Here is a 72,089-nt window from a genome sequence, read left to right on the forward strand (position 1 = left end):
AATAAAATTTTTTAAAGAGCTTTATGAAAATAAATTTTAAAAATGTAAAAAAAAGAGTCAGTGGGGTGGAATTCTCTGACCATCCAGTGGTTAGGACTCAGCATTTTCACCACTGTGGGCCCAATGCCTGGTCTGGAAATTAGGACCCTGAAAGTTACGTGGTGGGACAAAGGAGAAATAAAGCTTGATGCTTGACAGTAAAATGACATCATTCAACCCTGACAATGCTGCAGGATGGAAAGGCAAAGGGGTATGAAGAGACCATCCAAGTTTAGGTGCAATGTCATAATTTCCCGTTGCCCCAGCTCAGCGCTTGGCTGTGGTAGACACTCTCTCACACCCTCTGTGTACTTGTGCTGTCTCTGCCAAATTAAAGTACTTTTGAAAATAAAACAGAGTAAACATGAAAATAGAATTTTCATCTGATTTCAGTGCAAATTAAATGCTACCCAAAAAAATGTAAAAAAGAAAAATGAAATGAGAACACAAAATACACATGTAGGAGTAAGCAAAAATGTGACCTCTGCTTTTTACACACAAGAAACAGAAGTTGTAAAATGTGGGAGGAAACCCTTTCTTATTTGGGGTCACGACATAAATTGTATAAACTGAGTGGGCTTTGGGAAATGCCACCCTCTGGCAACAGAGTCCAGACACAGACCCAGAGAGCTTTTCCAGAACTTAAGGGCTCAGTTCAATGTCTGAGAGCAGGGGCCCCCTGGGGTTCTCTGGGTCAGGGTGCCCAAGCTCTAGGTTTCTTCATCTTACTTATTTTTGCAAAATGCATTGACGTAGGTGAGCAAGACTTGTGTGAGACCTGACACGTTCTCACATGCCAAAGTCTAGTGATTACATGCACTATCAAGTAAGCCAGGAGAAAGGCGGCACCGTCCACAGCCACAGCTGGGCCCCAGGAGGAGGAGCCAAATGCCGTGTGTGCTTTGTTGGCTCTGGGTGCATGTTCCTCACAGTTAAGGTCTGTGAAATGGGCTCACACATCAGGATTGCATGCTGGTCCCTGCTGGCCGGACTCTGACATTGCCGCCCTTGCAACGAAGCCCAGGTTGGAGGCAGGAGGGACACCCTGGGCGCAAGACAGGGTGTGCTTTTTGGAGCTGCATCATCCTCACTTGGTGAGCTCAGAAGATGTTCTGCTGGATCTAACTTTGTGAAGCTTTATAAACATCTGAACCAATTTTATTCTATGTATAGTTTTTATTTTTTGAAAGAAGGTTATGTGGCTTTTAAATTTTAAAATATGTTTAAAAGAAAATTTCTGACAATTATGAAATTAAATTGTAAGGTGTAATTGTAAGAAAGCATTGAATCTTTGTCTGGTGGTGTTTGTCCTTAGTGGTGCTAAAGATTATGTTGTCAGCTTACAGTCCAGACGTCTGTGATTTGACGGAATATGGTAAGTTGCATAGATGAGCATGACGGTAGGATCTTTCCAACTGAATAACGCTATAGAAATTGTCTGCTTTTATATCTGGAGAAAACCACGGTTTAAAAGGATATATGTACCCCAATGTTCGTTGTAATGCTGTTGGCAATAGCCAAGACATGGACACCACCTAAATGTCCATCAACAGAGGGGTAAATAAAGAAGATGCATATATTATATATACAACAGAATATTACTCAGTTATAAAAGGAATAAAGTAACGCCATTTTAAGCAATATGAAAGAGATTATCATAATAAGTGAAGTAAGTCAGGTAGAGAAAAACAAATTTCGTATGATAATGCTTATATGCAGAATCTAAAAAATATTATATAAATGAACTTATTTACAAAACAGAAACAGACTCACAGATTTAGAAAACAAATTTATGGTTACCAAAGGGGAAAGGCTGGGGGAAGGGATAAATTGGGAGTTTGGAATTGACATGTACACACTGCTATATTTAAAAGCAGATAACTAACAAGGACCTACTACATAGCACAGGGAACTCTGCTCAATATTCTGTAATACCTAAATGGAAAAAAGAATTTGGAAAAGAATATTCATATATGTGTATGTATAACTGAATCACTATGCTGTACCCCTGAAACTAACACAACATTGTAAATCAACTGTACTCCAAATGTAAAATAAAAATTAAAAAAAGAGAAACTGTCACCTTTACTAAGAACTATTTGTAATGGTATGTAAGAACTTGCTTTTCCATAATTAAGTTTCAGATCTGTCTCTAGAGAAGATCTAATTCTGGTAGGAATATTTAAATGAGACACAAAATTACTGTATGTTATATATGTGTGTGTGCGTGTGTGTGTATGTGTACAACTGACCCTTGAACTGCACAGGTTTTAACTACACTGGTCCACCTTACCTTTTTTTTCAGTGGTAAGTTCTATAACACAAAACAATCCACAGTTAGTTGAATACACACATGGAACCATGGATGCTGCGGGCTGACTGTAAGTTATACAGAGATTTTCAAATGTCTGGAGGGTAGGGACCCCAAACCTTGCATTGTTCAAGGGTCAACTATATAAATAATACATATTTTTTCACTGATGTAGAAACTCTACCCAGCTAAACACTGCCAGATACAACATGGTTGATCCCATGTTCTGCTGATACTCTTAATGAACAGAACAGATTTGATTTGGGTTGTGAGGGTTACAACATTATGATGATTACAACTGTAGTAGAATTGTTGACAATGAAAAAAAGAAAAGTTTGAACCCAACCTGCAAAATTAAATAAAGTTAACTGATTTAAAACTTTGTTTCACTATCTTGCAGAGATGGGCATTGAAATATCTAAGATTTTGTTTTTTAAATGACATTGATGTCAAAATGTTTCAAAGATATATTATGACAATATTTTTGTAAGAAATGAAAAAACATTCATTTCCTTTAGCTTGTATATTTACTAGTTAATGAAACAGTCATGTAGAGGTTTTTTTTGGTTAGTGGTTCAAACTTGGAATGAAAATATTCTCCTATTACTCTTGAGCATCTTTATCAACGGTTAGCAAACTGCACGCCAGATGCAATTCACTACCTGGTTTTGTATGGCCTGTTAGCTACGAGTGATTTCCCATTTTTAAATGATTAAAAAAAAATAAAAGGAAGAATATTTTGTGCCATGTGAAAATTATCTGAAACAAATTTTTCTGTGTCCGTAAATTAAGCTGTATTGGAACACACTCTGACTGAATTGTTTACTATGACCTGTGGCTTCTTTGGGGAGATGGGGAAGATACCACAACATCCACAAAGCCAAAAATATTTACTGCTTGACCCTTTACAGGAAACAGCTTACTTACCCCTGATCTGAATGACTTTGATGAAAGCCTCCTGAGGTTGCAATGTGAATTATATCAAAATCATTCCGTGAGCCAGACCTTTCTCAACCGTTATGCAAAGAAAAACAGCTGTGGACAGGAAGCCGTCACAGGCTGTCTCAGGGCAGGAGCAAGGGTTCCTGGCCTCCCCCAGGCCTTCCTAGTCTCCTGCCTCAGTGAGAACTGTGAGGATGCTGATGATCTCAGGGCTGCCAACTCACTAATCCCTTAAAGCAACCCTTGGGTCCAAAACTTTGAAAGAAAAAGCTATATGTGACTAGCACAGCCACGGCTTTCCCGGTCTGCCTCCGTGATACTGTTTTAGGGCATGTGAAACCCTGACGAGGGAAATCATCCTTGTGCTCATGACTGAGGGTCACTACAATCCTTGGCTATGGTCCCTGCAGCAGGCGTTCCCAGGCTATTGTCAAGCGCCTGGAGCGCGGGTGGGTCTATCTCATGGAATATCTGCTGACACGTGGGCCGGGAGGACTGGTACTGGAGGAGGGAAGCGTGTCCATCGACTGACAAGCCAGCTCATTCTCTGCATCGCTGTGGCAAAGCAGGCTCCATGACAAACTCTAGACAGATGGCAAAATGACCCACAAGTCATGGCTCCTGCCTGAGACAGCAGAGGCCTGAGGAAGGCCCACGTCTGCTGTGGGGTTGCCGTGGAGCCCACGCTGGAGGTGAGAAGACCCCTCCAGGGCCCCCCACCTGGGTGTTTGTCCTGATTAACAATGGTGCAGCCAGAGTGTCTCCTCCAGCGTGTGACCCGGGCCCGGGGCCACAGGAGGTTTGTGCATCCTGGCTGGCTGACAGCCTCCTCCCCTGACTCAGTGATCACAGAAATTAGGGAGGCCCTGCCATGCCCCAGGGGACAATAAGCCGAGACGGATGGTCTGGCCAGGGAGTGACACTGTCTCCGCTGGGCCATCCCTCCCCAGCTGTGCAGTCATTGAAGCTTCGGCACGGAGCGAGTGGCCTCCCGCAGGCAGCCGGGCACCAGGGACTCAGACTCTCCTCCTCCTCCCCTGCACCCGAGGCAGGAGAGACAAAGGGAGACACCCCGTGGGGTGGGATTATTGGCATCCCATTTCACACCGGCCCAGTGGGGGCCTGTGCTAAAGTTTCAGAGTCAACAGATGTACTTCTAATTATTTATTACAACTTCTCTTCATGAGAATCGGTTCTTGATGTGAGAATCCAGACTTCCACAGGCAAATCAGACCCACGGTAGGAGGGGAGGCAGGCAGGCAAGCCAGGCACACCTGTCTCCATTGTAACCCAGGCCTGGCCTGGATGCAGGTGTGTTTTCAGGTGTAATTCGTAGAAAGTCACAGATGTCAGCGTAGAGCCGGGAGAAGGGCACCAGCTGCTGAAATGGCCTATATGGTGACTTGTGGGGTGGGTTGTATTCCCCCATATTCACATGTTGAAACTCTGACCCCTAGCTCCTCAGAACCTGACAGTGTTTGGAGACAGAGCTTTTAAAGAGGTGATTGGGGCTAATGAGGCCATTAGGGTAAGTTCTGGTCTGATACGACTGGGGTTCAAGTAAGAAAAAAAAGTTAAGACAGAGACACACAGGACGGCTGTGTGATAAGATGGCTCAGGGGTGAGATGGCCTCTGACAAGCCAACACGAGAGGCGTCAGGAGAATCTAACCTGACGACAGACGCCTCCATCTCAGACTTCTGGCCTCCAGACCGTGAGATGATAAAAATGCTGCTGTTTGAGCCTCCTCGCCTGTGGCCCTTTGTCATGGCGGCCTCGGGGGATTAATACGGTCACCACAGGGGGCCTGGGAAAGGCTACCCTCTGCACAGGGGATAGACACATCGTGGTCACCATGGTCACCCTCGCGGCTGGTGGCCCAGACCACAGACCCAAAGGGCAGGTTGAGAAGTGTCCCCAGCAGAGCCATTGTACCCACACCCCTGGGGTCAGACGTGTCTGGACTTCGAATTCCTCCAATTTTAGCAGTGTCACCGAACACACCTAGTGGGTCTGAGATGGCAGCTTAATCAAACACATTCACATTTCTGAAGTTAAACAGATAATGTGTCCATGGATTGATATCTTAATACAGGTACAAATTTGAACTAAAGAGATAAATAAAGAATATGTATAACCTCGTGTTTCTTTTGCCACCATGTTTGTTCAGGTCAGATTTTGCCAACAGATGAATCTGTGCCGAATTGATAAATACATCCTTGATTTGTGGGGATTTCAGAAAATGTGCACAGTGTTACAGACTAGTGCGGGAGCCCCCCACACCCCCTGACTTTAACTTTTATGGAGGAAGAAATCAAGACTTGTGGCTCCCCTGGGCTTCCATCTTCTCGTCTGGGTGTGTGTCTGTCCACACGAGCCGTGGGGCACTCTGTCTGTCTGCGCACAGTTCCCTGTAGGATGATGCATGCTCACTTGCACATCCCCCCACCCTTCATCCACCCATGCTCCCTTCCCCTCTTCACAGTGGTCAGCAGACATCATCTCCTAGGCTCACTTCTCTGACCCTCTTCACTCTCTTAACTTTAGAATTGGAAATGATCTGAAACATTCAAGTCAAGCTGTTTCAGGTGACACTGCCTCACATTTTTCCCAAACCAACCAGAGGGAACTGAGAGGCCAGCCCAGGGCAGTCTGACAGCTTCCAGTGTAGTAATTCCCACTCCAAACTATGAAGGAGAAAACCTAGCTCTGTCCGGTCCTAAGAGCAGCTGATGCTTATGAGGGGCCAACTAGTTATTTCTCACCTCATTGCAGTGTCAGAAACCGGGGCCCAGAGGACAAGGCAGAAAACTCAAGTGAAGTGATGGCTGTTTTCACACCAGCAACAGGACTGTACTGGGCTTGTCATGCAGATATATGTTCCTGGCATTTTGTGTTACTCGCCCATGTTTGAAATGAAAGAGCAAGATGTTCTGTTTGAAAGGCTGCCCAGAAACATCTTAGGATGATGAGGGTTATGTTCAGAAACTCCTAGTAGTAATGGTTTGCATACAAAGGACCACAGATTCTCATGCCCATTTTATGCCCCCAACATTCATAACAGCACATTGACTCCTGAGTTAACCAAACTTTAAGAAATCTCAAAATATGTGATGTAAGAGAGATTTTTATTTCTCTGCTCTAGAAACTTCCAGATGGAGATTGTTCAAACTTTCCATCTTTAAAAAAATTGCCTCTGGACTAAACTCCAAAACACAAGAGTTCAATCCAAAAAGGATAAAATTTTAAAAGATTTTGATCTGTGAATATGCTGGATTATAGCAAGAAATGAAATTTTCATGCTAGGAAAAATATATCTAAGAACAGTATGTAATTTTGAGAAATTTCACCAGAAAAAAACCTTGATCATCTCCAGTTTTCTAAAAGCCACCCTTCTTTACCTCTACTTTCTTAAGTCCTATGGAAGCCTCCTCTGTACGTGTGAGCATGTGCAGGAACCTCAGACTCTGGGGTTGCCAAACTGGCCAGCTCCTGCCTGGGTGCATGACGGGAACTGTAAACTGTCCTTCCCTAATCACTGCCTCTTCTCTTCAGCCTGAGCAGGGCTCACTGCTGCCCGCATAAGTGACCACATGTCACAGCCTCCCTTGTGCCTAAGTATGGACCACTGGATGGAATTTGGGCAAAAAGGACGTGAGCAGAGGTGAATGCAGTTTATCTCTAACAGAACATGCTGGTACCCTCCCCTCCACCCTTTGTGGATTGAGGACAATCCTGCAGGGTCTCCAAAAAGGGCACGGGGTCCTTGGATGAACTTGAAGAAGCATTTCGCATGATCTGGGCCACGTGCTTTGGAGCACTTTTGTTACCTTTAGATGCTCATGTGAGAAGTTACTTGTGGGTGTGAGTACTTGGGACACAGCCCTCTTCCAGGGCCTTCATGGATAAGCTCTGCTTCCATTTTCTACTTGTCCTGACTAGGTCCTGTCTAAGGAGAAGGGCCTCATCCACATTGTGAAAAATGTCATGGGAAAATCTTGGGAGAAAAGACCCTGGAACTGACTGTGCTAGAACAAGAAGTCCTGCTCTTGAGCAGAAGCCAGAACTTGAAGTCAGCTCCTGTCCCCTCACAGGTTCTCATGAATTTAGACATTGCCACTAAGGACCCAAACAACTCCTGTGCTGCTGAAGCTTGTGCTTGATGCTGTCCTCACTGATAAGGGTAATTGCAGCCGACAAGAGTGGTCCTGCCACAAAGTTCAGGAATGAGCTCTCAGGCCATCCCTAGGCTTAATCCTCACCCTGTGGTTGTTCAGTCGCTCAGTGGTGTCTGACTCTGTGACCCATGGACTGCAGCACGCCAGGCTTCCCTGTCTTTCACCATCTCCCAGAGTTTGCTCAAACTCATGTCCATGGAGTTGGTATTGTCATCCCACATCTCACCCTCTGTCATCCCCTTCTCTTCCTGCCTTCAACCTTTCCCAGCATCAGGGTCTTTTCTGACCCTGACCCTAACCCCACGTCTAGTTCATATGTAGGCATCCCGTGCATCATTCCCATCACTCCTTCCTTTCCTGGAGGCTTTCCTCTGCAGTGTTGACCAGAAGTAAACTTTCTATTCCACGGTGGGGCAGGTGGAGTGCACTCTGAAATGTTCAACTGTTTACTTGTTCCCTCATCAATAGTGCTTTATCAAGGGCCTACTGTGTGCCAGACACTATGCCTGACTAAGCAGTCCCAGCCCTACTCTCATGACACTCACATTTTAGGGGTGGAAGAAAGCAACCAAAGAAACTTTAAACAATGACATTTCAGATAGTGATTAGTGCTCTGAACACATCAAAACAGGGTAATGTGAGTAAGAAAGAAGTGAGGGCTACTTTTGGAGGAATGGTCAGGGAAAGCCTCTTCTAAGGGCTGGGACCAGACCATGAGCCATGTAAGAGGGGAGCATGTACAAATGTCCTGGGACTTTGAGGGTGCTGGGGAGCTTCAGAAGCCCAGAGAAGAGCACGGGAGTTTCAGAGCAGAGGGCAAGCCACCAGGTCAGAGCAGTGGGGGTGGGGGGGGACCAGATGGTGCAGGGCCTTGTAGACTCTGATGTGGGATTTATATTTGATTTTAAGTACAATATGAAGCCGCTGTGCAATATGAAAAGCTTCCGTGGTGGATCAGATGATAAAGAATCTGCCTGCAATGCAGGAGACCCGAGTTTGATCCCTGAGTCAGAAAGATATCCTGGAGAAGGGAATGGCAACCCACTCCAGTATTCTTGCCTGGAGAATTTCATAGACAGAGGAGCCTGGTGGCTAGAGTCCATGGGGTCACAAAGAGTCAGGCACAACTAAGGGACTAACCCTTCCATGAAGCCACTGGAGGATTTTAAACAGAAGAAGCACATGGTCTAATTTGCATATTAAAAAAATGGCCCAGCTGCTTATGAAGAACAGCTTTTAAGAGCCCAAAAATAGATATAGGAAGACCAGTTAGGAGGGTATGGCAGTAATCCTGGCAAGAGGTAATAACTATCATTAACCCCATTTCATGGAAGCCTAGAGAAGAATGTAATTTATGCAAATGCATACAGCAGATAATAATAATTCTCTACTTTTATTTGCAAAATGATTTCAATTTGAAAAGCCTTCTTACCTCTATCAATTCATTTGAACTGCAGAACAACCCAGGAATGAATTATTATTCCCATTTCTTGGAGACTCCCAGAAGCTGGTACTTGACAAGAGATCCCAGAAGCATCAAGCGCTGGAAGCCTCAGTGAAGCCTAGGCCTCCTGCTTACCAGCCTGTGCAGCCTCTCCTCCCCTTTTCTTATACCAGCCCATCCCCCTAGTTATAAACAGCAGGCGCAGAAACCCAACCAACCATCCAAAGCCCCAGGGCCAGTCACCCTCAGGCAATCCAAAAGTCATTCAGATTGCACTTGCTGAGCCCTCATGGGATGCTTCATTTACTGAAAGATTAGGGAACAAAGGAGACAGGCATTTAAAATGTAGTTGGAAAAAATTGGACAGACGTTCCTAAATTATTAAAAATGCTTAGCAAATTGTAAGTGATATCCAATTACAAAACACTTCAGGAGGAACCCCGATTCTTTTCTTGTGGCAAATGGACCCAAATTCAAACAAAGGCAGTTTCTTGAAATGGGTCTTTTTTTTTTTTTTGGTTGCACCAAATGTGCACCAAATCTTAGTTCTCCTGATCAGGGATGGAAACTGTGCCCCCTGCAGTGAAAGCACAGAGTCCTAACCAGGACCACCAGGGAAGTCCCTAAACAGGTCTTGAGGGTACTAGGGGAGAATCACTAACCCACTAACTTCCGCAGCACCGTCTGAGGAATGTTCAACAGGAGAGGTCCCTTCCAAGGACCCTCAGCTGTCTTTCGCTGCAAAGAACAAAACACCCTGAAACTTAGTGGTCTGAAGGACTGCAACATTTTTATTCTCATCAAGAGTTTTGTGGTCCAGGAATTTGGACAGGCCAGGGCGGAGCTGGTTTGTCTCTGATTCATCTTGTCTGGGCCTCAGCTGAGAGGGGCTGGAATCCTCCAACAACTCACAAGGCAGGTGCTTGGCCTGGGGTGAACCATAGGCTGAGCTGGACTGGGCTTGTTGGTCAGAGCATATCCACGTGGTCCCTCTGTGAAGCGTGGGATCTTCACAGTGCCCAGAGCACCAAGAGCGAGGGTCCCAGAGGACAAATTATGGAAAGCACCAGGCCTTTTAAGACTGGCCTTGGAAATGCCACAGCATCACTTCCATCACAGCCAACTAAGCAAAGCATCACAAGCCCACTTACACTCAGAAGGTCATGGAACTCCTATCTTTCAGTAGAAAGAGCACAGTGCCCTTTTGTGCTTCAAGCAGTAGATTATCACATATAAAGAATGAATGAGATTGAGAAATTAGATTTATGTCAATGTATTGGAATTTTTTTTATAATTAATAAATATGGGAAACAAAGCAATCTTATTATGTTGAAAGATTTGGAGCACAAAGTTTTGCTGCATTAAAACCAAAAAAATTATAGTCCATTGGGTAGGACACTGTAACAATTTGTTATCACTGATTTGTGTGTGTGTGTGTGTGTGTGTGTGTAGGATTTGAACCCTGTCAGTAAATATGAATTAATAGTGAGTATGGTATGCATATGAACATCAATGGTATGAGGAATAAAGAAATGACTACAATTAAGATTGCCTGCTCAGGAAGGTTTTAATATAGATCTTTTTTTCTGGAAGGCTCGTTTCAGTCAGGTTTTAAAGGATGCAGGAAAAATACTTACTTCAAATGAGTGCTGCTAATTATAAATGAATCAGCTCTTTTCACTAAAGCAAGCCCAGCAGGACTTACACTTGGAAATACTTAATGAGAATTAATAGAGTTATTATGTGTTTGAAATAAGAGAGATACTCCTTGGAAGGAAAGCTATGACAAACCTAGACAGTGTATTAAAAAGCAGAGACATGGAGAAGGAAATGGCAACCCACTCCAGTATTCTTGCCTGGGAAATTCCATGGACTGAGGAGCCTGGTGGGCTACAGTCCATGGGGTCGTGAAAGAAAAAAAAAAGCAGAGACATGACTTTGCTGACAAATGTCCATATAGTCAAAGCTATGGTTTTTCCAGCAGTCACGTACAGATGGGACAGCTGGACCATAGAGAAGGCCGAGCACTGAAGAACTGATGCTCTCCAATTGTGCTGGAGAACATTCTTGAGTCCCTTGGACTTCAAGAGTGAACTCATTGGAAAAGACCCTGATGCTAGGAGGAGAAGGGGTAAACAGAGGGTGAGGTATTTGGATGGCATCACTGACTCAACGGGCATGAGTTTGAGCAAGCTCTGGGAGATAAACAAGGACAGGGAAGCCTGGTGTGCTGCAAATCATGGAGTCAAAAAGAGTCAGACCCGACTTAGTGACTGAACAACAACAACAATAGAGAGGAAAAAAAGAAGTGCTAGTGTAAGAACCACCAGGAAAAAGGTAAGATTTTGTCTACTGGTCCTCATAGTGGGCCCTAGAACCACTGTCCGCTCAATTCTCCAGTAGCAAGTACAGTATTGAGTTTTAAGCCAACTTTTTCACTCTCCTCTTTCACTTTCATCAAGAGGCTTTTTAGTTCTTCACTTTCTGCTGTAAGTGTGGTGTCATCTGCGTATCTGAGGTTACTGATATTTCTCCCAGCAATCTTTGTTCCAGCTTGTGCTTCATCCAGTCCAGCATTTCTCATGATGTACTCTGCATATAAATTAATAAGCAGGGTGACAATATACAGCCTTGACGTACTCCTTTCTGTACAGAATCACTGCAGATTATGAGTGCAGTCATGAAATTAAAAGACACTTACTCCTTGGAAGAAAAGTTATGACCAACCTAGACAGCATTTTAAACAGAAGAGACATTACTTTGCCAACAAAGGTCCATCTCATCAAAGCTATGGTTTCTCCAGTAGTCATGTATGGATGTGAGAGTTGGACTATAAAGAAAGTTGAATGCCAAAAAATTGATGCTTTTGAACTATGGTGTTGGAGAAGACTCTTTAGAGTTCCTTGGATTGCTAGGAGATCAAACCAGTCAATCCTAAAGGAAGTCAGTCCTGAATATTCATTGGAGGGACTGATATTGAAGCTCCAATACTTTGGCCACATGATGCATAGAACTGACTCATTGGAAAAGACCTTGATGCTGGGAAAGATTGAAGGCAGGAGGAGAAGGGGATGACAGAGGATGAGATGGTTGAATGGCACCACTGTCTCAATGGGCATGAGTTTGAGCAATCTCTGGGAGTTGGTGATGGACAGGGAGGCCTGGTGTGCTGCAATCTATAGGGTCACAAAGAGTCGGACATGACTGAGCAACTGAAATGAACTGAACTGAACTGAAGTACAGTGTGGTTTCAAAGTGTGTGCCAAAGGATGAATAGGTTTTCTTCTCCCACAAGAGGATACAATGCACATGGAAGAAGAAAAATCTGGATTAGTCTGAATTCCAATTAGTTTTAAAAATAGCCTTTTTGAGATTAATTCATGTACCATAAAATCTAACCATTCGAAAATGTACAATTCAAGGTTGTTGTTATATTCAACAACATATAGAAATTGTGCAACCATCAGCATAATCTAATTTTAGAATGTTTTCATTATCTCAAAAGAAATCCTGTACCCATTAGCAGTCACCCCCCCAGTCCCCAATCTCAGTCCAAGGTAAGTATTCTACTTCTGTGTCTAGATTTGCCTCTCCTGGGCTTGTCTTATAAATGGACATAAAGCAATTCTTTGTGTCTGGTTTCTTTCACTTAGCATAATGTTTTCGAGATACATCCATATATCAGTTCTTTATTCATTTTACTGAGAAACAATATATTCCATTATATGGATATACTGCCTTTTGTTTATCCATTTATCAACTGACAGATGTATGGGCTGTTTCCACTTTTCGGCTATGATAAATAATATTGCTATGAATGTTCATGTACACGTGCCATGTGGACTTCATTTCTCTTGCATGTATACCTAAGAGTAGAAGGCTGGATCATGTGATTTAACATTTTGAGGATCTGCCAAAGTGTTTTCCAAAATGGCTGCTTGACTTTACACTCCCATTAAGCTCTGTATGAGGGTTTCAGTTTCTCCAATTGCCAATACTTGTTAGTGTTTGTTTTTTGACTGTAGTCATCCTAGTGAGTGTAAGGTGGTATCTCACGGGGATTTTTATTTGCATTTCCCTGATGATCAATGATGGTGAACATGTCTTCATGTGACCTTTGGCTATTTGTATATCTTCTTTGGAGAAATGTATATTCAAATCCTTTGCCTAATTGTAATTGGGCTATTTGTCATTATTATATGCTTGAGTTGTAAGAGTTCTTCATAAATTTTGGATACAATTCCCTTATCAGATTAATTTGCTAATATTTCTCCCATTGTGTGGGTTGATTTTTTTTCCCTCTCTTGATAGTATCATTTGCAGCACAAAAGATCTTAATTTTGGTGAAGTCCAGTTTTTCTAATTCCTTTGTTGCTTGTCGGAGAAGACAATGCCACCCAACCCCAGTGTTCTTGCCTGGAGAATCCCAGGGACAGGGGAGCCTGGTGGGCTGCATCTATGGGGTCGCACAGAGTCCAATGCGACTGAAGCGACTTAGCAGCAACAGTTGTTGCTTGTGCTTTTGGTGTCGTATCTAAGAAGCCGTTGCTTAACCATAGGTTGCAAAAATTCATTATAGTTTCTTTCCAGAGTTTTGTGATTTTAGCTCTTACATTTATGTCCATGATCATTTTGAGTTAATTTTGGGGTATGGTGTGTGGTGGGAGTCCAACTTTATTATTTTATTTGTGGATACCCAGTTGTCCAACATTGTTTGTTGAGAAGTCTATTCTTTCCCTCAATTATCTTGGTACCCTTGCAGAAATTCAACTGATTATAAATGTAAGGGTTTATTTCTGGGCACACTATTCTTTTTGTATTGATATATATATATTTTCCTTATGCTATTACCATGCTGTCTTGATTACTAAAGCTCTACAGTAAATTTTGGAATCAGGAAATGTGAGGTCTCCAACTTTGGTTTTCTTTTTTTCCCCAAGATTATTTTGGCTCTTCTGGGTCCCTAGCATTTCTATATAAACTTTTGGATCAACTTGTCAATTTTCACAAAAAGCTGGTGTAATTTTGATAAGGATTACATTGAATCTGTGGATCAATTAGGACAATTGTGACCTGCACAATGTTAAATCCTGTTATCCACGAACCTAGGGAATCTTTCAATGTATTTTGTATTTCAATGTATTTCAATGTATTCAATGTATTTCAATGTATTTCTTTAATTTATTTCAATGTTTTTATAGTTTTCAGTACACAAGTCTTATATTTTTATTCCTAAGAATTTTATTTTTTTAATTCTACTGTACATGAAATTATTTTCTAAATTTTATTTTTGGATTATTCATTGCAAGTGTATAGAAATACAATTGATATTTATTTTTCTATCTTGCAATGTTGCAGATATACAGCTTTAATCATTTATTCACTCTGACAGTTTTCTTATGGATTCCCTAAGACCTTCTCCATAAGAGGTGGTGTCAACTGCAAATATAGTTTTACTTTGTATCTGATCTGGATGTGCTTTATTTCTTTTTTCTTGCCTTACTGTCTTGGTTGAAACCTCCTGTCTAGTGTTGAATAGATGTGCAAGAGTGAACACCCTAGTTTGTTCCTAATGCTAGGGGGAAAGCATTCAGTCTTTAAACATAATACTGCTGTTGTTCAGTCTCTACATTGAGTATGACTCTCTGCAACCCCATGAACTGTAGCACACCAATTTCCTCTGTCTTCCAGTATCTCCCAGAGCTTGATCAAATTCATGTCCATTGACTCAATTATGCTATTTAACCATCTCATTCTCTGCCACCCTCCTTTTGCCTTCAGTCTTTCCCAGCATCAGGTTCTTTTCCAATGAGTCCCCTCTTCGCATCAGGGTGTCCAAAGTATTGGAGATTCGGCATCAATCCTTCCAATAAATATTCAGGGTTGACTTCCTTTAGGATTGACTGGTTTGATCTCCTTGCAGTCCAAGGGACTCTCAAGAGTCTTCTCCAACACAACTGTTCAAAAGCATCAATTCTCAGTACTCAGCCTTCTTTATGGTCCAACTCTCACATCCATACATGACTACTGGAAAAATTATAGCTTTGACTATATGGACTTTTGTTGGCAAAATGATGTCTCTGCTTTTTAAAATGCTGTCTAAGTTGGTCATAACTTTTCTGCCAAGGAGCAAGCATCTTTTAATTTCATGGCTGCAGTGACCATCCACAGTAATTTTGGAGCCCAAGAAAATAAAATCTGTCACCATTTCCACTTTTTTCCCTTCCATTTGCCATGAAGTGATGGGACTGAATGCCATGATCTTTGCTTTTGAATGTGAATTTCAAGCCAGCTTTTTCACTCTCTTCTTTCACTCTCATTGAGAGGCTCTTTTATTCCTCTTCACTTTCTGTCATTAGAGTGGTATCATCTGCATAGCTGAGGTTGTTGATATTTCTCCCAGAAATCTTGATTCCATCTTGTGACTCATCTAGCCTGGCATTTCACATGATGTACTCTGCAAATAAGTTAAATAAATGGTGACAATATACAGCCTTGATGTACTCCTTTCCCAATTTTGAACTAGTCTGTGGTTCTATGTCCAGTTCTAACTGTTTCTTCTTGACTCACATATAGTTTTCTCATAAGACAGATAAGGTGGTCTGGTACTCCCATCTCTCTAAGAATTTTCCACAGTTAATTATGATCCACACAGTCAAAGGCTTTAGAATAGTCAATGAAGAAGAAGTAGATGTTTTTCTAGAAATCCCTTGCTTTCTCCATGATCCAACAAATGTTGGCAATTTGATCTTTGGTTCCACTGCCTTTTCTAAACCCAGCTTGTCCATCTGGAAGTTCTCAATTCATTTACTGCTGAAGCCTGGCTTGGAGGACTTTTTGAGCATTACCTTGCTAGCATGTGAAATGAGCACAACTGTACAGTAGTTTGAGCATTCTTTGGGATTGCCCTTCTTTGGGATTGGAATGAAAACTGACCTTTTCCAGTCCTGTGGCCACTGCTGAATTTTCCAAATTTGCTGACATATTGAGTGCAAGCACTTTAACAGCATCATCTTTTAGAATTTTAAACAGCTCAACTGGAATTCTGTCATCCCCACTAGCTTTGTTCATAGTAATGCTTCCTAAGGCCCACTTGAGGTCACACATCAGGATGTCCCTGTCTAGGTGAGTGATCACACCATTGTGGCTATCTGGGTCATTAAGACCTTTTTTGTTTTGTGTTCTTGCTGCCTATTCTTAATCTCTTCTGCTTCTATTAGGATCTTTACCATTTCTGATCGTCATCGTGCCTATCCTTGCATGAAATGTTCCCTTGATAAATCCACTTTTCTTGATGAGATCTCCAGTCTTTCACATTCCATTGTTTTCCTCTATTTCTTTGCATTGTTCATTTAAGAAGGCCTTCTTATCTCTCCTTATTCTTTGAAACTCTGCATTCAGTTGGATATATCTTTCCCTTTCTCCCTTGTCTTTTGCTTCTCTTCTTTCCTCAGCTATTTGTAAAACCTCCTCAGACACCCAATTTGCCTTATTGCATTTCTTTTGGATGGCTCTGGTCACTGCCTCCTGTACAATGTCACATACTTCCATCCATAGTCTTTCAGGCACTTTGTCTACCAGATCTAATCCCTTGAATCTATTCATCACCTCCACTGTATAATCATAAGAAATTTTATTTAGGTAATAGCTGAATGGTCTAGTGGTTTTCCCTACTTTCTTCAATTTAAGCCTGAATTTTGCAATAACGAGCTGATGATCTGAGCCACAGTCAGCTCCTGGTCTTGTTTTTGCTGACTGTATAGAGTCTTCTCCATCTTTGGCTGCAAAGAACATAATCAATCTAATTTCAGTATTGACCATCTGGTGACGTCCACATGTGGAGTCTTCTTTTGGGTTGTTGGAAAATGATGTTTGCTATGACCAGTGCTTTCTCTTGACAAAACTCTGTTGGCCTTTGCTTTGCTTCATTTTGTACTCCAAAGTCAAACTTTTCTGTTACTACAGGTATCTCCTGACTTCCTACTTTTGCATTCCAATTCCCTATGATGAAAAGGATATCTTTTTTGGTGTTAGTTGTAGAAGCTGTTGTAGAATTGGTCAGCTTCAGCTTCTTTGGGATCAGTGGTTGGAGCATAGACTTGGATTGCTGTGATGTTGAATGGTTTGCTTTGGAAAGTAACCAAGATCTTTCTGTCGTTTTTGAGGTTGCACACAAGTACTACATTTTGGATTCTTTTGTTGACTATGAGGGCTACTCCATTTCTTCTAAGGGATATTTATTAAATTCTCCCATCCCCATCTATTTTAGTTCACTGGTTCCTAAGATGTTGATGTTTAATCTTTCCATCTCCTGCTTGACTATGTCCAATTTACCTTGATTCAATGAACTAACTAGCCCCAATACTTTGGCCACCTGAAGCAAAGAACTGACTCATTGGAAAAGACCCTGATGCTGGGAAAGATTGAAGGCAGGAAGAAAAGGGGGCAACAAAGGATGAAATGGTTGGATAGCATCACCGACTCTATGGTCATCAGTTTGAGCAAGCTCTGGGAGTTGATGATAGACAGGGAGGCCTGGCATTCTGCAGTCCATGGGGTCACAAAGAGTCAGACACGACTGAGTGACTGAACAGAACTGATGGAACTAACATTGCAGGTTCCTATGCAATATACTTCTTTACAGCATTGGACTTTGCTTGCACCACCAGATACATCCATGGCTGAATGTTGTTCCTGTTTTAGCCCAGCCACTTCATTGTTGTTGGAGGTTTTGGTAATGTCCTCTGCCCTTCCCCAGTAGCAACTGGACACCCCCAGACCTGGGAGGCTCACCTTCCAGCGTCACATCTTTTTGTCTTTTCATAATGTCCATGTGGTTCTCCAGACAAGAATATTGAAGTGGGTTGCCATTTCCTTCTCCAAAATATATTAGCTGTGGAATTTTCAGCGATGTTCTTTCATATGTTAAAGAGGTTCCCTTCTTTTCTTAGTATGTGGAGTGTCATTATCATAAGAAGATATTGGATTGTGTCAAGTATTTTCTACATCTATTGAAGTAATCATAGGTCAAAGTCTTGTCATTTATTTTATTAATAAGGTGTATTATATTGATTGGTTTTTAGATATTACACTAAATTTGCATTTTTAAAACAAATCCCCCTTGTTCTTGATGCATAATCCTATGTATATATGCTGGATTCAGTTTGTTAGTGTTTTGTTAAGGATTTTCATGTCTATATTCATGAAGAATGTAATTGTGTTGTTTTCTTGTAATGCATCTGTGTGGCTCTGACATCAAGGTAATACTAGTTTTATAAAACAAGTTGGAATGTATTCTCTCCTCTTATTTTGGGGGGAAGTTTATGAAGAATTGGTATTAATTGTTCTTTACATATTTGATAGAGTTCACCAGTTGAAGCTATCTGGCCATGGGCTTTTCTCTGTGGAAAGTTTAAAACTTACTAATTCAGTTTGTCTTCTTGTTTTTTGAGTCTATTCATATTTACCATTTCTTTTTGAGTCAGTATATTTTCTGTCAACCATTTATCTTATCTGTTATTAAATATATTAGCATATAGTAGTACATTGTTGGAGAGGGAAATGGCAACCCACTCAGTACTCTTGCCTGGAAAATTCCATGGACAGAGGAGTCTGGTAGGCTACAGTCCATAGGGTTGCAAAGATTCAGACACGACTGAGCAACTTCACTTTCTTTTCTTTGTACATTGTATTTCTTGTACTTATGTTTTACTTCTATAAAGTCAGTAGTAACATTCCCTCATTCATTCTTGATTTTAATAATTTGATACTTTTTGCTACTTTTCTTGGTTAGTTGAAATAAGTTTTATTAATTTTGTTCTTCTTTTCCAATTTTTGGTTTGAAAAAGTTTGATATCAATATTAAAATACTGATATTATCTTGGTTTTCTATTGTCTATTTCATTTATTTCCACTCTAACCTTTATTATTTACTTCTTTCTCTTGTTGTTTGAGTTTGCTCTCCATTTACTAGTTTCTTAAGTTATAAGGTTAAGCTAGTTATTTGAAATCCTTTTTTACTATAGATGTTTAAAGCTGTAAACTTCATTCTAAATACTGCTTTAGCTATATTTCATTAGTGTTGGTATATTGTGGTTTTATTTTCAGTAATCTCAAAATATTTTTAATTGATCTTGTGTATTCTACTTTGATCCATTGGCTATTTAGGGATGTGTTGTTTATTGCACATATTTGTGAATTTCTTAAATGTTCTTCTGTTATTGAGGAACTGCGTGCATGCACCCTAAGTCACCTCAGTTGTGTCCAACTCTTTGTGACCCTAGGGACTGTGGCCTGCCAGGCTCCTCTGTGCGTGGGATTCTCCAAACAAGAATACCAGAGTGGGTTGCCATGCCCTCCTCCGTGGGATCTTCCCAACCCAGGGAGTGAACCCACATTTCTTACGTCTCTTGCATTTGCAGACGTGTCCTTTACCACTAGTTCTTTACCACTGGTTCTTCCCAGGGCCACCTGGGAAGCCCTATTGAAGAACTACTTTAGTTCTATGTGGTTGGAGATAATACTTTGTAAAACTTCAATCCCTTTAAATTTATTTAGGCTTGTTTTATGGCCTAGCATATGGTCTATTCTGGAGAATCTTCCACATGTAACTGAGAATTTGCATCCTGCTGTTATATGGAGTGTACAATAGATGTCTGTTAGGTCTAGTTAGTTTATACTGTTGTTCAAATCTTCTATTTTCTTGTGGACCTTCTGTTTAGTTATTCTATTCACATTGGAAGTGGAGTATTGATGTCTCCAGTTATTATTTTTCAATTGTTTATGTCTCCCTTTTGGGCTCCCTAGGTGGCTCAGTGGTAAAGAATCTTCCTGCCAATGCAAGAGACACTGGAGATGTGGACTCAGTCCCTGGGTTAGGAAGATCCCCTTGAGAAGGAAATGGCAACCCACTCCAATATTCTTGCCAGAAAAACCCCATAGACAGAGGATCCATGTCCCTCAGACATGACTGAGGGACACACACACACACACACACACACACACACACAACCTGTGTGTTATTATCTAGTTAGCTATGCCTCCCTTTTATTTTCAGTTTTTGCTTCATGTATTTGGGGGGATTTTGTTACTAGGTACATTTATGTATATAATCATATATCTTTCTGATAAGTGGACACTTTTATCATTATAAGATATCTTCCCTTGTCACTAGCAATAATTTTTAATCTAAAGTGTATTTTGCCTGGTACTAGTATAACCACTTCAGTTCCCTTTTAATTACTGTTTGCATGTTGTGTACATTTCCACCATTTTACTCTTAAGCTATCTGTGGGTTTAGATATAAAAGTGCCTCTTATAGAGAACATAGAGTTTAATAATTTTTTATTCCATTCTGTTAATTTCAGCTTTTGATTTAAATGTTTATTCCATTTATATTATTGTCATTGCTAATGTCAGGATTTGCACCTTCCATTTTGCCATTTGTCTTCTATATATTTTCTGCCTTTGTTTCTCTATTCCATCATTAACTTCCTTTATGTTATTTTCTAGATATCATTTTAATTCTGTCATACATTCCTTCACTATATGGTTTTTAGTTAATTCTCAGTGGTTGTCATTGGGACTACAATTACAAGTCAATTTGGACTGACACTAGCTTACTTGCATTAGTAGACTTTGCTCCAATATGGCTCCAACCCTTCTCTCTCCTTTATTGTTTATTATCATAGGAGTTATATCTTTATGTATTATAAATCCCTCAATATAGTTATGACTATTGATTTAGAAATTGTTTTAAAAATCAAGGGGAAGAAAAAAAGCATCTTGAGGGCAGCAAGAAAAAAAGGAGAAGGAGAAGAAACGAGGTATAAAATGCATTTATTCTGTCTTTTATAAGTATATAGGTACCTTTTCCAGTGCAATTATTTCTCCATATGGATTCAAGCATAGGGCCTTTTCATTTTAGCCTGCAGGACTTCTTTTAGTACTTCTCATAGGGCTATTCTGAGTGAAGAGTGTTCTTAGTTTTGGTTATTTGGGAATATTTTCATTTTTTCTTTACTTTTGAAAGATAGGTTTATTGGATATAGAGTTCTTGGTTGACTACATTTTTCTTTTAACATTTTCAATATGCTGTCCCACTGTTTTCTGGCCTCAGTGATGTTCAGTGGGGAATCAGCTGCTGATCTTATTGCAGTGACCTTTTTGTATGTGATGATACATTTTTTCTTGCTGCCCTCCAGATGCTGTTTGTGGTTGGCTTTCTACAGTTTGACTATGATGTATCTAGGTATAAATCTCCTTGAGTTTATCCCACTTGAAATTTCCTGAGTTTCTTGGATATGTATATTAATGTTTGTCATAAAATTGGGGTCATTTTAAGTCATTATTGGTCTTCCCTGAGAGCTCAATTGGTAAAGAATCTGTCTGCAATGCAGGAGACCCTGCTTTGATTCCTGGGTCGGGAAGATCGATTCCTGTGTCAGAAAGATTTGTTGGAGAAGGGATAGGCTACCCACTCCAGTGTTCTCGGGCTTCCCTTGTGGCTCAGCTGGTAAAGAATCTGCCTGCAATGTGGGAGACCTGGGTTCGATCCTTGCATTGGGAAGATCCCCTGGAGAAGGGAAAGGCTACCCACTCTAGTATTGTGGCCTGAAGAATTCCGTGGACTGTGTAGTCCATGGGGTCGCAAAGAGTCAGACGTGACTGACTGACTTTCACTTTCACTTTTTATTTCTTCAGATATTCTTTCTGCCCTTTTCCCTTTCTCTTCTTCTTTTGTGACTCCCTCTAGGTATATATCAGCATGATTGATAATGTTCCACAGGTCTGTGAGGTTCTGTTTCTTTTTCTGCATCCTTTTTTCTTTCTATTCCTTAAACTGGGTTGTCTCTATTGATTTATCTTCAATTCATTGATTCTTTCTTCTAATAGCTCAAATTTCCAATTTTAATAAAGTTTTCATTTTACTTATTATACTTTTAAACTTCAGTATTTTATTTGGTTCTTTCTTAGTAATTTGTATATTTTTATTGATATTTTCTATTTGTTGAGACATCATTTTCATAAATTCCTTGAGTTCTTTGAACGTATTTATAGTAGATAAATTAAAGTGTTTGCCTAGTAAGTGCCATATCTGGGCCTCTTCAAGGCCTATTTTCCAGTGTATGAGCCAGAAATTTCTGTTTCTTTTCCTGTATCACAGAGTTTTTGTTGAAAATGGAATATTTTTGATACTAAAACATGGGACTTTCAAAATGAGACACACATACCACCACTGCTGCCCTGCCCCCAGGATTTGTTGTTGCTGGTTTGTTGTTTGTATTTGTTAATTTGATGGTTTAGTTTGTTTAATGGCTTTCCTGGACTAATTCTGTAAAGTACGTTTTCCCTGTTGTGCAGTCACTGAAGTTTCTGCTCAGTTAGCTTGGTAGTCACCTAGTGATTGCCCAGAGTTTTCCTTAAATGCCTTGAACTAATAAGTCTTCTCCCCTTTTCAGGGGGCTCTCTGTGTGTGGTTTACAGCTCTGCTTTAGTATTTACTTCCTGCTTGTGCTAAACCTCAGGGTCAACCTGACTTGAGTGATTAGGACTTTCTCAGGTCTGCACAGGCACCCAGGCTTCCTGACCCCCAGAAATAATTCAGAGCCCCCCTGGGGGTATCTCAGTACCCAGATATTCCTTTTACATTTTTTCCCAGACTCTTGATTCTCTCAACTGGTATTGCAGCTGATAGTTCTTGTCAAATTCTCAGGGATAGAGCTTTTCTTGCAGAGTGAGTTCTGAGTCAGGCCAAATATCAACAATGGGGCTTCCCTGGTAGCTCAAGGGTAAAGAATCTGCCTGCAATGCAGGAGACACAGGAGACTAAGGTTCAATCCCTGGGTTGGGAAGATGCTCTGGAGGAGGACATGGCAACCCACTCCAGTATTCTTGCCTGGGAAATCCCAAGGACAGAGAACCCTGGTGGGCTACAGTCTGTGGGGTTACAAAGAGTCAAACATGACTGAGCAAGCACACAAGCCCACATACAGGGGACTTTTCCAGAAATCTTCAAGACAAGTAGATAATGGCAATGCTCTGGAGAAGAGACATTTTGAGGAAACTCAAACCCAGCCTGGTTCCTCTGCTGGCTACAAGGTTGGTGGGTTTCACAACCACTGGGATTGTCAGGCTGCTAGTTATCAAGGCTGACGTGGAACTGGACAGGGTGGGAGGGGAGTTCAAAGGCCACAACCCTGTTGCTTTTACCTTCAGCAATGTATCTTGGATAAATTCTCCTTTGAATTGTTGCAAGCCTTTCACTAATTTACAGAATCTGAAAGTTTATTTCCCATTGTTTTTGTGGAGGTCCTTACTATGCTGTCTGTAAATCCTGCCCCACTTCTATCATTAGACAGGAGCCGCTGTATTTGACTGTACTAGAAAGCCCTATCTAGACGTATTTCTCCCCCAAAAGGTATTTTGGAAAAATAGCTGACCATTTAGGTCTTTCAGTTTAATTCAGTTCAGTCGCTCAGTCGTGTCCAACTCTTTGTGACCCCATGGACTGCAGCATACCAGGCTTCCCTGTCCATCACCAACTCCTGGTGAGGTCTTTGATGAAAAATAGTCTATAGTCAAATAAATTCAGAACTATCTTTTGCTTTCATTCTTGGAGAGCCCCAATGCATGCCAGCATTTTCAAGGTCCTGAGAAGTACTGCTCTATGAAACCTGCTTAATTTTGTTTACAAAGGATTTTCTTTTTTCTTTTTTTTTTTTTTTTTTTTACCAGCTGAAGAAGCCTTTTTTATTACTTTTATGTACAGAAAACTCAATAGTGTACACTCAGCCCAGCTTGGTGGCCAGTTCTTTGGCCTTAGCCTTTTTCAGCTTGGCGATGTGAGCCACTGACTTCGGCCCCAGGACATTGCCACCCCAGTGACGACGGATCTCATCGTATCTGTCGTTGTAATTGGTTCTGATGGCTTCCACCAGCTTAGCCAGGGCACTCTTGTCCTCCGAGTTGACTTGTGTGAAGGCTACGGTGGTGCATGTCTTCCTGTGGATCAGGCGCCCCAGCCGGGCCTTGCCCTTGATGACGCAGTAGGGAACCCCCATCTTGCGGCACAGGGCAGGCAGGAAGACCACGAGCTCGATGGGATCCACATCGTGAGCAATCGCAACCAGTTGAGCCTTCTTGTTCTCCACCAGGGGGGTGACAGTGTTGACCCCTGCTCTAAGGACAGGTGGCCTCTTGGTGGGGACATCGCCTTTGCCGGCGGCTTTCTTCTTGCTCCTTCTCCTGCTTTGTCTCTGGTCTGTACTTGTGGGCCAGCTTAAGCAGTTGAGTAGCTGTTTGTCTGTCCAAGGCCTGGGTGAATTGGTTAATTGCAGGAGGCACTTTCAGCTGCTTATAGAGAATAGCCCTTTGCCGCTGCAGCCAGATATAGCAGGGCGGGTGAGGTCCCTCTTGGGTTGGATGTCCTGTCCAATGCCAAAATTCTTGGGCCTCTTCTTGAACAGGGGGTTGACCACCTTCTTGGCCTCCTGCTTCTTCACCGCGGCCGGGGCCGGGGCCACCTTCTTCCCCTTGGCCTTCTTTCCCTTCGGCATCTTGAAGGGCTGGCGTAGAGCTACAAAGGGTTTTCTAAACACATTTCCCTGCATAACTCCTTTGTTTTTCATTTAACACTTCTAAGTGCTCCTCAGAATACACCATGCAGGTGTATGCATATGTGTGTGCTAAGTCACTTCAGTCACGTCTGAACCAATCTTAAATGTGAATTCCAAACTTAGTTTCTGGCACTACTTTTTGGAACTAATGTCTGTCTGTCTGATGAGAGTGTCCAAGTACTCACAAAATACAATACACTTTGGGCCTTAATTTCTGCTTTTTAATACTTTGTCTGATTTCTATCTTTTTCTGGGTCTGGGGATGTGGGTTCAGTTCATCACGGATACTCATCACATTTCAATTCATCACAAATATTCTGAATGATCTAAGAAAATTATTTTATCTATTTGTGGCTTTCCTTCCTTCCACCTGAGAAAAGGCATGTGAACTAGTCTCTTTTAAAAAGAAAGTGTATAGAGATTTGTGGAGGAACGAATGGGTTTCATTCTCTATGAACTTCATAATCTATAATGGATTCTTAGAGATAGGCAGGGGAGTGCAAAATCCGTTCTACGTAGCTACACACACAGAGACACACTTGGCCATGCACACACACACGTATGCACATGCATGCACAGAACTCTCTGGCAGGTGTGCTAAAGCCCGGTGGGTATGGGGTGGCAGGTCTCCCCTACAGAGTTTGTCTGTTCCCAAAGAAACCTCATCCCTTTATCACAGGAGGCCGTGCAAAGCTATTCTTTTCTGTGAGTGCCGTGGCCCTGGGTAGGTCTAGCAAGTCCTGCCCAGGAGGCCTGGGCATCTTCACTGGAGAGGGTAAAGTGCTCTATGTTCTCTTCCTGGGACTGAAGAATCAGGAAATTGGTACCAGTCCTGCCTTTGTCAATATTCTGGGAAAGCTGCTTCCCTTCCCTGTGTCTTCTTAACAGTAAAACGGACAATAAACAAAATGATTTGTACAGACATTTCCAGCTCTGGAGTTCTCTGAATTTATGATAGACAATGTCTTTACAGAACAGGGAGTCCTGGTGCTCTGCGTGGCCGTGGTCCCATGGAGGGCCTCCTCCCGTACCTCTTGGCAGGCCTGTCTGGGCTGGGTCTCTGGAAAATGGCCTCTCTCCTGGTTTCTGTCAGCATAGCTGTTGCGGACTTCCTGCCATGTGGCCCATAAACTCAGTGCCGGAGCCAAAAGTGGAGAGAAGGCAGGGAAGGAGCTGACAGACAGGCCTGCCAAGTCCCACTCCTTTCTCAGCTACAGGAGGGGACGAAGTGCAGGAAGCCCCTGGCCCACCCCCCCCCCCCCACCAGTGTGCAGCGTGGGGACTCCTGATCAACCAGGTCCCCTACATCACCAGCACCTTCGCTACCATTTTTATGGGAAGCCTGGGCCCGCAGGGGGATTGTAATGTACACAGGGCATCAGCCAGCCCCTTCCCAGCGCCCTGCCCTGCCCCCAGCCCAGAGCGTACATCAAAGCGGTGGGCCCCGTGTGGCCTCCTGAGGATGTCCCGTGGGGCAGCCTGGGTCAGAGCAGAGGGCTGTTCATGCAGAGGCATCCACCATTTACAACTCTCATTAGATACCTTTACAGTCGCCATGAGTTGATTAGAAACATACACACTCACGCAGAGAAAACAAAATACTGAAAGCTTTGCTTATTTTGCAGATGTAGTGGAGTAAGACCGCAGTGTGACTGCTGATCACAAGAGTGTCCAGCGCCTCTTTCCAAAGGGACAATTGGGCCCACGGGGGCTGTGCAGAGACCCAGCTCCCCATGGGGGCTCTTGGCCCCCCCCCCCCCCCCCCCCCCGGCTTCTCCGTGGATACCTGAGGCTGCCTGCCCGGATGGGCTGAGCTGGAGTGCATGGGACAGCCTGGGTGGCCCTTCTGGCCTGAGGTTGTCAGGTCAGTGGGAGGCCTGGGGTCGCGGTGGGGGGCTGGGAGGGCACAGGCTGTTACAGACCGTCACTGCAGGCCAGGAGGCTCACTGGTCAGGACTGCCCAGAAAGTCCTCTCGCAAGAGCTCCCGACCCACCTGAGCCACTTTCCCAGCGCCCCGCATGCTGAAGGGCCCCCAGCTCCCCCGTCCAGGAGCCCACCTTCCGACCTCAGAGCCGGGCTTTCTCAGGTTGCCCTCTCTCTGCTCCCAGCTCTCGGGGGGTCCTGCCAGCTCCCCACTCCAGAAGTGCAGGACCAGTGCATCCTTGCCACCAGCGCCTGCCCTGCAGCCCCTCCTGCCTCCCCTTTTCCTGCCCAGCCTGTTCCCCCCCAAACAGCAGCAGCCAGGTTTGGAAAGTGTTAAGTCAGGCTCTCCTGCCTGAAATCCTCTATGGACTTCCTATTGCGCTCATAAAATCTAAGTCTCTCCACAGCAAAAGGCCCTGCCAACCCCAGTCCTCCCCCCGACCCCAACCCTTCCCACTCTGCTCTTCATCTTAATCCTTCTTTCTACCCACAGGGCCCTTCTGGTCACAACCCTGGCCCCTCCCAGGAAGTTTGAACGTGCTCTTTGCCTGGACCACTCAACCCCCATGTCCTTATAACCCCCCTAGGGATGGTTCCTTGCCACCCCTAAACGGACCACCCTACTTCCCAGTGTATTATTTGCAGGCATCACCACACAAAATTTAAGTGATCATTCTCACGATATTTGCTTGCTTTTAATTCAGGTTCCCTGTGAGAGTGAAAGCTCCCAGTTCTGTCTTGTTGGCTCAGGGCCTAGAAGGTTGTTGGGCACAGAGGAGACGTTTACTGAAAGAATGAAGAGGCTGAGTGGGACCAGCTTCGCTGCCAGCCCGCTCACCTCGAAGGAGTTCCCGCCACTGGAGACAGGCCTGCAGCTGTCACTGCAGCCAGAGGCTGGAAGACTGCTCCTGCTGGGGCAAGCCTTCAGCAGAGACCCATTAGCTCTCCCACAGGGAGACACACACCCACCCACCGGGGAGGCTCGATCTGCAAGGACCAGGAGGTGATGAGCGGCTATGAGCCCCAGCCTGCTCTACCTTCTATTTCTAAGCCCCAGACTGTGCTACCTCCCTTTCCCTGTCACTCCCCACCCCTACTTATGAGTGTCTGTGAGCAAAGCAAAAGAAGAAACAAGTTGAAAGGTAGCCCAGTAATTTGATTTTCTTCCCTTTGGCTTCCTCTATTCTCTAATAATTTTATAATGACTACATATTTCCTTCACAATTTTTAAGAAAGGGAAAACATAATCATTATTTTAAAACACCACTCCAGTAGATTAACACCATCAGAAAAGGAGAGAGAGAAGGGTAGTAATAACAGTTTACCTTTAAACTGTCCTGGAAGTAGATGCAGCCCCATGCATCCACTCCTTCCCCCCATCCCAGCTCAGAGTCGGCAGGCTGCCCACCACCACTCATCCAGGGATGTCTCTGCTTCATTAGGAAAGACGCTGTACCTCACACAGCCTACAACGTGTACTGTCTGGCCCTTTGCAGGAGGTTTGCCACCTCCTGTCCTAGAAAGTCCCCTGCTCCCTGCACTTCCCCGAGGTCCCTGCATGATACAGGGCCATCACCTTCACTGCTTCTGAGACCTCTGGCCCTGTTTGGTGAGTCATCTGTCTCTCTGCTGTTGGTCACAGTCTAGATTTATCTCTGTGTTACAGAGGGCCTGGCATGTTTTGGAATTTTGGTTAGTCCATATTATTATTAATAATATATCATTATTTCAGTCCTGCTTAAGTGAGGAAGTCTCAGCTGTTATTCCAAGTCAGGTGCAGCTGAAAAGGTGGGTGTCCACTGAGCTGAGTCCCCACTGGGAGCTCACAGCCACCTCCTCCTTAGCAGGGCAACAGGGGCCCCTGCCTCTGAAAGCTCTCAGCCCAGCAGGTCAGCTCTAGGCCGCCGACCCCAGCACCTACTCAAGGACACCACAGGGAGGCCTCTGCAAAGCCAGGGGTGCCACCAGGAAGGGGGTAGCAAACTCCCGCCAGGCAGGATGAGTGGGATGGAGTGGTGGTCTGAATTAAGCAAGTCTGCCATGCAGATTCTTTTCTTAAGAAATGCCATTTTGTTCCATGCATCTGAAGGCAACTGAACTCGGGTTGATGAAGCATTTCTAAGCCAACACCACGTGGAGCACGTAATGAAGTGTCAATTGACTTGTAATTTACAGCAAACACCATTGGCACAAAACAGGCAGCCTGGGCCAAGGAAATTTAGTCTGCCCCAAGCTTGTGTCTACTATGAATTAGCTTTTTAGCACTCTTCTCATAAGTGACACAAAGGCAAATAGCAGCTGAGCAGAACTCCCAGCTGGACCAAGTGACTCCAAAAGAGGAACCTGATTGCAGCAGCAGGGCAACAATTCATGTGCCGTGTGAAGGTGTGTCTGACTCTGCTAGGCGGGCCTCCAGAAACTGGGTGTGCATGTGTGCAAGCATGTGGAAGCCCACATACCTGTGTGTGGAAGGGTATTCTCTGTGAAGAGGAAGAGCACTGGGGGTGATGAAGCTCCTTCACTGCATCCCACGCTCTTTGTGCCAGAAACACCTGTTAAACACAAGGCCTCAGTACTGGGAGTGGGGAGGAGTTGAGAACAAAATAGACAAGCCTTCCTTAGCTCAGCCAAGGGTGTGGATTATCTTTAGAATATTTTCCAGAGAACTGGTAGTCCTTCCGGAGCAGTGACTCGAGGCAAATTAGCTCATCTGGTGGCTACTCTGTGGAGACACCAGGGGATCTCAGCGCTGGAGCTTAATTAGAGAACCACAGGCAACCAGGTCAGCTGGGGGCCGAGGGGACCCTGACTAATGGCTTTAATGACTGTGCTCATTAAACCCCTGGAAGGAGCTGCAAGCTCCTATGTCCCCGCCGTGAGCAGGCTGCATCTGGCATTTTCTCCAGAACCCTGACCTGTGGATGCTGTCTGTATTTCCCCAGGGTTGTGGAGGAATTGTGGAAGTCCCTCAAATGCAGAGTGGACTGTATCTGGGGACAAGGTCTTTAAAAGGTAATTAAGTTAAACAAGGCCATTAGGATGAGCCCTAATCCAATCTGAGTGGTGTCCTTATAAGAAGAGGAGATTAGGACACAGACACACACAGAGGCAGGACCGTGTGAGGACACAGGGAGGTGACAGCCATCTACAGACCAAGGAGCGAGGCTTCAGAGGGAGTCGCCCTGCCGACCCTGATCTTGGACTTCCAGCCTCCAGAGCTGTTTGGGCCACCCCATGGGAGGGCTTTGCTGCGGGTCTCTGAGCTGACACGGACACCCTCGAGTGCTGCTTGTGCTCTGCTTATGTCGCTGACACCTGGTCTCCTCCCACTGTCTTGGTTGGGTTGGCCTCTGCCAGTCCTTAGAGATTTAAGACCACTCCCTCACTGTATCCTCTTCTGGATTCTGTCAGGAACGAGGATGCCTTTGAACATCGAAGCCCTTGTGACAGGGCTATCTTTGCTGACGCCACTTGGCAGCCCCAGGTCCATCTGGACCTGAGAAGGACCACAGGGGGGCTCCTGAACACAAGCGTCTTGCTGTGTCCCTTCTCTGAGTGCCAAAGGGCTAGTTCAAACAGTCTAACCAGGGAAAGGAGGGGATACAGAGACAAGAGAGGAGCAGCCAAGAAACCACAGTGCAGGCTCGGGGTAGGGCCCTGGTTCCCCCTCAATGAATACACATGTCAGGAGCTTTGAGCTCTTCTGCAGAACTGAAACCCTCACCAAATGGAAGATGTTAACTACTTGATGAAGCATTCTTCATTTCAGAGAAGGTCACAATTTGCCCATCATCACCTGATGACAGATGATCTCTGGATTGAAGGAATGCAGGCCCTGCATGTTCACTCTGATTCTCATCAGCAATTTTGCCCTTGGACTATGGCATTCCTCATAGGCTCACCTCGGCTGGGAAACACAATTTTAAGAGAATTAGGCCACTGGGGCCTCCTTTACCTGGCAAATCAATAAAGCTATTCTATTCTATTTCACCAAAACTGTCGAGATTTCATTTGGTGTCGTGGTACAGAAGCCAGATTTAGCTTCAATGCCAAGCTCCAGGAGGGCTCCTTGGCCCTGGTTGATGCCAGGTAAACATTGGTGTCCCCAGGAAAGGATGCAATGGAGACTAAGCCCCACAGTTCATCTCCCCCGGGCTCATGCATAGAAGCCTCTTCTATCCCAGCAGCATCCAGTGGCCACTCTCCTTCTCTCTAAGGTCACTCAGCTCCTGAGTCTCCCTGGACCCAGTGGCTGCACAGCCTCTAGACTCAGGCCCTTGATCTTCTGCTGGTCCTGCTGCCCCAGACCCTACAAGGCACCACAGAGGGGACAGCTCCCCTGCCCTCGCCTGCTGCCTCCTCCATCATTCGGCTCTATGTCTGCTGCAGCCCCATCTCTGCTCCATACATGGGGAATATCCTCCATGCTGCGACCTTGTCTTCAATATAATATATTTATTTATTAAATTTCTTTTATTTTTGACTGCAGGGTACTTGTGATCTTAGTTCCCTGACCAGGGATTAAATCTGCATGCCCTCCGTTGGAAGCATGGAGCGTTAACCACTGGAATGCCATGGAAATTCCTACAACATAATTTAAAACAGATGGGAGGGGGGAAACAGTAGTTTTGATTTGGAGAAAGTGTATTACCTTAGATGGATTGTTTTTGCAGCCCCTACAGCATCTTCCTGTTTTGGTAATTTTTTGTATATGCTAACCTTAAAATAAATTACGTCTCTAGAATGTACAGCAGCAAAAACTACTGTGGGCTTCAGGCACAGGGGATGTGACTCACCCTTGATCCCTGCATGGGCATCTAGTGGCTTCCCTGAGCTGTCACTTCCTCACTCATCACACAGGGATGATGATGCTACAGAGAGGCTGTTTTGAGGACATGTTGTGAAACTTATTCAAGCCGTTGCTCTCGCTGCTGACTGTTGCTGTTAATAGTAGAACTATTTCCCCCCGACTTAGTTTTAAAAGACTGAGTCAACACCAAATTCTTTAGTATGCTCTATACTCAGTGATCAATGAAAAGAAATAGAGGAAAACAATGGAATGGGAAAGACTAGAGATCTCTTCAAGAAAATTAGAGATACCAAGGGAACATTTCATGCAAAGATGGGCTCAATAAAGGACAGAAATGGTAGGGACCTAACAGAAGCAGAAGATATTAAGAAGAGGTGGCAAGAACTGTACAAAAAACACTTCACGACCCAGATTAATCACAATGGTGTGATCACTCACCCTAGACCAGGGCATCCTGCATGTGAAGTAAGTGGGCCTTAAGGAGCATCATTACGAACAAAGCTAGTGAGGTGATGGAAGTTCCAGTTGAACATATTCAAATCCTGAAGGCGATGCTGTGAAGTGTCGCACTCAATATGCCAGCAATTCTGAAAACTCAGGCAGTGGCCACAGGACTGGAAAAAGTCAGCTTTTCACTCCAATCCAAATAAGGCACTGCCTAAGAATGCTCAACTGACTGGACACAATTGCAAACTCATCTCACACACTAGTAATGATCTAATTCTCCAAGCCAGGCTTCAGGCAATATGTGAACCATACTCCAGATGTTCAAGCTGGTTTTAGAAAAGGCAGAGGAACCAGAGATCAAATTGCCAACATCTGCTGGATCATCGAAAAAGCAAGGAAGTTCCAGAAAAGACATCTATTTCTGTTTTATTGACTATGGCAAAGCCTTGAGTGTTGTGGATCACAATAAACTGTGGAAAATTTGAAAGAGATTGGGAATACAGAACCACCTGACTGCCTCATTGAGAAATCCTGTATGCAGGTCAGGAAGCAACAGTTAGAACTGGACATGGAACAATAGACTGCTTCCAAACAGGAAAAAGAGTAACGCAAGACTGTATAATTGTACCCTGCTTATTTAACTTATATGAGAGTACATCATGAGAACGCTGGGCTGGATGAAGCACAAGCCGGTTAATGCAGAGAATTACCAGGAGAAATATGCAATAACCGTCAGATACACAGATGACATCAACCCTTATAGTAGAAAGTGAAGAACTAAATGAGCCTCTTGAATGAAAGTTGAAACGAGGGAGAGTGGAAAAGGTTGGTCTTTATAAGCTCAAATTCAAAAATAAATCATGGCATCTGGTCCCATCACTTCATGGGAAAGTTAGATGGAGATACAGAGGCAGAACAGTCGGCATGACTTTATTTTCTGGCTCCAAAATCACTGCAGATGGTGATTGAAGCCAGGAAATTAAAAGACACTCCTTGGAAGGAGAGTTATGACCAACCTAGACAGCATATTAAAAAGCGGAGACATTACTTTGCCAACAAAGGCCCATCTAGTCAAGGCTATGGTTTTTCCAGTAGTCATGTATGGATGTGAGAGTTGGAGTGTGAAGAAAGCTGAGCACTGAAGAATTGATGCTTTTGAACTGTGGTGTTGGAGAAGACTCTTGAGAGTCCCTTGGACTGCAAGGAGATCCAACCAGTCCATCCTAAAGGAGATCAGTCCTGGGCTGTTTTCAATTGGAAGGACTGATTTGAAGCTGAAACTCCAATATCTTTGGCCACCTGATGCGAGCGCTGACTCATTTTGAAAAGACCCTGATGTGCGAAAGATTGAAAGGCAGGAGGAGAAGGGGACGACAGAGGATGAGATGGTTGGATGGCATCACTGACTCAAGGGACAGGAGTTTGGGTGGACTCAAGGAGTTGGTGATGGACAGGGAGGCCTGGTGTGCTGTGGTTCATGGGGTCGCAAAGAGTTGGACATGACTGAGCGACTGAACTGAACTGAATTGAATAGTCTATCACAGAATGAATGGGTCATTGCTTTTTTTAAATGAACTAAGTGAGAGTGGGGGAAAAGTGATGTCAGTCTTGGGGATGCAGCAAAAATGGTTTTAGGTAACCTGCTGTATAGCCCAGGGAGCTCAGCTTGGTGTTCTGCGATGACCTAGATGTGTGGGGCGGGAGGGGGAGGGGTGGTCCAAGAGGGAGGGGATATATGTATGCATATAATTGATTCACTTCATTGCACAGCATAAACTAACACAACGTTGTAAAGCAACTATACCCCAATACAAGAAAATTTTAAGTGCAGCATCACACACACACACACATGCACACACACACAAAGGAAATCAGAAAGGAAACATTGCCTGGATTTCAAGCTGCCATGAGGGGAGAGAACACCTGACTGATGGCTGTGTCTCCAGGTGGGTTCACTCACACAGGACAACTGGTTACCCAGTCTCGCTATTGGGTCATTACTCAGTGCTTTTACTGTGCCCAGGACAACTGGTTACCCAGCTTCCCTGCTTTGTCAGCACTCAGCACTTTTACTGGATTCTGTTCTGGAATAGACTATGTTTTTGTTGTTGCTCTTGTTACTGTTTGGCCTTGTACCCACTGCCACCAAACATCCCCGGGCCTCGTGCATAGCTATTAACACCATATTAATCAAGAGAGAAACCCAGGCGGAAACCTCATCCACTGGGGCATATATCTGAATAAAGACGTCAGCATCACTGTCTTGTATTAAAGCAGCTCGTAATCCAGGTGATAAAATAAGTCCAATACATATTTTTTTAATTTAAGAATATGCAGTATTAGTGATGGGAGAAGGCTGGCATGAAGGCATTGAGTGCCCTGGACCACAGGGCATGGAGAGACGGCCAGGGATGCCGTGGAAGGGGAACCACGCATCACAAGATACAAACCCAAGGAGGAGAGCAGGCCAGGCATCAACATGCCTGAGTGCGGGTTGTGTCACCGCAACTGTGATGCTCACCATGCCCTGTCTACACTGATTCATCCCTGTAGAACCCAGAGAAGGGGAGAATCTGCTCCAGCCCAAAAGATAAGCTTCTGGCTCCTGATTGAGCTAGGCTGCCCTGCCTGCTGCTCCCTCCCTCCATGGAGCAAGCAAAGCCCTCCCTCCCTGGGAAAGTAGGAAGGAAAACAGGATGGTTCTGATCTCACCTGATCCCAGGCGTACCACACACATCATAACAGAACGTCCCTCAGGCCTGACCTACCATTCTTGGATTTATTCAGGTCATTTGCCAGGCAGGATGGCCTTGGGTGCTATTTCTTCAGAAGATCCTCTTTAATATGAATAGTTACGATAATAAAATCCAGACCGTATGATTCTTATGCCATCTTACTGCATTTGAGCAGATAAAGCAATCAGTCTCAATGTGTCCCTCATACAGCACGTGGCATACACTGTCACGTGACATGCAGGGTGAGCCATCCTGTCCACTGCAGCTCCAATGCAAGAAGTCCTGCAATGTGGTGATGATGCCACTACACCATATGATGTAAGTGGTCTTGCCAGGGTCATTCACTCTATCTAAACAGCCCAAGCATCAAATGCTGCCTTCCGTGGCTTTAGGAAGGAAGACACATGGAAACCTAGTTGGTATTAAAAAGAGAGCAGACCAGACCAGGATGCATCCCACACAGTATAGATCAGCTCATTTGCGAACTTTTGTTTCTCCCTTCTTTGTGTGTGTGCATGAGTGCAAGTGCACACTGGGTCACAGTGTAAGGTATATTTTTTACATTCTGATATGAACTATGATCAAAAAAGTTTGAAAGCCCTGAACTGGGAGGCTGGCATTCTCTTTCCCACTTTTGTTTCCCTCACTGCCTGTAAAGTGTCTGCCCCAATAAATGCTCATGAGGTTAATACATGAATTAATATGTCACTGAAGGAGTTAAACTGATGAATAGGCAGAGTGGCTGCCTATTCTTCTCAACTTTCCCTGTTCCAACAACTTCCAGTCCCCAAAGCCGCAGGCAAGGGCATTTGCAAAGGTGAGGGCTGGCCTTCGTCATGCCTTGCAGTGCATGGTGTGCGCCTGAGCTGGGCTTGGTGCCTATGCTGGGATGAGCACAGGTGGGAGGAAAGCTGCTCCATATGATGCCACAGTCTCTGGTGTGACACCTGACCCCTGCTCTTCATTTGCCAGTCTGATCCTGCTGGGCTCATGAAGGCTGACACTTTGCCTGGAACCAGTCCAGAGTTGAGATTTGCTTTTCCAAATGATGAATTTGGAAGGGGACCACCCCAGTCATCAGCTGAAAATGCAGGGGACCCAGAAGTGACTGCATCTCGGCCACATCTGTTATTGCTTTTCCCTGAAAGTCTCTGAACTTTCCTCTGGAGAAAACTCTCTACACTAACTGGTTCCATTTGTCACTTACTTTCACTTGGGGGCACTTGGGAAATGAGACAAACATTTGACATGAGACTAAGTCCTGGGCCAGGTTCATTACCAATGAACTGTACCAGCAAACCCATACAGAGCCAGGGGTCCTCAGCCTAAATGTAGGAGCTCCCCTCTCTCAGGGGAGGAGTAGGGGGCACAGTGACTTGATAGCTGCTTAGGAAAAAAGAAAAGAAAGCTTTGGGAACATGGACTGCCTGGTAACTGGAAGAAAAGAGCAGGGCTGGCCAGTGGGCTTAGCTCAGGACCACCAGTGTCTCTCCTGGCTTCCTGGAGGTGGGAACAGCTGTATCTCATTTGCTGTGCTTTACACTTAGTGCGTGAGCTGTGGACAGTCTAGTGCACATTGGACATTTGGTTGGCATGTGACTAATGACTGTTGCTTAAGGAATGACCTTTTAAAGTATCTTTACGAAGCAGAACTTCTATGTGGTCTGTTGATTTCAGAAAGCAGAGTAATGATGACTCCTGAAGTAAAGCAATTCACATGGAAATTTTAAAAAAGAAAACGAAGGAGACTATAGCAAAGATCAACAAAATTAAATGCTGGTTCTTTGAGAAGATAAATAAAATAGACAAGCCATTAACCAGACTCATCAAGAATAAAAGGGAGAAGAATCAAATCTGAACAGACAAGAATGAGGTGAGGAAATGAGCCATGAGGTTGCTGAGGAAAAGTGTTATGATGGAGGGAACATCAAAAATAAGTATCCTCCAGTGAGGGCAGCCTGGCATGTGCAAAGACCACATAGCCATCTATAGATTCAATGTAATTCCTATCAAGCTACCAACAGTATTTTTCATAGAACTAGAACAAATAATTTCAGAGTTTGTATGGAAACACAAAAAAAACCTCAAAGAGCCAAAGCAGTCTTGAGAAAGAAAAATGGAACTGGAGGAATCAACCTTCCTGACTTCAGACTATACTGTAAAACTACAGTTATCAAGACAGTATGGTACTGGCACAAAGACAGAAATATAGATCAATGGAACAAAATAGAAAGCCCAGAGATAAATCCATGAACTTATGGACACCTTATCTTTGACAAAAGAGGCAAAAATATACAGGGGAGAAAAGACAATCTCTTTAACAAGTGGTGCTGGGAAAACTGGTCAACCACATGTAAAAGAATGAATCTAGAACACTTTATAACACCATAGACAAAGAAAACTCAAAATGGATTAAAGATCTAAATGTAAGACCAGAAACTATAAAACTCTTAGAGGAAACATAGGCAGAACTCTCTCTGACATAAATCACAGCAGGCTCCTCTATGACCCACCTCCCACAGTGGTGGAAATAAAAGCAAAAATAAACAAATGGGACCTAATTAAACTTAAAAGCTTTTGCACAATGAAGGAGACTATAAGTAAGGTGAAAAGGCCAACTTCAGAATGGGAGAAAATAATAGGAAAGGAAGCAACTGACAAAGAACTAATCTTCAGAATATACAAGCAGCTCATACAGCTCAATACCAGAAAAATGAACAATTCAGTCAAAAAAGTGGGCCAAAGAGCTAAACAGACATTTCTCCAAAGAAGACATACAGATGGTTAATAAACACGTGAAAAGATGTTCAACATCACTCATTATTAGAGAAATGCAAATCAAAACCACAATGACATATCATTGCACACTGATCAAAATGGCCACCATCAAAAAGTCTACAAACAATTAATGTTGGACATGGTTTGGAGAAAAGGGAACCTTCTTACTGTTGGTGGGAATGCAAACTGGTACAGCCACTATGGAGAACAGTGTGGAGATTCCTTAAAAAACTGGAAATAGAACTGCCATACGACCCAACAATCCCACTGCTGGGCATACACACCGAGGAAACCAGAATTGAAAGAGACAAGTGTACTCCAATGTTAATCGCAGAACTGTTTACAGTAGCTAGGACATGGAAGCAACCTAGGTGTCCATCGGCAGATGAATGAATAAGGAAGTTGTGGTATGTATACACAATGGACTATTACTCAGCTATCAAAAAGAACACATTTGAGTCAGTTCTAATGATGGATTAAACTGGAGCCTATTATACAGAATGAAGTAAGTCAGAAAGAAAGAGAAACACCAATACAGTATATTAATGCATATATATGGAATTTAGAAAGATGGTAACAATGATCCTATATGCAAGGCAGCAAAAGAGACACGGATGTAAAGAACAGACTTTTGGACTCTGTGGGAGAAGGTGAGGGTAGGGTGATATGAGAGAATAGCACTGAAACATGTATATTACCATATGTAAACTAGATGACCAGTGCAAGTTCGATGCATGAAGCAGGACACTCAAAGCCAATGCTCTGGGACAACCTAGAGGGATGGGATGGGGATGGAGGTGGGAGGAAGGTTCAGGATGGGGGGCTACATGTGCACCTGTGGCTGATTTATGTTGATGTATGGCAAAAACCACCCCAATACTGTAATTATTCTTCAATTAAAATAAATTAATTAATTAAAAATAAATGAAAAACTTAAATGTTCCAAGAGCTATCATGATCTAATTAATTAGGAGAAAAGCAGGGCTAGAGATTCTGGTTCTATTTCTAAATTCCCAGTGTTTACATAGATCCGCTGGAGAAGGGACAGGCTATCCACTCCAGTATTCTTGGGCTTTCCTGGTGGCTCAGCTGGTAAAGAATCTGCCTACAGTGTGGGAGACCTGGGTTCAACCCCTGGGTTGGAAAGAACCCCTGGAGAAGGGAAAGGCTACCCACTCCAGTATTCTTGCCTGGAGAATTCCAAGGACTGTATAGTCCATGGGGTGGCAAAGAGTTGAACACAACTGAGCAATTTTCACTTTCAGTGTTTACACAATGCTTGGCACATAATTGTACAATAAAATTCTAATGAATGAAGACAATTTGACTTTCAGAACTAGAGAAAGCTTCCTCCCTAACTCCATCTCCCACTCACACTCTGCCCAGTCAACACACACACGCACGCACTCTTTCTCTCTCTCATTAAGTTTCTGGACCTGAAATTCCATAACCGGAGCTACTGTCTTTTAAACTGAGGCCTTAACCTCTTTAAAAAACTTCTGTAGTGTTGTACATAAATTCTTATTGATTATAACCAAGAGGGACTGGTTTGCCCAATTCTCTTTTGAGAGCTTGTTTAGACGAGGCCAAGGGGAGAGCAAATACAAAGGAGGAAGCAGGTGATGCAGTGCCATGGGAGAAGGGAGGGGTCAAGTTCTTCTCCACTGTCTGCCTCACTCACCTCCCCAGATGAACTTTGGGCTGTTGACAGCGCTACAGACCAGAAGCTTAGGAGAGGTGAGTGATCCAAGATCACGGATGCCTGGATCCTGATCCCTGCAATGAGGTTACCCTAAGCGGAAAAGGAACGGGTTCTGTCACTGAAAAGAAACAGGGTGTTATTTTCCACAGAAAAGCTGCAGCTTTTCAAAAAGAATGGATAAAACTCTAGACTTAGATCACAGGTCTGTAAGTGGCAATGAGATTCTGAGGGGACCAGCTGGCCTACGTGAAAGCCACTGCCCAGAGTGAGGAGAAAACAGTGTCTGGCTGGAAATTGATGGGTAGACTCAAAAGTGGGTTCAGACTCTTCCATCTGATGGTCTTCCTCGCTCTGCCTCCTGCAGGGCAGAAGCATCACAGAGATGGCATGGGGATCTTGGATCTTGATGACTTGCTGGAACCATACAGATCTGGGCCTGAACCCAGACTGTGACTCCCAGGCCATGCACAGGTCTGCACTGTCACCCTTGTCAGGAGGCACATTCAGGGAAATTCAGAGAGGACAGCTTTGTTTACAGGCCCAGGCTTTGTTTGGCAAGGTGGTGCCTGTGATTGCATATCAGGTTCAGAGATCCCCATATTTCTAGGCTTCATGGACAGTACATCCAAGTAATACTCTGTCCCTAGAGCTCAGGTCCCAGCACCATATATAACCGACCCTCGTCTCTGCAGTGCCTTCGGGGCCCCAGCAGCAGCAGTAACCATCTCCCGGTGCACATTAGGGATGCCAGGCCTTACCCATCTGGGGGGAGACACGGGGCCAAAACAAGAACCATTCAGAGGAGTCAGAGACAGACTTGCAGCCCAGGACAGTGGTCACGTGGAGAGAGCCACACACCACGGGGAAGGTCAGTCTCACCCCGTGCACCCGACCGGCCTCCTGTTTCTGCATCCCGAGATGGGGGCCCCAGAGTCTGCGAGAAGCACGGAAAGACCATCTCTGAAAAGTATGCCATTTCAGCTTGGACAGCAAAAGCACACTTCCCAGTGTGACGTCTCCAAGGCTAAAAACGCATCTCCAAACTTCCCAAACTTCTTCATCGGGGCAGCAACAGCACAAGTTTCCTACAGAGTCCTGGGCAGGTCTCTACCCCAGGACCCAGGACAGAGCCAGGGATGGAGGAGGTATGGGGGCTGCATGAACAAACAGTGAACGAAATATTCCTTTGCTTAATCTCATGAGAAAATATTTATTCACTGACTTATGAAAACAACTGCTGAATGCCCAGTAGACAACCAGAATGGTAATACACTGCTCTCTTTCCTTATAAGGTGATGGAGAACTAATGAAACCCAGAAGCAGAGCTAGCCCGTGGATAACACAGATCATATGGGGAATCTTGCAGGGCTGTGAGTGAGGTTCATGTGTGAAGCAGACAAAGGAGAGGAGGGCGGAGGGCAGGAAGCAGCGAAGAGGAGCTCCCACCAGAGCGCAGGCAGGCTCTCCCTCCGCGGGTGACAGCATGCAGGCCATGGAGGGGCTCTGGTTCTGGTCACTAGCACTTTGGCCCCCTGACTGCACTGGGGCATCAGGATGGAAGTGGAAGCAGGAAACGCAGGGCCAGGCAAGGATGTGACTTCAGAACCTGGCCCAGCCTCGGCTGCTGAAGAAATCAGGGCTGCTTCACAATCGTGGTCCTGGGGCTCCCGCAATTGTTGCTTAGTCCCTTGTCGGAGCTTCTGTGCCCTTCAGACTTTGCTGGAAGCTGAAAAGAAAGAGCAGGAGGGGGAGCCCAGGCCTGGGCAGGACAGGACGGCAGGGCCAAGGCGAGGGCCCAGGTGTCTGTCATTGGGTAGAGGAGCCCTGCATGTAACTTCTGTCTTTTATAAACTGTGTCCTCGCTGAGCCCTTTCTTCCTCCACCATGTCCTGTCCTTGCCTTCTCTTTCCTTCTTTTAGATTTCCTCTGGTCAGTGAGAGTCATGTATTAGCTTGCCAGGGTCACTGGGGTTTATAGGGCATCCTTTCTTCTTCCACGGGAGAGGGACTCCCACTTCTAGAGGCTCTTACATTATCTCATTTCATTCTTACTCAAAGCAAGAGGCACCCCCATTGTACAGATGGGGACACTGAGGCTCTGAGAGGTGAAGCATCTTGCCCTAAGTCACACAGGAGCAGCTAGAGGGAGTGCACACAAATATCTGTGCTTTCCCCTCCTCAGACAGGACCACACCTCGCCCATGATCTGTGGGTGCCTCCCTCCCACTTCCATTCTCCTGCCACCCTGGGCCCGAGTTTCCCGGGACTTGTCTCCAAGGTTAGAATCCCCAAGAGCTTTAGATGAGAGGGTTTATTAGGTGGGACTCATCCTAGAGTAGAGGCCAGAGCTATTTCCAATGTGATTTCAGAGCCAGGGGCCTGTGGCAGATGTACCCAGACCCTGAGAGTCGGGTTTTGCTCCTGAGCCCTCCATCAGCCCCACACATCAAAGAAGGAGGCTGTCATCATCACCCTTGGCTCCCCAGGCTGTGTTGATGGCTGCCAGGGATAATTAGCACCCATGGGGCAACCAGCACCCCAGCACCCCCAATAGCAGGGTGCTCTGGTCCGTGAGGCAGCTCAGATCAATGATGGAGAAAGGCAAGGAAGCAGCATCAGCAGAGGTTGCATGAGCCCAGAGGGTTGAGTCTGGAGCCAGGTGAGAAAATGCAGACACAAAACCAAACCTCACACAAAGCTAGCGGCAGGAGCCACTTGGGACCTCATGTTACCTCACTAACAGTTGTCAAGGGCTGGAGACAATTCTCCTCCCTGGGAGGGGTAATAAAGAGTCCCTAAGTGGCATCCCCACAGCGGCCAGAGGTATTAGCTCCAGAGGTGTTAGAGCTGCTCTGGGAGCCCCCCAGGGGAAGGGGAGGGTGGAAGGCGGGGGCCCAGAAATTGGGTCCAGAGGAATAATGAGAATGAGGATTCGGTGTCCGCTGCCCCGGGCTCTACTTTGGGGGCTTATCTCTAAAGAGCTAGTGCGTTCTCTGGGGGCATAAATGCAGGTCAATAAAGAGTAGACTGTATACATATTTGTCTAACTGAAGCACTGCCCGGCACACCTGAAACTAACACAACATTGTAAATCAATTCTACTCCAATAAAATTCAAAAAGGAGAGTGGCCTGGATGGGATCAAAAGCCCCAGGGGCCTGTCTGGGGGCAAGGAGGCACTTGGGGTCATGCCCCAGGATGTTTAGACAAAAGCAGGGTTGGAATGAGGCCTCCGGGTGAGCAGAGATGGGGGGAAGTGGGAGTGGAGGGGTTTCTAACTGGGAGTGAAGGGCCCCAGGGAGGTCGTCCAGGGAGCACACATCCCAGGGATGAAGCACTCGGGTCGTGTGTCCCTGAGCACTCGGGTCACAGGCCAAGGGGGTGGAGACCCACCACCACCTAAAGAGTAAATCTCTCCTTTGCATGTTTCCTCTGCTATTGTCTCAGTGTCACTGACAGTGTTTTCTCGTGTTTATTTGTGAAATCAATCCTGTTACATCCATAATTAGCAGAAAGTGAGCATTTTAAACTTGTCACACTATAGCTTCAGAAGGAATTTGCCATATTCCAATTATAGTTACCATTCACTGAGTATTTGGAATGTACCAGATACTATTCCATTTAATATTTAAAATAACCCTGCATGGTTATTATCACTCAAAAAGTTATTGAGGCTTCCAGGGGCCCTGACTAGGCTAGAGATAGACATTGGGGAAGAGGCAGGGCCGGGTGGGAACACTGTCTGCCTGAATTCACAGCCTGCTGTCCAAGACACCATGCCCCTATTCTCTCTATAAAACCTGGTCTGAAAACTGCCACAAGAGCATGGCGTAATGGGTAAGACCGTAAATAAGATCATCTGGAGAGCTCAAGGTGAGGCAGGAGGGAATCCAGGCCATCCCTCCCCTGCTTGGGTCAGAAGTTTAGCGATTCTCTGACTCACAGTATTTGTGAAATGAGGTAACAGCCCAAACCCAGTGAGTAGATCCCCAGGGCTTAACATCACAAAAAAGGGCTCAATTCAAGTTGCCCATCCATATGGACTTCCTTCAGGAAGCCGACAGCTGACTCCCACCCACTGGCTGAATTGTCTTCCCTCAGAGCTAGAAGGGAGCGAAGTCAGACTGGGGGGTGGATGGCAGAGGGGCCCCCTAATGCTTCTTCAGTGATGCCCCACATAGCCTCCTGGTCTGGCAGAGGGCTCCTGGACCAGCATGAAACAACAGAGGGATTTTTTCTCCAATTAAACTGAAATTAAATTAACAGACAGAACATTCCCTATTTTCGCATTTCTTCCAAAGGTTTCTTAAAGCCGTAACATCTCCTGCCACTGGTCTGCTAAGAGGTAACAGAGAGCAAAACCAGCTGAACCAGGAGTATATTAATTCAGGGACCAGATCATAACCAGCTCATAGTGCTGACTTTAACAGTTTATTTTTTACATGCACATCTGCTCATGATTTTGAAACAGACACTTTGAATGCAGAAATGGTCTCTGCTAGTACTTATATTCCTGCTACATATGCTGAAAGTGAAATGATCAGAATCGTGGGGTTGGTGGGGGCAGCATATTTGTAGAATGGGATTTGATGGGGCTTACCTTGCCAGGTTGTGGAGGTTCAAGACGATCAAGAAGGGTGCCAGAGCAAGAGCAGGGGCTGGAGGGAGCTGGCATCATTCCTGTCTCATAGTCATTCTGCAAGTTTAAGTCGTTCACTGCCCGAAGAATTTTGACAGACTGCCTTCGATACTGTTACCATATTTATTCAGGGGCAACCCTCAGGAGCACAGTCTTGTCCTCTGGCCTACAGGAGAAGGTGCCTGAGGGCCGTGATGGGAAGCGAGGTTGTGTCTTCTTTTACTTTCTTCAGCAGCAGCAGCAGCAACCTCAGCATGAGCATCCCGGTTCCATCATCTCCATCAGGAGGCGAAACCACGTGCAGTTACAGACAAGGGTAAGTGCTCAGCAGCTTAGGAGATGGAAAGCCTATTTTTCACTCTTTCAATAGACCAAGGTGGGTTGGCAGGACTTCTGCTTTGCAGGAACTGAGAAAGAGGCAATCTGTGCACTGGCTTTTAAATTTTCTCCCTTGAAGAGGTACACATCTCTTCTACCATGTTTCACAGGCCAAACCAGTAACACAGCCTCACTTCATCTGAGAAAGCCTGAGTAGCACAGCCCTGGGACTGGGGACCAGACCAGCAGGAGCCACACGTGTGATGCACGGTCCCCATCACCTGAAAATATCTCCCTGGCCAGGCTTTGAGCCACAAAAGGATTGGAAGGCTGCCTTCTAGAGGGTCATCCAGCTGGCCGGGAGAAGTCTCAGAAGTTCCAGATGATGTGAGAAGTCAACAAATGACACAAAGCCACTCTCTGGCCATTGAAAGGCAGTCAGAAGGCCTCTGACACCCTCTTGAGGGGCCACGCCTAGGGTGTGGGAGACAAGACAACCGCATGGGTCCAGGGCAACGACTTGGATCAGTCCAGAAGAGGAGCAGCAGGATGAAGGCAACCTGAGGTGGAGGCGGAGGGTTCTAGGCAGGAGAGGAAGAAGGGCAAGTTCTCTACGGGTTCTGGGGACCGTGATTCAGCCCAGGACAGGATGGAGGGTGGCTCTACGGAGGGTAGCTGGTGAAGGCAGGAAGCAGCAGCGCAGGGTGGAGGGGAGCCATCTCTTTGAAGGCCTCAGAAGTCACTCAGGCTCTTGTTTAGGAGGGTGCCATGTGCAAGGCCATGCTTTACAGAGATCACCGTATCAGCACAGCAAAGGATGAACAGAGGAGTGCAGCCCAGCAGCCAGGCATGGCTGTTCTTGGTGTGAGGGGCTGAGGCTGGGTGGGAGAATGGTCTGGGAGTCAAAAGAAAGGGGAGCCATGGCTCACCACTACTTGGACCACTTTTTCTACTGCAGAGAATTAGATGCACTGGACAAACTAGAAAAAGATAAAAATGTGTTTGCAGGCGGAGGATAATGTGAGAAGGCAGCAAGAATGGGCCAGGCCACCAAGAGACAGCCAGAGAGAGGTGACCCCAGCACTGGGGCTGTAGCTCCTACATGGCCACAGCCAGTCCCAGAGCAAAACAGAGGCTGCTCAGCTGAGCAACCAGAACTGTGGGTGCTCCCATGAGAGAGAGACAAAATGAATGCAGAAGATGCCAAGGAGTGCTCATCAAGAACTTGCCATTTCAGATGGAGCCCAAGTCCCAGCAAGGGAGTCAAACAGGGCTGAATGGACAGCGAATCCCCAAGTCAGCACCATGGCTGGCTTTTCACCAGCTCTGTCCCCACTGCATCTGAGTGCTCATCGCCATTCTAACTACAGGGCACTCTCTCTCACAAAGACTAGAAAACTCCAACACAAAATTCTAGCAAACTGAGCCCGGCAAAATATATATAAAAGATAGGGTATCGAGATCAAGTTTCAAGGTTAGCTTTTTAGTTTACATTTGAAACTCAATCAAGATAATTTATTACATTAACAGCTAATGAAGAAAAAAACATATTATTGGCTCAATAGTATAAGAAAAAGCATTTTATAAAATTCAATCTTTATTCATGATTTTTAAAAGCAAACTCAACAAACTTGCAATGGAACATAACTTCTTTATCTGATTAAAAATACAGTAAGCATTATACAAAATGATAAAGTTAAGTTTTCCACTCTGAGGTTGAGAATGAGATGTCTGCTCACCATCTAAATTTCTATTAAACATGATCCTGGAGATCTCAGTCAGTGAAATAAAGCATACAGAAAATATAGGGAAATAAAATATATACAGATTAGGGTGGAATAAAGCTATTATTCCCAAATTACATGATATTTATTATATGTAGAAAATCCAAAAGGATCTATACATAAACTAGTAGCATCAATTAGTAAATTCACCAGAGTCTCTGGGTACAAGGTTAATATATAAAAATCAATGATATTTCTACATAATATCATCAAACAATTATTAAATGAAGTAAAAATTAGTTCAAATAGCTACAAATAAATCTAACAAAGGACAGAAAACTTCTACATGTAAAACTGTAAAACATCCCAAGAGAAACTGAAAAATTAAACAAATATTTGATATTCGTACTCTGCATATACATTAAAAAAGCTATATAGTGTATGTTGGCTGTATATTGTCACCCTGCTTATTTAAATTATATGCAGAGTACATCATGAGAAATGTTGGGCTGGATGAAGCACAAGCTGGAATCAAGATTGCCAGAAGAAATATCAATAACCTCAGATATGCAGATGACATCACCCTTATAGTAGAAAGTGAAGAACTAAAGAGCTTCTTAATGAAAGTGAAAGAGGAGAGTGAAAAGGTTGGCTTAAAGCTCAACATTCAGAAAACTAAGATCATGGCATCTGGTCCCATCACTTCATGGCAAATAGATGGGGAAACAATGGGAACAGTGAGAGATTTTATTTTGGGGGGCTCCAAAATCACTGCAGATGGTGACTGCAGCCATGAAATGAAAAGACACTTGCTCTTTGGAAGAAAAGCTGTGACCAACCTAGACAACACATTAAAAAGCAGAGACATTACTTTGTGAACAAAGGTCCGTCTAGTCAAAACTATGGTTTTTCCAGTAGTCATGGATGGGTGTGAGAGTTGGACTATAAAGACAGTTGAGAGCCGAAGAATTGATGCTTTTGAACTGTGGTGTTGGAGAAGACTCTTGAGAGTCCCTTGGACTGCAAGGAGATCCAACCAGTCCATCCTAAAGGAGATCAGTCCTGGGTGTTCATTGGAAGGACTGATGCTGAAGCTGAAACTCCAATACTTTGGCCACCTGATTCGAAGAGCTGACTCATTGGAAAAGACCCTGATGCTGGGAAAGATTGACGGCTGGAGGAGAAGGGGACAAAAGAAGATGAGATGGTTGGATGGCATCACCGACGCAATGGACATGAGTTTGAGTAGGCTCCAGGAGCTGGTGATGGAGGGAGGCCTGGTGTGCTGCAGTCCATGGGGTTGCAAAGAGTGGGACATGACTGAGCAACTGAAGTGAACTAAACTGAACTGATGATATTCATGGATTGAAGGCTAGATAGAATTTTTAATTCTTTCTGAAAAAATTTTGTATAGAATTAATAAAATTGTAATCAGTGCCCCAGCAGCATTTGTTGTAAAAACAGACAGACCAATATTATATTATTTTATAGTGAAATGCTAAGGGTTCATGCATCCTCAGTCACTCAATCATGTCCAACTCTTGTGACCCCATGGACTGTAGCCCACCAGGCTCCTCTATCTTGTCCAGGCAAGAATACTGGAGTGAGTTGCCATTTCGTCCTCCAGTGAATCTTCCCAACTTGGGGACTGAACCCAGGCCTCCTGCTTCTCCTGCATTGGCAGGCAGATTCTTTACCACTGAGCCACCTGGGAAGAATGTTAAGGGCTAGAGATTGCTAAAACAAACTGGAAAAAGTTGAAGAGCAAACACAACCAATATCAAGACTCATTGTTACTGATCCAATTTCCTACAAACTGACAGGCCAATAAATCAAGAGAGGAGTGTTGGGGCAAGTATAGCAACTTTATTCAGAAAGTCAGCAGACTGAGAAGATGATGGACTTGTGTCCCAAAGAACCATCTTTCCCAAGTTAGAGTTCAGGCTTCTTTTATACTAAAAGGGAGGGAGGAAGTCTTGGTTATGACCAGAATGTGTTAATTTCTTCTTTCCTGCAGCCATTCACTGGTTGGCCTGGTCAGAATGTTTCCTGTGAGATAAACAAATGTTATTTTAGTTTAACGCTCATTACCTGGGAGGCAGGGTTCACAGAGATGGGCTGTTATGTATAATTCAAGCTTATAGGCAACATCTTCTTGAATCTGTAGCAGAATACAAAGTTTCTTTCCTATTATATTATCATAAGGTGACAGTAGACAGTGCAGTACTGTAGCCAGAACATGTGGTTTGACCAATGAAACAGAGCAGAATCCAGTCCCACACTGCAAGGACATGTGCAAATGACAGACGTGGCACATAAAACAAGGGGGAAAGATTTTTTTGTTTAATTAAGTAATGCTGGGTCAGTGGGATATCCATTTGAATATCAAAAAATAATAACCTGCTTTCATAGAAAGCAGGTGGACTGAAGATCAAAATGTGAAAGATAAAATAATAAGGTGTGTAGAATATAACATTGGAGAAAGTCTACAGGACTCTGTGGTGAAGAATCACAAAGGAAAAGATTAATAAATTGGACTATATTAGCATTCATGACTTCTGTTCATCAGAACACACTATTAAAAGATGTCTGCAACATGTAAAAAGAAAGCTCATATCAAGACTATATAGAGAACTCCTGTGGATCAGTGTAAAAAGGACACTCACCAGTAGAAAAATTGGCAAAAGATCTGAGTAAGTGCTTCCCGAATGAGATCATGCAAATACGGTAATAAACATATGAAAGGGTACTAAACCTTATTAACCAGCGGGGACATTCAAATGGAAGCCATAATGAAATCCCACCGCACAAACACAGGAAGAGTCCACACTGGAAGATTGACAGTATCCCAAATTCAGGAAGGTGTGACGCCGCAGGATCAGCCATCTGGGCAGCTGTTTGTCAGACCCAACCATGTTACCCCATGAGCCAGCAACCCTACTCCTAGATTTTTCTGCCTGTCCCTGAAACACATAAACCAAAAGTATATCTTCTCAGCATAATTTATAAAAATTAAAACCAGAAACAACCGAAACTCTTCTCAGTAGAACTGACAAATTGTAGTATATTCATACAACAGAGTCCTCTACAATGATGAAAATATGCTATGTGCAATAACATATATGAATCATAACCATAATGTTGAACAAATAAAGCTAGAAACAGAAGGACACATATTGTTTAATTTTTTACATAAAGGTTAAAAACAGACCAAAGTAATTCAAGTTATTAGAAGTGAGGGAGTGGTGACTTTTGGAAAGCAGGGGCTGCATGCGGACTGGGGTCCCAGTCATGGTATTCTGCCTTCATCTCAGTGGAATGACAAGGGTGGGCTCCACTTGAGCAGATGTGCTGACTGGGCTGTACACATGTGACTGGCGCATTTTTTGGTGTGTTTGTTCTGTGTCAACAAAAGTTTACTTTTAAAAAGGAAAAGGTGACGTTTGGGGTCTCTGTGAAAAAGTGAAAGTGTTAGTCACTCAGTCCTGTCTGACTCTTTTCCACCCCATTGACTATAGCTTACCAGGCTCCTCTGTCCATGGAATTCTCCAGGCAAGAATGCTGGAGTGGGTAACCATTTCCTTCTCCAGGGGATGTTCTCAACCCCGGGATCAAACCCAGGTCTCATACATTGCAGGCAGTTACCATCTGAGTCACCAGGGAAGCCCCTTGGGGTCTCTATATCACCCCAAATAAAATCTGTAGTGCATGAAATGCTTACATTTAAGAAATTCGTGTTTTAATATACTCCCCTCCCGACCACACATACACACATACTCACATTTGTGGATGAACTCATTAAAAATACAAGTATATGCCTGGAAGTGACACCGTCTGTGAAGGTAACACCAAGGCCAACAGTGCTCCTCCCACCACTCAGAACTGCCAGGTCGCCAGCAACAGACCTGCAGAAACTGCCTAACTTCCTGCTCACAGCACTAGCAGGCCACCAGAGTTGTTCTGTTTCAATGCTGAGGAAGCAGGAGGTTTGCTGATCCCTCCCAGTCCTGGCACAGACCCAGGCCTGGCGGTTGAACCCCTCCTCTGCGCTTTTTCTTAGAGGCCCATGGCCTTTCCTCGGGGATCAAGAGGCTCATCCTGGCCCGCCCTTCCTGGGAATGATATTTACTTACACAGCAGATAACTGGAGGCGTCTTTCTGGCCGTCATTCAACGTACAAAACAGCAGAGGGGACACAGGCCACTTTGAACTGGGGACTCAGCCTCTCCTCTCTCTCCAGCCCCTCCACCATACCCAGTCAGACTGACCCTTCAGAAAGGCAGTTTTGGGGTTTCCATGTCATTTTTCTTTTGCACAACATGTCAGACTCTGAAAAGTCCCACTCAGGAAGTTCGTTGAGCGGCCCCTGGGCAGATGTTTTTTCGTCTCTCAGAGTTCAGCTCACACCTCCTCCTATCACATTTGAAACCTCTGAACGGAATAAAGCCACATTCTTTTTAGGTGAGATAGCAAGTTCCAAATGATGAAAACAGCTTGCAAAAAATGTGCTAGAATAGTTTGAAAATGGTTTGTACTTCAAGGAATGTGGGGAGGGTGAGGTTTTCAAAACTGATTTTTGCTTTGAGAGAAGAATTGCTTTCAGTTGCTGTCAGAAATTGCTCGGCTCTGCCCTTGACAGATGTGCATTATTTCTTCTTGTGGGAGAAGAAGTCACTAAAAGGAGGAGGGAGAAAGCCCTCCTTTCCCTTCCTCTGACCCCCATCCTATGTGCCCTCAGGGTCTAGCCCATCAGTGGCCTCCACCTCTACCTGGATCCCTGCTCCAGTCCCTAATCTCATTCCTCTCTAAGAACCCCTTACTGTGTGTGTATTTCCTTTGAAACAAGGTTTTACATCACTTCTGCTTATCTTCCGAAGAAGATTGTGAGCTATGAGAGTATTTAACAAAGATGAAATGGACACTTACCACCAGAAGTATTAGGTGACTTAAGTAATATTTATATGTATAACTGCATGCATTTCAGAGCAGAAATGTTTAAAATTCTAATTAGAATGGCTTTGGTTGCAAGAAATAGAAAAATCTGATTCCAATGTCCTCCTCAGTTAGGGATGTATGATGTCTTATGACAAGATGACCTAAGGTGTGGCCGGTCTGAGTTTGGCTAATCTGGCAACTCAACAACAGCTTTGAGGATCAGAGACCTTCTTCTTTCTGCTCTGCCACCTTCTACAGGTTGGCTTTGTCCCCATGGACAACTGCCCCAATGTGCAAAAAGGCTACATAGATCCAGGCACTGCACCCAAACAGAAAGTAAAGGGCTGTCTTTTCCTTGTGCACTTCTTAAGTGTGAAAAATCTTTCTCAGAGCAACTCCTCCCATCCCCCCAGCAAGCCTCTTCTCACATCTGCTTCACCCATGCTAAAACAATCAGCAAGGGGAATGGATTGCTGCAGTGTTTAGGACTTGCCCTGAGCTGAGGACAGGATCTCTTCTCTAGAGGGACACCTAAACAGAATTGAGGTTCTGTTAGCAAAGAACACAAGGAAACCTTCAGGATAAGGCAAAGCTGTGTCTACCACACAAAGGACTAGGATAGAGGTTTCCCTAAAGAAGAAAAGCAAATGGGCAACAAGAACAGAAAAATGCTTCTCATCATTAGTCATCAGGGAAATACAGGTCAAACCACAGTGAGATACCACTTCACATCCGTTAGAGTCGTTACGATAAAATAAAAAATAAAAAGAAGATAGCAATTGTTGATGAGGAGGTGGACAAATTAGAACATTTGTTTACTGCTGATGGGAATGTAAAATGGCCCAAACAATGTGGAAAACAGTTTTTTAGTGGTTTCTCAAAAGCTTTAGCATAGAATTATCCTAAGACCCAGCAATTTCATCCCCAAATATATATATTATATATATATATGTATATATATATATACGCAAAAGAATGGAAATCAGGGGCTCAAATAGATACTTACACATGAGTATTCATAGCAGCATCATTCTCATGAATCAAAAGGTGGAAATGACCCACGTGCTCATTGCCAGCTGAGCAGATAAACAAAATGCACCATCTGTGAGATAATAGAAAAAATATCTATATTAATATATATATTGGCCTCTGCCCCCCTAGTTCCTGGCCACAAGCTTCTAAAATTCTTATAATTTTCTAAGTGATAAAGCACTAGAAGCATCTTTAATTCTGATGTGGTGACTCTAGGTGGGCATCTGGCTGGCTCCTGGATGGGAGTTGGTCACCAGAAACATGAAGCCATGATTAGAAGCTTGGATTTTTCAGCCAGTGCATCCCCACTCTCCATCCCCCAGAGAGAGGGCTGTTCATTGTTGGGTTGCTCAGTCATGTCTGACTCTGCGACCCCATGCACTGCAGCACACCAGGATTCCCTATCCTTCACCATCTCTCAGAGTTTGCTCAATCTCATGTCCATTGAGTCAGTGATGCCAGCCAATCATCTCATCCTCTGTCATCTCCTTCACCTCCAGCCTTCTATCTTTTCCAGCATCAGGGTCTTTTCAAATGAGTCAGTTCTTCCAATCAGGTGGCCAAAGTATTGGAGCTTCAGCTTCAGCATCAGTCCTTCCATGAATATTCAGGGTTAATTTCCTTTCGGATGGACTGGTTTGATCTCCTTTCGGTTCAAGGGACTCTCAAGAGTATTATCCAGCACGACAGTTCAAAAGCATCAATTCTTGGCACTCAGCCTTCTTTATGGTCTGACTTTCACATCCATAAACAACTACTGGAGAGACCATAGCTTTGACTAGATGGACCTTTATTGGCAAAGTGATGTCTCTGCTTTTTAATACACTGTCCAGGTTTGTCACACCTTTTCTTCCAAAGAGAAGCATCTTTTAATTTTGTGGCTACAGTCACCATCTGCAGTGATTTTGGATCTCAAAAAATAAAGTCTCTCACTGTTTGCATTGTTTCCTTATCTATTTGCCATGAAGTGTTGGGACCAGATGGCATGATCTTCGTTTTTTGAATGTGGAATTTTAAGCCAGCTTTTTCACCCTTCTCTTTCACTTTCATCAAGAGGCTCTTTAGTTCCTCTTTGCTATCTGCCATAAGAGGTCATCTGCATATCTGAGGTTATTGACATTTCTCTAGGCAATCTTGATTGCTTTGTCCAGCCCAGCATTTCACATCACGTACTCTGCATATAAGTTAAACAAGCAGGATGACAATATACAGCTTTGAAAGTACTCCTTTCCCAGTTTGGAACCAGTCTGTTTTTCCATGTCCAGTTCTAACTGCTGCTTCTTTATGTGCATACAGATTTCTCAGGAGGCAGGTAGGGTAGTCTGGTATTCCCACCTCTTTAAGAATTTCCCACAGTTTGTTGTGATCCACACAGTCAAAGGCTTTGGGACCGAAGCTCCTGCACTTAGGACCAGACCTCACTCTATTCATCACTTCATCTGGTTATTCATCTGTATCCTTCGTCATGTCCCTTAATAAACTGGCAGAAGTAAGTTAATGTTCCCTTGATTTCTTTGAGACTCTCCAGCAAATTAATTGGGCTTCCCTGGTTACTCAGCGGTAAAGATTCTACCTGCAATGCAGGAGACCCAGGTTCGATCCCTGGTTCGGGGAGATCCTGTGAAGAAAGGCATGACAACCCACTCTAGTACTCTTGCCTAGAGAATCCCACGGACAGAGGAACCTGGGAGACTGCAGTCCGTAGGGCTGCACAAAGTCGGACATGACTAAAGTGACTAAGCAGCAGCAGTAGCAGCAGCAAATTAATCAAGCCAGAGGAGGAGCTCAATTCAGTTCAGTTCAGTTCCTCAGTCATGTCCGACTCTTTGTGACCCCATGGACTGCAGCATGCCAGGCTTCCCTGTCCATCACCAGCTCCCGGAGCCTGTCTGTCTCTACAACAAATGCTGCTGGGACATTGATTACAATTTTATTAATTCTATACAAACATTTTCAGAAAGAATCAACAATTCTGTCTAGCCTTTCAATCCACAAATATCATCAGTTCAGTTCAGTTTAGTTCAGTTACTCAGTCGTGTCCTACTCTTTGCAATCCCATGGGCTGCAGCATGCCAGGCTTCCCTGTTCATCACCAACTCCTGGAACCTACTCAAACTCATGTCCATTGCATCGGTGATGCCATCCAACAATTTCATCTTCTGTAGTCCCCTTCTCCTCCCACCTCCAATCTTTCCCAGCATCAGGGTCTTTTCCAATGAGTCAGCTCTTCACATCAGGTGGCCAAAGTATTGGCATTTCAACTTCAGCATCAGTCCTTCCAATGAATATTCAGGACTGATTTTCTTTAGGATGGACTAGTTGGATCTCCTTGCAGTCCAAGAGACTCTCAAGAGTCTTCTCCAACACTATAGTTCAAAAGTATCAGTTCTTCGGTGCTCAGCATTCTTTATAGTCCAGCTCTCACATCCATACATGACTACTGGAAAAACCATAGCCTTGATTAGATGGACCTTTGTTGGCAAAGTAATGTCTCTGCTTTTTAATATGCTGTCTAGGTTGGTCATAGCTTTTCTTCCCAGGAGAAAGCATCTTTTCATTTCATGGCTGCAGTCACCATCTGCAGTGATTTTGGAGCCCCCAAAAATAAAGTCTCTCACTGTTTCCATTGTTTCCCCATCTATTTGCCATGAAGTGATGGGACCAGATGCCATGATCTTCATTTTCTGAATGTGGAGTTTTAAGCCAGCTTTTTCACTCTCCTCTTTCACTCTCATCAAGAAGCTCTTTGGTTCTTCGATTTCTGCCATAAGGGTGATGTCATCTGCGTATCTGACATTATTGATATTTCTTCTGGCAATCTTGATTGCAGCTTGTGCTTCATGCAGCCTGGCATTTCTCATGATGTACTTTACATATAAATTAAGCAGGGTGACAATATACAGCCTTGATGTACTCCTTCCCCAATTTGTAACCAGTCTATTGTTCCATGTCCAGTTCTAACTGTTGCTTCTTGACCTGCATACAGATTTCTCAGGAGACAGGACAGGTGGTCTGGTATTCCCATCTCTTTAAGAATTTTCCACAGCTTGTTGTGATTCACATAGTCAGACGTTTTGGTGTAGTCAACAAAGCAGAAGTACATGATTTTCCGGAACTCTCTTGCTTTTTCGCTGATCCAGTGGATGATGGCAATTTGATCTCTGGCTCCTATGCCTTTTCTAAATCCGGCTTGAACATCTGGAAGTTCACAGTTCATGTACTGTTGAAGCCTGGCTTGGAGAATTTTGAGGATTACTTTGCTATCATATGAGATGAGTGCAATTGTGTGATAGTTTGAACATTCTTTGGCATTGCCTTTCTTTGGGATTAGATGGAAAACTGACCTTTTTCAGTCCTGTGGCCACTGCTGGGTTTTCCAAATTTGCTGGCATATTGAGAGCAGCACTTTCATATCATCATCTTTTAAGATTTGAAATAACTCCACTGGAATTCCATCACCTCCATAAGCTTTGTTCATAATGATGCGTGAGGGTCTAAGGGAAACTTCTAATTTGTAGGTAGGTTGGACAGAAGTTGTGCATAGCCTGGGAATCTCGTACTCACAATAGACATCTGAAATAGGGGCAATCTTATGGGACTGATCTCTGAACTTGTGGGATCCAAGAGTATACCCAGGTTGATGATATAAGAATTGAGTTAAATTATAGGACATCCAGCTGCTGTCACAGAGAATTGCTTGGTGTGGGGGAAAACGCTACACATTTGGTGACCAAAAGGGTCATAAGTGGAGTTTTCTGTGTGAAAGTAGAGAAACACACAGGAAGAGAAAGGCTTTATATAGGTTTTCCATATACATTTATTATAGATGTCCATCTAGTGGGAGGGCTCAGCATCTGCTGAAATGAGGGCTCCTCATTCTTGAAGTGCTATGCCCCACCATCCACACAAAGCAGGTCACCTGGTCTGCTCAGCTCTGTGATTGGAGCTCCAGTTGTCTGCCCTGATGAGATATCCCCTCAACCCTGGATGCCCTGAGGAGAAGAGCACCTCCCACAATTAGACGGCAGAAAACTGCTTGAAAACACAGCAACAGCTTCAGAGAAAGGCCTCCTGAGTCTCTATAAGCCGGGAATGGAGCCTCTAGTTCTTGGTCCACACCCGCCCCTGTCTCCTCACTGGCATGCAGCTCTGTCCAGTCAGGAACCGGGTCTCTAAAGGGCTTCCAGCTTCAGGGCCAGGGCAGTGGGAGCTCCAGGCACAGAAGGAATGTGATTCTTTTTAACCTTCATTCAAATTAAGACACACACACACACATCAGGAAATTAAAAGCTACTGATGTTCTATATACTTTAAATTATTTCAAGAAATAGTTATTTTATAGTCCATTTATCTCTTTTCCATTTATTGTGCTTTATTTACTAAAATTTTCCCATTTCTTCTGTTCCTTAGTTCCAGCATGTTTATGTTTTGATTTTGCCTTGCTCTAGATAACGGCATCATAGACAGCTCCCCACTCCCCTCTCCTCCCTCCCACCGTTGCCTCTCCTTCCTTCGTTTCTTTCACCTGTGTGTCCCCTACCCCAGTACTCTGAACTTTGGACTAGACTCATTTGGACCCCATGGTCCTAGAGTTTGGTTAGCTTGGCCTGACCCTAAACCAGGTTGATGAGCAGAGAGGAGGGTACATCTCAGCCCCTCCTCTAGCCCCCTTCAGCCAGTGCATGGAGGGGAAGTTGAAGGAGGGAGTGGGAAGGGTGATGGGGTTGGGGGGGAGGGTTAGCTGTCCTGCTCAAGCTTTCCCTGTGATCTCTTCACCCCAAAGCCACACTGGTTCTGCTTCCTCCCTTCAGAAGCTAAGGGGCAGCTCAGAGGTGGACCCTTCTGTGCTCAGTTTCCTGTCCTGGTCCCTAAACCTCAGGACAGAAATCCTCTTCCCGCCCCTAATCTTCTTAATCTCTTTCCCATCTTCTGGTGCAACCCCACACTTTCAGTGTGGAATGGGTTGTAGTTAGTGGATACTAAAAAATAAAAAAATCTGGGAAGAAAAAATAGAAGCAAACTCACATACACTAAAGCATCAAATTTGGGGAGGAATTTCTGTCCATTTGTGTCTCTTGAGCTTGAGCTTTGCAGGTGCCTGCAAAGAGCCAGCATCCACCAGAGACTCATTCCGAAGGCAGAAAGAAACAGAGATGAAGACTTCCCATCTTGTGGTCCGGTCTCCTTCCTTCTTCCAGCTTCCATCTTGAGTCCCTTCTATGGGTGCAGGAAGACAGATCAGGGCCATGCAGTCCTTGGAGACCACTGTGTCTATTCTCAGATAGGGCACTGGAAATGCATCCTGCCGGGTCTATTGCTTACATGGAAGCAGATTTCTGAACTTCCCCAATCCCAGAAGTCAGTGATTTCTTAGTTCCCACTGTTCAGCTGGACCTAACCAGAGCCCCTCCTCCCCAAGGACACAGCTTTGTTCTCAGGGGCGAGAACGCTAGCTGGGACAGGTCACTGGGGCCGGGAACCCTGGAAGCAGAATCCAGACTTCGAAGCACTTCCTCAGTCTCCTGGTTGCATGTTTGGGGAAAATCAGTAAAGATCACCTGCCCAGCCCTTAAGCGAATGTCTAACTTCCAGAATGTTATGCTCAATGTTATATGCCTCTTCCAGAAGGGAAGAGGTCCCAGAGGTCCTGACAGCAGCACCCAAGAGTAGCCCTGCGTCAGGCTTAGAGATCAAGTGGGTTGCCCTTCTAAGTGGTCCCCGCCGGGTCCTGCTGGCACCTCTGAGAACTTCTCCCACTATTTCTACAGCGGGAAGAGATGCTGAGTCATGGGGAAGGGTAGGGGCAACTTCTGCACACCACCCGTTGGCACCTAGGAGGGGGCAGACTTGATCCCTGGAGCGTGAACTCAGACCTGGCCCAGCCACATACAACTTGGTGACCCTAGAAAGCTCCTGAAACTTTTGGAGCCTTGGCCTCTCATTTGTAAAATGAGGATAATCGTCTCCCTTTATTCAGTTATCATGAATATTCTGTAAGATTATGCATTTGAAGCAGCTAGTATACCCTGGCCAGGGTAAGTGGCTCAGAACATACCAGCCATTGGTAGTAGTATTAATGGCAACCCCAAACCACTGAAAGGTGGAAGAGTCTCAGAAGGTAGAAACTTAGATGGGAATAAATGCTAGGGGTCATAAATCCATCCTCAGCCAAAGTTCCCTCTCCTGCCCTCCTGGCCCTGCTCTGTTCAGGCCTCTGCTTTCCAAGCAGCCGTGTCTCTCACATCCTGGCAATAAGAGCACAGGCTTGGGCCATCTTCCTCAAGCTTGGATTGTAACCTTTCTGCAGGCAGGACAAATCTAGGCATCTCTCTTCACTACTTAACTTTCCTCTTATATTTTTCCCCTTCACACATCTTCTGTCTCCAACCGCAATTAAACTCCAGAGGTAAGGACCAGGCTTACGCTTCATCTGGGCCTCCCTGCTCAGATTCTGAACTGATTGTCCTTCCTAAGTCTTGCTCTCAACCTGGGAAACTATTTTCCATTTCATTGGAGCTTAGCAAATGATAAAATAAATATAGAAATGTGTGTTCTCTCTCATACAGATGATCTTCTTCCTGTTCTGAGATGAGAGAGAAAAGTTAGAGACAGTCAACAGATCATTTGGCAACTCTAGATTCTTTTTGTGTATATATATATACATATAATTTTATTTATTTATTTTTGACTGTGCTGGTTTTTTTTTTTTTTTTTTAATTTAAAACACCAAAGACATTTTGTATTGGGGTATAGCCAGTTAACAATGTTGTGGTTTCAGGTCAGCAGTGTAGTAGGGACTCAGTCCTTGATATACATGTATCTCCCCCAAACCCCCTCCCATCCAGGCTGGCATAGAACATTGAGCAGAGTCCCATGTACTATACAGTAGGTTTTTGTTGGTATCCATTTCAACTATAGCAGTGTGTACATGACCTCGGCTATGCTGAGTCTTTGTTGCTGCACTGACTTTTCTCCAGTTGTGGGAGCGGGGGCTCCTCTTTTTTGCAGCGTGCCAGCTTCTCATGTTGTGATTTCTCTTGTTGTGGAGCACAGGCTCTAGGACATGCAGGCTTCAGTAGTTGTGGCATGTGAGCTTAGTAGTTGCAGTTCCCAGGCTCTAGACCACAGACTCAATAGTTGTGGTACACAGGCTTATTTGCTCAGCAGCATGTAGGATCCTCTTGGACCAGGGATCGAACCCACGTATCCTGCATTGGCAAGTGGATTCGTTACCACTGAGCCACCAGGGAAGCCCTGGCAACCCTAGATTTTGAAGTAATTGGGACCATTCTAGAACTGATATAGAGGAGGAATTTAGGGCCACCAAATTGATTGGGAAAGGACATTATGAGGAATAAAGTGTGCAATCCTCAGCATCGGGAGAAGGGAGCTAGTTAGTACATCTGCTAACATCCAGTCATGGCTATAACCACCTTTACTCGACCCTTGGTGGCTCTATTACAATTAAAAATATCAAAATGCAAGAGCCAACTCAAACATTCTCTGTGACTTCCACTGGGCTTCTTGAGGAAATGGTTGTTCTTACAAACACTTTCAGTCCCCTTTGCACTGAGACTGGCAGGGATCAAAGCAGATAGTACAAGTGAAAGAGCTTTTTCTGCCAGATGCATGGCCGGATTGTCCTCACCTCTGCTCCTAAATTTACTCACACAGAGGGACAGCCTCACATAAGCAACTGACAACCAAGGATTTTAGGCAGCCTTCGTTTTTACTTATGTTATTTTCATCATGACTATGGTGGTTTTGAAGGCATTCACTCCAGGTTTCAGGGCTTCACTATTTGTTTTCCCTAGAATCCCTCAGAGTTTAAGTAATAATTAATAACCCCATTAACATGTTAAGTACCCCTTACCATTATTCATTAATCCAGCATGGGAAGCAATGGGCCTGTCCTGGGGGGAGGTGGTGGCAGGGTCCCCATTGGGGACAATCATTCTGCCTCCTCCATTTCCCTGGGGTCGCTCTCAAAAAGCACTGCATCAGGCTTTGGGAACTGTGGCTGGGAAATTATAGAGGCTTTGTTTTGTTTCATCTGGGCCTGTACTCCAGAAAGACATTGTGAATTTAGGTAGAGCCTGACGTTTTCAAATGATAGATTTCACCATGTTTCAAAATAGGAATTGCTAAAGTGGGACAAGAAGGTCTTCTTAGAAAACCAAGTCCCTGTGCAAGCAGCCGTGCAGGTACCATCACAAAAATCTTCACTAAGGTGGTAAATTCCACTTCTTGGACAAGTGTCAGTGAGCTTAGGCCTTTGAATCAATTAACAAAAGCAGTTGCTTGCCTTCCCCCACCCATGCCCCTATTTTTCAGCCATGCAGCATGGCATGTGGGATCCATGTTCCTTGCAGTGGAATCACAGTGTTAAACACTGGACAGCCAGGGAAGAGCCCAGAGCAATTGCTTTCTTTGACTATCATTCAGACTACGGAGGCTCTGACTGCACTTCCCAAAACCTGTCTCTGTGTTGAACGCATCACCACGGACCTGAGTGTTTCTGTCCCAGCTTCCCAGCTTGGATGTTCCAGCATCTCACTAATTGTCCCCCTTTCCTCTGTCAGGCGCACAAAGCCACAGGACATTTATTTTTCTAGCCCAGCTGGCAGTGCCAGCATAGGGTGTTTTAATTCCCCAAGCTGCTTACATCAAGCACCCCCTCAATCTGCCCAGAATTGACCTGGGCTCTCCCATTCTCAGTTTTTTGGGGTCTGTGGACCAAGTTTCAGCATCTCATGGCTTCCAGGTAGAGAGAGGCAGAGGAGGGGCCCTGGAAGTAGGGATGCAGGAAAACAGACGTGTAGACCAGGACCCAGGGTGCCCAGAGCTGCCTCTGTGATACCTCCGCTACATCCAAAAACACCAGATCGCTAACTTTCTGAACAAAAATAATGAGAAAATGGGATCCTGTAGATGGTAATGTGTCCTCCCATAAAAAAAGTTGTCTGCATGAGGCTCTGAAGTCTGCCTAACCTGGGCTGGCATTCTGGCTCAGCCATGGCAGCAAATGCCCTAACATCACCAGGCGGCAGCTTGCTCTTGGAGGAAGAGGGAGGAGGTAGAGGGAGTGGGGGTCTGATCTCACAAGAGCTGCTGGATCAAATGAACACTTAGCACCAGACAGAAAGTGCTCAAGAAGCAGGCCTAAGGATTTCAGGCCATTCTTTCTAACTAAGTTTTCCTGCGTTAGTTTTCCACACAACTTCTGTGTCTTTGCCCCTCCTAGCTGGTAAGGGATCAGTGCATGCCAAACACACATGAGCATCACCTAGACAGGGGCGAACATTACAAACACCAGTTGGGGAGGGAACTGATGATTGTCAGCATCCTCTCAAAATGGTCCAAAAACCAGAAAAAGGGAGTTGAAAATAAATAGCATCAGCCCTAAGCCAGTCCCTCCTTCAAAAAAGGTTTGTTCCTCAACCCCTAACCTTTGCATTTAATCCAACACGGGCTGTGACTTGAGTAGGAACCAACCAAGTCACTGACTTACCAGAATCTTCTTTCCCAAAACAGGCCCCGGGGTTTTTAGGGTCCCTCCCACCCCTGTGAGCAGTCATTATAGTTTCAGCCTGCAACTTTTAGGGCAGCAGGGAAATGAAAATATCTGCAAAAGGCTGGTTCCCATTGCTCACCTTGGCCCTGCCCTGCTCAGCTCCAAGAAGTTTGTTCTCTTTGCTGCTCAGAGCAGGTCATCCTGGCTTCACTTTGAGCTGTTCCCCAGCTCAGTAGATGCTGAGTGCTCAGGACCAGTTTAGGGAGTACAAACCTGGTATCTCTGCAAAACGAGTGAAGAGAGGCTACAAGGCCCAGCCATGAAGAGAAACAACCTGATGAGATGGAAGTCAGGTCTACCCCTTGCTGGGGTGTGACCAAAACTCCCAGAACATCAATGCCCCCAACTCCATAAATGAGGGTGACATTATCTGCTTGTGTGTGTCACAAAAACTTTTAAATGCTTCAGTGTGCTTTCCAGATTGTGCTAGTGGTAAAGAACCTGCCTACCAATGCAGGAGCCGTGAGAGATGAAGCTTTGATCTCTGGGTCAGGAAGATCCCTTCGAGAAGGGCCTGGCAATTCTCTCCAGTATTATTGCCTGAAGGATCTCATCAACAGAAGATACTGGCAAGCTGCAGTCCATAGGGTCGTGAGAAGATGGACATGACTGAAGAGACTTCTAATGCACACATCATGCATGCAATAAACGATATCTGATATGCAGCAGAGGCTTAACAGTTTTGCTGTTACTGTTGTTGTTTTCCCAGTAGCTTGATCCAACACAAGCAAAGAAAGAGGGAGAAGGACAGACAGATTCCCAATTAGATTTGCTGTCCAGACAGGCGAGGCAGGCAGGAGAGAGATCATACACCATGTGTGGCTCCTTGAAATCTGCCTGGGAGGAGAGGGATCATACACCGTGTGTGGCTCCCTGGAATCTGCCTGGGATTCCCTCTCCATTTCTTAGTACAGAAAAAAGAAGCAATGCAGAGATAAGGATTTAGGGGTTTGGGGGTTGGGTGTGAAATGACGTGGTTTCTTCAGTCAGGGGCTGTGTGTAGTCATTTGTGGTTTTGAGGCTGGGGTAATTGCCACATCCTGGGCTTTGGCCTCAGTCTTTAACTTTTGACTACAAACCACACTGAGAAGGGCCAGGCTTCAGGCAGCTTTTTTTCTTCTTGGGAAGCTAAGATGGAGCCTCTGAGGTTGGTATGCCTTGGTGGAGCCCCTGTTGCTCCTGAGAACATCAGCTGTAGGAAAGTTCTGTTCAGAGGACAGAAAGACACAAATGGTCCTCCATCCAGAGCTGGTGTGGAGAGGCAGAGAGAGGGCTTGGAGTTGGACAAGTCTGAGTTCCAACCCCAAAAATCTCTTCTCAGCACTCAGACATTTCTCTAACCTTCAATTTCCTCCTTTATGAAACTAGTAATAATAACTGCTTCAGGATCATTGAGAGGCCCAAACAATAGTAGGTAAACCTACTGCAGGGACAGTGTCAGATGAGCGTGCACCACAGCACTCACCCCCTCAGTACATATGGGTGAGGTCACTGGGCCAGCGGTGACCATTCCAAGATGGCACACCTCCAAGTGGTGCAGCTCAGAGAACAGCCTGCACCATCGGGCATGCATAGTCTTCTAGACAAATGATGTGTATGCCGCCCCCCCCCCCCAAGACTCCATGTGCTGCCCTGAAGAAGCCAACAGATGTGCAGGATCGATGTCCTCCCTGCCTCACCCACCCTGCATCTCTGTGCCACACTGGATGATCTTCACAGTGTGAAGTGTGCAGCCAGCTGGAGTAAGTTGCTGTTACTCCCTCTTCATAACCAAGGATGCAAAATTTCCAAACATTATGGCAGGAAAAGACTGGATGGCCATCCCTGAGCAGAGTATGTTTCTCGGAAGGAAAACAGGAGCTTCTTACTGAATGAACTAAATGTCAGAGATGAGCTCTAAGTGCTGGACTAAGTGGTCCAGAGAAAGAGAGGAAGCTTGTAGCCATAGAGCTACAGTGGTGTCAGGGCTGAGGCTGGAGGTGGAGGACCCGTCTGTGGTGAGGAACCACCTCAGAGGGTGGTGGGAGGCAGCTCTGGGAGTTTCACTCACTCATTCCACAGGTGCTGAGTGCCTGGTGCCATCCTAGGGTCTGAGAAACATTATGGTGAATGAAGTCACAGGGCTCCAGGTCTCACGAGGCTTACATTCTGGCTTAAGGTGGGCAGTGTACATCCAACAGATAAATTAATAAACAAGAAACTATTATGCTGTGGAAAACACTACCTGTGCTGTCCTGGAGAGGGGCGGCCATTAGAGTAGGTGGGAGGACTTCCTGGAGGAGCTGATGACTAGACTAAGCCGACTCATGAGAAAGCTGACAGAAAGTGAAGTACTAGCTTTATGCAGCTGGAAAAGATTTTACATACTTAAACCCAGAATGCAATACTCTAAATGCTTCATGGCTCTGGAAGAAATTATAATGCATAATTTATAGCTAATTTGTAAAGTTAGTTTTAGAAAGCTTTTTAATAACTTCCAGATGAGGGACCAACAGTGTATTCTACAACATTATGTTGCTGAGCTATACCCTAGAACGTGTACACAACCAAGCAGTCCCTGAAAGCTCCTCCTGTGAACCCAGAAGTGTTAGCCCATAAGAAGGACCCTGTGGACAATGCAGGGTCACCTGGCAGAGGCCAGGTGAGAGAAAGTCACTCCAAATCGGGGATCATTAGGTTACAGGAAATAGGAACCCACTTGAGGAAGCTTCATTAAAGACTAATTTAACTTGAACAGTTCCAAGGGCTGGATGTGGTGAGGAGTCCATAAGGGATGAGATCTAAGAACTGAAAGGCCTACAGAGCTGAGAACTCTCCTCAATAAGCCACATGGTTATTGTTTTTTAAATTTGATATGTTCATAATACTAGTAACCTGGGGAATTGCTTTTTATAATTTTTTTATAATAAAAAAATCTATATAACACAAAGTTTGTCTTTTCACCATTTAAAATTCCAATACCCCTTCAGTATCTGGTTCTGATGTTTGTCCATCTCTTCAAATTCAATTGTTGGCTATTCATGTCCCTTCATTTTTTCTTGACACCCAGACATGATGTAGCACTGCTGTTAGGAGGCCTTTAGCGATGTCATGCAATGGCAATGCACTCCAGTATTCTTGCATAGAGAATTCTGTGGAGAGAGGAGCCTGGTGGGCTGCTGTCCATGGGGTCGCACAGAGTCAGACAGGACTGAAGCGACTTAGCATGCATGCATGCATTGGAGAAGGAAATGGCAACCTACTCCAGTATTCTTGCCTGGAGAATCCCAGGGACAGAGGAGCCTGGTGGGCTGCCATCTATGGGGTCACACAGAGTCAGACACAACTGAAGCGACTTAGCAGCAGCAGCAGCAGCAGTGATGCCATGAGGTGTGGGATGGAAGGCTTCCCACTGTCCTGATGCATTCTCTGTCTGTGCCCTGGCTGTGAACTTCGCAAGTGTTTTTCAGTGTTTTTCTCCTTCACTTGATGGAGCAGGGTGACCAGCGCTGGCTGCGGCTGGATACTCCCCTCCCTCAGGTCAGTTAGGCTCTGGGTAACTAGTTTCCCCTGAGGACACACCTTGGTATATTTCAAACTGGCCTCTTTACCTTCCCTCTCCTAGAAGCCAGAAGAGATTTCCCCTTGACATTTTCAGTGAGAACCTGGTCTAGTTCCCAGAGGTAAATTCTATAGTAATGTACCTACCACCCATGACTGGGTTCTCCTGGAGTTCTCATTCTCAGATCTATCTATACTCAGTTGCCAGTAATTCACCAGTTACAGTTCAGGTTTTCCTGTCCCAAAACTGCTTCCCACAGTGGTTTCCATTCTGTCTCTGCTTCAGGAAGCTGAGAATCCCTGTATCACCCATCTGTCTCTCCAACTTTGAGGACAGTGATTTGTCCTGTCCGCCCCTCTCTTAAAGATCCAAGAACAGTGTTGATCAACTTTTCAGTCTCTTCATCCTTTTACTTGCTTTTAAGATGGAATGGTGACTTCCAAGCTCTGTACATGTGGAACTATAAACCATTTTAACCCTTGTAACCACTGTTAAGAGTAAAATTCAGTGGCTTTAATTACATTCACAATATTATACAACCATTACCCACTATCTATTTCCAAAACTTTTCCATTGCCCCAAACAGAAAGTCTGTATCCACTATGCAATAACTACCCACTTCTTGTGAGTAACACTGCTGTGGCCATTGATATACTACAAGTATCTGCTTGAGCCCTTGTTTTCAATTCTTTGTGGTATACATCCAGAACTGCAATTGCTGGATCATATGGTAATCCTAAGTTTACTTTTTGGAGAAATCACCGAACCATTTCCCACAGTGGCTGCATCGTTTTACATTCATACCACAAAAGTACAAGTGTTCCAATTCCTCCACATCCTTGCCAACACTTTTTAAAAAACTATTTTAATTATAACCACTCTGGTAGTCATGGAATGGTATTTCATTATGGTTTTGATTTACATTTTCCTAATGGATAATGATGTTGAGCATCTTTTTGTCTGTTTATTGATTGCATATATTCTCTGGAAAAATGTCTATTAAGTCCTTTGTCCATTTTTTCACATGAGCTGTCTTTTTTGTTGTTGAGTTGTACGATATAAATCAAAGAGGACACAAAGAGATGGAGAAATATACCATGTTCATGGGTTGGAAGAATCAATATAGTGAAAATGAGTATACTACCCAAAGCAATCTATAGATTAAATGCAATCCCTATCAAGCTACCAATGGTATTTTTCACAGAACTAGAACAAATAATTTCACAATTTGTATGGGAATACAAAAAACCTCGAATAGCTAAAGCAATCTTGAGAAAGAATAGAACTGGAGGAATCAATCTGCCTGACTTGAAGCTATACTACAAAGCAACAGTCATCAAGACAGTATGGTGCTGGCACAAAGACAGAAACATAGATCAATGGAACAAAATAGAAAACTCAGAGATAAATCCACGCACCTCTAGACACCTTATCTTTGACAAAGGAGGCAAGAATATACAATGGAGAAAAGACAATCTCTTTAACAAGTGGTGCTGGGAAAACCAGTCAACCACTTGTAAAAGAATGAAACTAGAACACTTTCTAACACCATACACAAAAATAAACTCAAAATGGATTAAAGATCTAAATGTAAGACCAGAAACTATAAAACTCCTAGAGGAAAACATAGGCAAAACACTCTCCCACATAAATCACACCAGGATCCTCTATGACCCACGTCCCAGAGCAAAAATAAAATAAAATAAAAATAAATAAATAAAATAAAAAAAAAATAAATAAATAAAATATATAAATAAATAAAATAAAAGCAAAAATGGGACCTAATTAAACCTAAAAGCTTTTGCACAATGAAGGAAACTATAAGCAAAGTGAAAAGACAGCCTTCAGAATGGGAGAAAATAATAGCAAATGAAGCAACTGACAAAGAATTAATCTCAAAAATATATAAGCAACTCCTGCAACTCAATTCCAGAAAAATTAATGACCCAATCAAAAAATGGACCAAAAAGCTAAACAGACAGACATTTCTCCAAAGACATACAGATGGCTAAAAAACACATGAAAAGATGCTGAACATCACTCACTATTGGAGAAATGCAAATCAAAACCACAATGAAGTACCATCTCATGCCTGTCAGAATGGCTGCTATCCAAAAATCTACAAACAATAAATGCTGGAGAGGGTGTGGAGAAAAGGGAACCCTCTTACACTGTTGCTGGGAATGCAAACTAGTACAGTCACTATGGAGAACAGTGTGGAGAGTTCTTAAAAAACTGGAAACAGAACTGCCATATGACCCAGCAATCCCACTTCTGGGCATACACATCCAGGAAATCAGAATTGAAAGAGACACGTGTACCCCAATGTTCACTGCAGCACTGTTTATAATAGCCAGGACATGGAAGCAACCTAGATGCCCATCAGCAGACGAATGGATAAGAAAGCTGTGGTACATATACGCAATGGAATATTACTCAGCCATTAAAGAGAATACATTTGAATCAGTTCTAATGAGGTGGTGAAACTGGAGCCTATTATACAGAGTGAAGTAAGTCAGAAAGAAAAACACCAATGCAGTATACTAACACATATATATGGAATTTAGAAAGACGGTAACAATAACCCTATATGTGAGACAGCAAAAGAGACACAGATGTATAGAACAGTCTATTGAACTCTGTGGGAGAGGGTGAGGGTGGGATGTTTGAGAGAAGATCATTGAATCATGTATATTATCATATGTGAAAAAGATCACCAGTCCAGGTTCGATGCATGAGACAGTGTGCTCAGGGCTGGTGCACTGGGATGACCCAGAGGGATGGGATGGGGATGGAGATGGAGATGGGAGGGGGGGTTCAGGATGGGGAACACATGTACACCCATGGCTGATTCATGTCAATGTATGGCAAAAACCATTACAATATTGTAAAGTCAAAAGTTAAAAATAAATAAATAAAATAAAAATCTAAAAATAAAAAAAAAACCTATATAAGATAATATTTTGCAAATATCTTCTCCCATTCAATTATATCCTTCCTCTTTCTCAATAATGTCCTTTGATGCATGAAAGTTTTGATTTTGATAAAATCCAATTTATTTGTTTTACTTGTGTTACTTATGCTTTGGGTATCATAGCTAAGAACCTGTTGCCAAATCCAAGGATGTGAAGATTTATACCTATGTTTTCTTCTAAGAGTTTTATGATTTTAGCTCCTACTTTCAGGTCTATGAGTTATTTTGAGTTATTTGTAAATGGTGTGAGATAAAAGTCTAAATGCATTCTTTTGCATTTCTCAGCAACTTTTATTGAAAAGTTTTGGCATCCTTGTCAAAGATCAACTGACCATATATGTGAGGGTTTATTTCTGGACTGTCTATTCTATTCCACTGGTCTCTCTATGTCTGTATTTGTGTAGTACCACACTGTTTTGATTACTATAGATTTTATAGTTAGTTTTAAAATCAGGTAGTTGAGACTGTGTCCTTATTTTTTGAGATTTTTTTGACTATTAATCTATATTAATAGATTATTAATCTATCAATCATTTTGGCTATTAATCTATCAATGTTAATATTGATAAATATTCCAGATATTAATCTATCAATTAATTTTGTTCCTTTGCCTGTGCCACGTGTTCCTGTTTCTTAGATATCTTGTAATTTTTTGTTGTTGTTGAAACCCGGACATTTGAATCTTATAAAGTGGTATATCTGGAAATCAGATTCTTTTCATTCCCTAGGATTTGCTGGATTCTTTTCCCTTGGGAAGGCTATAGTAGTCCATTTGCTTAGTGATTTTCCCTAACTTGTTTCACAGACACTGTTTTCCTTGTCATGTGTGGCTAATGAAGTTTCTGTTCTTTAGTTTTGTGCAGTTAGTGTTTTCACAGAGATTTCCTTGAATGCTCAGAGCTAAAAATCCAAAACCAAAGAAACACAAAAATCACTTCTAATCATTGCCAAGTGACTCTGTTCCAGGTCACTCCTTCAACACCAAGCCAGGCTTGTACCAAGCCTGAAGATCAGCCCCAAGTGAGACTGAGGGCTTTTTCACATCCTGTCTCTCTGGCCCAGGCACGTGCATAGGCTCCAGGGTCCTAATTTTAACTGTTTTAAATGTCCTAATTTCCCAAAGGAACTCTCAGGCTTTTGCTCCCAGGTACTAGGCCATCTATGGATGTGTTCAGCTGGCTGTTTATGTTTCCATCATCATCTTTTGCCCCAGGCATCTGTGGGTTGACAGTTCATCTTGCAGTATTTTCAAGGAATGGCACTGCCTTTCTAGCCTCAGTTCTGAGTCAGGCAAAATAGACATTGCTTCCCTTGTGTAAGTTCTACAGGTAGCCCCCAGACAGGTTAGAAGAGACACCCACAATAATTAGCAAAGGTTCCACATTGAGAATATGGCTGCCATCTTCAAGATTCCTGCCAAGCAGGAGAGGCTGGACTAAAACAAGGGAAATATTGCCAATCCTTCCTACAATTTTGAAGCCATCATTTTCTTTATTCAGCATGCATTTACTTGTTCTAAACTTTGCCTATTCTCTAGAGTCCTGACAAATTTGGGTCTGGCTGTTTCTGCTCATTTTTTGTTTGTTTGAATTTATTAATTGATTAATATTTATACAGTTTTTAAAGGTTACTTTCCATTTACAGTTATTACAAAATATTGACTATATTTCCCATGTGGTGCAATACATTCTTTCTACTTTATAGCCATTAGTTTGTACCCGCCTCCTCCACTCACACCACTACTGGTAGCTGCTAGTTTGTTCTCTGTCTGCAAGTCTGCTTCTTTTTTGTTACATTCACTAGTTTGTTGAATTTTTTAGATTCCACATATAAAGATATCATACAGTATTTGCCTTTCTCTGTCTGACGTTTCATTAGCATAATGCCCTCTAAGTCTTCTTTTCTATGGCTGAGTAATATTCCATTATACCATATCTTCTTTAACATTTCATCTGTTGATGGACACTTAGGTCATTTTCCATATTTTGGCTATTGTAAATAATGCTGCTATCAACATTGGAGTATATGTATCTTTCAAATATATATCCAGGAGTGGCATTACTGAGTCATATGATGGTTCTATTTTTGGTTTTTTGAGAACTCTCCATACTGTTTTCCACAGTGGCTACACCAATTTGCATTCCCACCAACAGTGTAGGAGGATTCCCTTTTCTCCATATCCTTGCCAACAATTTTTATTTGTGTTTTTTTGAATGATAGCCATTCTGACAGGTGTGAGGTGACATCTCCCAGTGGTTTTGATGTGCATTTCTGTGATGATTAGCAATGGTGAACATCTTTTCATATGCCTGTTGGCCATTTGTATATCCTCTTTGGAAAAGTGTCTATTCAGTTCTTCTACCCATTTTTAAACCATATTGTTTGTTTGTTTGTCTTTTGATGTTGAGTTGTGTGAACTGTTGATATTTGTCAGATAGTAACCCTTATTAGTAATACCATTTGCAAATGTCCTCTCCCATTTAGCAGCTTGTCTTCTCACTTTGTCAATGACTTCCTTTACTGTGCGGAAACTTTCAGGTTTAACTAAGTTCCATTTATTTACTTTTGCTTTTACTTTCTTTAACAGATGGAGCCAAAAAAACATTGCTATGATTTATGTCCAAAGTGTTCTGCCTATGTTTTCCTCCAGGAGTTTTTGGTGTTTCAATAGCTTAGAGCTGCCTACTCCACCATTTTGTGAAGTCAAAGTCCCCTGGTGGTATTTTGCCTTATATTTTTCTCTGCAAATTGATTCCATTCTCCTCTTCACCCTAAAGACTGTTTCTTTCTTCTTTCTTATTATGGTAAATAGCTCCAAAATGACACATCACCATGGTAGCCTCAACCCTAAGGGCTGAGTCACATCATTGTCCAGCACCCTAATTGACTATGTCAGTTTTCTAAGTCTCAAAAGCTGAGTGCCAGGGCATTGAACCTAATTGCTTCAGCTTGAGAGTCTTGGGCCAATCAGCTGAGGGGGAGGAAGCCGCAGGACCCACTTCTTACTCAGCAGGGGTAGAGGGAGGGATTCTCTTGGAAAGGGGATAGGCTGGTTCCCAAAAGCTAGGTGTAGGGGCAGGAAGAAGTTTTGAGTATCTCAATATAATCATGAAACCCAACCTTTCCCTTCAGGGCTTCCAAGAAGAAAAGCACAATGAGATGATCCAACCGTACTTAACCATGAAATCTTTTTTTTTTTTTTTTTTATGGAAGAACTTTAGTGTTTAGTGGAATATAAACTATACAGACATTGGTTCAGGAGTTCAATAAAAATGTGTTGAATTTGAAATGTGAAGATTCAGATGGCATCCGTAATCTTCATCCCTGCCCTTCTGGCCCCATGCCTGGTGCTTTTGTGGATGGAGCCCTGAGCTGAGCACAGCCCTGGGCTGGGTGGGCTGCAGATGTCCATTTCTGAGTAAAGATTGGATTCCTGACCACTTGTGACAGACACCGTGCTACCTGCTATGCCAAAGAGCAGAAATATTTCTCCACCCCTGTGTTTAACACAAGTGAAAGGAGGTCTGAGTCCTTGCCCCAAAAGGAAGAGACACATATGACGCGAGAGGGATGAACAGAAACCAGGAGGAGGCTAGGTTCTGGCTTGTGTTTGCCACCTTCCAGCCAAGTAGCCACGTGTAACGGGCCACTCAGCAAGGCCGCTTAAGGCCTGTGTTTCTTTACCCAGAAGTAAGGAACAGAGACAAAATGGGTGATTTCCTAGGATTTCGTTTCTTTGCTTTTCCAATTTTTGTTTTAAAAGCAGAAACTTTTCTTTTAAATAAAACATATGTATAGCCCCAGTATATAAAGTGAAAGTCACTCAGTCGTGTCCGACTCTTCATAACCCCATGGGCTATACAGTCCATGGAGTCCTCCAGGAGTGGGTAGCCTTTCTCTTCTCTAGGGGATCTTCCCAGGCCAGGGGTCGAACCCAGGCCTCCCACATTGTAGGCAGCTGAGCCACAAGGGAAGCCCCCCCCCCGCCCCCAGTATAGCAAGAAAATGGCAAAAGCAGAAGTGGCCTGATGGAGCAGGAGGGGGGACCCAGCTGATCACCAGAGGTTCCCGTGGGCCTAGTGTCCTCTGACCTCTGAGGTGCTGTGCGTTTACACAAGAATCTGCCTCCCTACATTGTGAGCTCTTCCAAGGCAACGTCCTCAGGAGCCTTATGTCCTCAGACCATAGACCCTTGAAGGCAAGGCTGTCTTAGAGGTTCTTGTGGTATCCGGTGGTAGGAGTGAATGATAATTAATAATTATAGTGGGACTATCAGATAAGCCTCTTTGGCAAGTGCTGCTTCAGTCACAGGCTGTCCCAGATTTCTGGATTTCGTGTATTAGTCAGTGATCTGTTTTGCCAAAAATGTGTGTTTTAAAAAGACAGTTTTCACTGCTGCAATGACTCCCCAATTCTTCAAAGAAGGG

The 72,089-nt window shown here is 44.1% G+C and overlaps 1 long non-coding RNA gene and 1 pseudogene across 3 annotated transcripts; both read right to left on the reverse strand.

The window, feature by feature from the left end:
* Positions 1–23,633: 23,633 nt before the first annotated feature.
* Positions 23,634–42,299, reverse strand: LOC122446055 (annotated as a pseudogene). Its single transcript, XR_006270761.1, has 3 exons — positions 42,296–42,299; positions 39,741–39,743; positions 23,634–24,491 (listed from the first exon to the last, which is right to left on the reverse strand). The product of XR_006270761.1 is annotated as a 60S ribosomal protein L7a-like (transcript).
* Positions 42,300–47,528: 5,229 nt separating this feature from the next.
* Positions 47,529–49,867, reverse strand: LOC122446056. 2 transcript variants are annotated; one of them, XR_006270762.1, is made up of 3 exons: positions 49,740–49,867; positions 48,362–48,569; positions 47,529–47,655 (listed from the first exon to the last, which is right to left on the reverse strand). It is a non-coding gene; the product is annotated as an uncharacterized LOC122446056 (long non-coding RNA). The 2 variants fall into 2 exon arrangements; XR_006270763.1 differs by lacking the exon at positions 49,740–49,867 and adding an exon at positions 49,388–49,524.
* Between the last annotated feature and the right edge of the window lie 22,222 nt (positions 49,868–72,089).

This window comes from Cervus canadensis, chromosome 8 (assembly GCF_019320065.1).
Source record: "Cervus canadensis isolate Bull #8, Minnesota chromosome 8, ASM1932006v1, whole genome shotgun sequence".
In the NCBI taxonomy this organism is placed as follows: domain Eukaryota; kingdom Metazoa; phylum Chordata; class Mammalia; order Artiodactyla; family Cervidae; genus Cervus; species Cervus canadensis.